Genomic DNA, 72,089 nt, shown 5'->3' on the forward strand with positions numbered 1-72,089 from the left:
TAGAGCATGCCTGGAATCAGAATCTACACTAGCTTCCCCTGTGATGGATACAAAAATGAAAGTTCAGCAGCTTCCAACAGGCTGTGTTTAGATGCATTTTTCTGCTGTTTAAGCCTCTTTCCATAAACTTTGAAACTGTCTGAATTTGCCTTTAATTGCTTTGCTATTGAGCATCTACACTTGTCCCTAGAAATTGATCCATGTTTGTGAAAATTCATAGCTTGTAAGCCTTTTCCCTATTGAAACAAATGTAAGTGCATAAAACTGTCCTTATATATCTAGCTGCTTTTGTTCTGTAGACTAGATATTTAGACTATTACACATCCAACTCCAGATAAAATTAGACAGCATGGCAGTTGGAGAGAAATATTAACTTAAGGTGAACTACGCAGGCCCTCTGTCAAAGTTGATGTTTTGTCACAGCTGGAAAGCGTAAACAACCAGGGATCCATATTCCATCTGCAGACTGAACTTCACTGTACCTCTGTGCTGCTTGTAAGACCAGGCTTTCATATTTCATCTCTTGGTGGAACACATTCTTAAGCTAATCTTTTAGGTAAGAGCTTGTGCACCTATGAAATAGTATCAATGATAATTAAATCTTAATACAGTGATAGGAGATAAATGAATACAAACACTGGATGTAACCCATTGATTGCCATAAAGGATTAAACAACCTTATTGATGAATGACCACAGTTACAGAACTATATGATGAAGTCATCTGCCAATGAGTTCTTTATTTCTCTTCTAGAAGAAACAAATCTGACTTTTGTACTGTTTCCTGACTTTTAAGATAAACATTATCCAGGTTAATGCTCTAGACAATGCAACAGAAAAGTGCAGGTGCCTAGTGTAAATACTGAAGTTAGCTTAAGATGTAGCAGAAGTGTTGATCAATTGCATGGTTTGGCAAGTCACTAGAGAAAACACTTGTAGGCTTTTCCGTGTCTCAAATAGCAGTCAGGTATCATCTGACAGTCTAGTTCAAAATTCACTCATGAGAAACAACAGAAAACTTACATATTGAGGAGGAAGGAGCAGCAGGCTACCAATCTTCCCATTACCTTTAAAATAAATTAAAGGAAAGTTAGAGGGGTGAGGCATATTAGAATTCTTTGAGGGTGTCAACAAGCATCCATAGAGTGTACTTGGACTTCCAGAAAGCTTTTGAAGATGTCCCTCACTAAAAGCTCTTAAGCAAAATCAGCAGTCATGGGATGAGAGGGAAGAGTCTCTCATCGATCAGTAACTGGTTAAAAGATAGGAGACAACAGCTAGGACTAAATAGTCAGTTTTATCAATGGAGGGAATTAAATGGGGGGCCTAAGGATCTGTAGTGGGAGCTGTGCTGTTCTGGAAAAGGGGATGTACAATTGAGAGGTGGCAAAATTTGCAGATAATACAAAATTCCTTGTTAAGTCCAAAGCTGACTGCAAAGAGTTGCAAAGGATCTCACTAAAGTGCATGACTGAATTTCATCTGCCATTTTGTTGCCCAATCTGGCTAAATTCAAAGTAATGCATATTATAAAACAATCCCAACTACACATACAAAATCATGGGCCCGGAGTGGTAACAGCTCATTTAAGAAAGAGATCTTAGAGGCATTGTGGATAGTTCTATGAAAACTGCTCAATGTGCAGCATTAGTCAAAAAAGCTAATAATGTTGGGAACCAGTAGGAAAGGGATAAATAAGATAGTAAATATGCCACTATATAAATCCATGGTATTCTCTCTTCCCCGCCCTCCCCCCCCTTTGAATACTACATGCATTTCTGGTCACCCCATCTCAAAAAATATTAAGAATGGAGGACAACAAAAAAGGTCTGGCACAGCTTCCATGGGAGGAGAGATTAAAAAGACTGGGATGATTGAGCTTGGAAAAAGAAATGACTAAGGGGGGGATAGAGGTCTATAAAATAACATGAGAACCAAGGGTCACCCAATGAAATGGATGATGGGATGGATCAATCAAAACTGCCCAATTCTATTCATTCCCTTTACAGCATCTGACATTGGCCACTGTCAGGAGACCGAATATTGAGCTAGACAGTCTATTGTCTGACCCAGTGTGGCCATTATGTTTAGTAACTTTGATGACTTAGTGCTGACAGCTATGTTTTTTGTGAAGTGTTAGACTGCTGCTTATGATGATGTTAACTAGGCACAGAACATCTGTTACTCTTCTGAGGCACAGCCCTACTATTTGTGTCCTACACTGGACTGTAGAAATCCCAGCATGAATTTCCAAATGCAACTACAGAATGTTACAGCATGAAGGTCTAGTAATACAATGCCAATGCAGAATAGCAGTGATTGCATGTAAAAATATGCATTTAAAGGGAGAGTATAGCTGAGGTCTGCTTTACTAACTCATCAAAGGCTCTCCCCTCAACTAATAGGTGGCTAAAACTATTGTTAAAATCATAGAAGATTAGGGTTGGAAGAGACCTCAGGAGGTCAACTAGTCCAACCCCCTGCTCAATGCAGGCCCAACGCCAACTAAATCATCCCAGCCAGGGCTTTGTCAAGCCAGGCCTTAAAAACCTCTAAGGATGGAGATTCCACCACCTCCCTAGGTAACCCATTCCAGTGCTTCACCACCCTCCTAGTGAAATAGTTTTTCCTAATATCCAACCTAGACCTCCCCCACTGCAACTTGAGACCTTGTTCTGTCATCTGCCACCACTGAGAACAGCCTAGCTCCATCCTCTTTGGAACCCCCCTGCAGGTTATCAAACCCCACCTCACTCTTCTCTTCTGCAGACTAAATAAGCTGTTGCAGGCAAATAAACAACACAGGCTCACACTCGGCTACTAGGAAGTTTCAAGCTAAGTCCAATTATGACCATCTCTATAGGATACATGCTCACATTACAAGTATCTCCATTGTACTGCCTCATGACAGTAGAAGGTATGAGCATAAGCCATCAAGTTTTCAGGAAAGGGCACCATATCTTTCAAAATCTCCTGCCACAGGAACTGGAGCGGGTTATAGCCTCTCCCCTCCAGCCTTTCAGTTGCCTTAGTCATAGGTGTTCCTAAAGTCCAGTCCTTCCATTGTTTGCATTAGGTTGTACTGTGAGTCGGAGTAGCTTCAGATGAACTTACACATACTAACAGAAGGCAGAGAGAGAATTGCTACATAAAAACTTATCCTAGCTCAGCTGTGTCACTGGAACAAAATTTGCTGTAATAGAGGATTTCTCCTCTGTAACAATTACTTTAGAAAAGGTTACTTTATTGGACTCATCAGTACACCTTCTGTTCTCACATTAATACAGAAGTTAGTAATTTTACTCTGCAATTGTTTAACCATGTACAAGCAGCAAATTCCATACCTGTCATTTTTTTTTAGCAAATCATCTTTCAAGTGGTTGCTCTCAGCTCTGTTTAACAATTAAGTTAACACACACTTGACGCATCATCCTCAATGCTTATAAGAGCACCATTCAAGAGGTTGCATAGTAAAGATGATTGTTTTACATATCTGTACAAGTCAATGATCAATATGCATTGACAATCGCTAGTATAAGATCAGGTTTTAAGGGGGTTTATTTACTATTTTTGATCAACAGTTTCATACAATTTGAAGGTAACATTGCTGTATCTGAATAATGCAGCTTGTGGGAGTGTTAAGCAAAAAGTTTGGCTAGTTTTCACATAATTGGTCTTGCCAATTTAAAATAAGAAAAACAATCTCAACAGCCTCTGCCAGGACAAAGTGGCAATCTTATTTACACACAATGAATTTGTGAACGGACATTGACAATCAACAGCAATTATTGAAATGGAAGGCTACTCAACCCATTCACGCCACTGTAGGAGGAACTTTCTGTGAAGGTGCAGTGATATTTTAATGAAATACCTTACACTGACACATTTATAATGATGAATTAAGGTGAATTATAAGATGGTATATAGTTGCTTAGAACAAACTTCAGGTGGATTGAGTTTAGACTCTAAACATTGTAGTGTAGTCCATTTCAAAAAGTGCACCACATAAGCTTCATCATTGGCTTAATGTACCATATGGCTGATTTGTTCCAGACACAAGGAACAAAACAACTTTCCCTTCATATGCATAATTCCCTTCATACACCAGCTTGTTTTCATGGATGACTGAATAAGGTTATCCTTGTTAAAAAAAAAAACAACTAAAAACATTACAATGTATTCCTTAAAAGCATACAATTGGAAATAAAGAGGGACAATACTGTGCCAGCAACCAGTTGTACTCTGTCACTGTAGGATCCAAAATAGGGCATCCTGATGCTGCTTAGTTGATGAACCCTTCATTTCCCACTTCATCCAGGAGCGGTGCTGTGTCTACAGGCTGTCTGACCTGTTCTGCAGATGATCGCTTTGTTGCTCTGTTCAGTGTCCCACCCTGGCAATTCAGAGAAGCAGATAGTGAAACAAACAAGTAGCTTTCCTAGAGAATGTGTGTAGCTTACAGACAACCTTTCAGCAGATATTTGGGTCTTCAATATTTTGTGCAACCCATCTTGGGGAAGGAATGTGTGATTAGGCCACCAACATATGTGATACTGGTAGTTCCCACCATTGCCACTCACTCCTATCTTAAAAAGTATGGTAACAAAACACGGAAAGCAGTAGGTATCTGCAGGATATTCTGCAGTGACCAACTCAACAGTACCTATCCCGAGTCAGTGAGAAAACCTTCCTTATACAAACTCTGCACTACCTAAGGTCTCTTTCAAACCAACATGTTGGGAGCTAAGTTTACACCTAAGAACTGCCCCAATGCACTTTTTGTAGGAAATACCTAGTGTCCAAGGCATCTTGCCCTGGAGGTAGGAGGGTAATGAAAGTTTAAGCATGTTACTACCTGCTGCTTGTCCACCACGTTGAGGCTAACAGAGGCAGTAATGCATGCAATGGTGTTTGCCAGCATGAAGATCATCATCTGTTGCCAGCGCCATAGTGGGATCTTTAGTTCACTGTTGGGTCCAGAAGATGAACAAACAATGATCATGTGAGAATGTGTTTCCTCTTGCTATATAACATCCAAATAAAATGAATCAGCACATGGTGTTGACTTTCGTGTCCTGAAACCATGCTTGGTTTAGACCAAAAACAAAACTGGTTTTATGCTCTCAGTTTAGTCCCCATCAGCACAACTTGTGGGCTTTTACTTAAGAGACAAAAGGCACTAGTTCTCACCTGGACTTGGTTCCCAGAATGTGTCCAACGATCAGATTGGAGAGGCCAATTCCAATCATCTGCACAGAGGTTGCAAGCCCCATAGCTGTACCTAACGTTGCCTGGGGAACCACAAGGGGTATGGATGGCCACAGACTCGCCTGTTGTAAGGAGTAATGAAATGGGCTGATGTTAAAGTAGGAAAAGTTTGCTGCCGAGACACTTTCTAGACGAGTCTAACAATTCAAGCCCCAGCTTCAGGCTACTAGCTGATCGACTGAGGGAGAAAGGAAGTTGTCCCCATTACACATTTGGACGCCTTATGGAGGGGTTTACACCTTCCTCTGACTCATCCACCAATGACCACTATCAGACCAGAAGATTACAGTAAATGGATGATGAGAGTGCCTATATCTTTCCTCTCCAGTTACTCCAGTCAGCTTAAAGCACACACAATTCAGAATCAAACATCTCAATGAGGAGCTGGGATAACTGACTTAGGTGGACACTCTAGATCCTGCTCAAAAGATGTCATGAAAGGACAGTACTGCTTAACAGCTAATGTTTCCCACAGACCATGCCAATGGGTTCCTTACGCTGTTTTGGGTTATACGGGGGTGTTTGCTGACTACATCCTTTGGGCTTTGTAATCCAAAGACCTCAGAATGCACACATGCCCAATGTTTAGCCCTTGGTTAGTGTAAAATGCCAGTGTCTGGAAAGGAGTGAGGAGGGACCAGAGTTATAAAGTGACCAGCTAATGCTGTGGCTTCTACATACTTACAGCAGCAAAGGAGTAAGTGATCCCCAGCCAGATGGTAGAGACAAGCGGAGGAACAAATGTAAATGCCAGGAGAGCAAAGACTGGCAGAGTCAGCACAGCACAACCAACTGCAAACACACCTCTCAGTCCTACATAGTCCTGATGAAGGACAAACAGAAGGTGATTTACCGAGAGTCCCCCACAGTTTCCACCAGGGCTCCAGTGCACTCCTCCTTAATGTGCGCAGCTGAGCAATGTGTGCTGGTAAATGATAACTTATCAGCTAATGGAAAATAACACCTCACAAAGTATTTCCAGTTCCTCACCTGTACCGAGAGGGACTGAAGAGACTGGTGTGCCTATCAGAGGGTAAGGATGTTCCCAATCACCTGAATTTGAAACTCCAAGGTTTTAGTTTTAAGGCAGTATGTTGCATTTTAGTGCTTACGGAAGTGAGGGATTGATAAATTAGACAAAGCATGAGTTGATTCTGTGCAAGCTACTGCTCCTCATCCCTTACAAAGCTCTGCCTGTGCCCCTCAATCCTGACCTGCAACACTTCCCTCACTGTTTTATCTTGGGACTCTCATGAGTATTCAGCTATTGCTGTCGTTCTTCTACAACAGGAACTAGGGGATCAGAGATCAAACTCATTTCACTTCTGACCTAATACAGAATGGTATTCAGGGTTTCTAAACTAGTCTGTTAACCCCCTGCATCACTAATGACCCAACTCCAGAGCTCTAAACTCTCAATCTCTGTCAGAGACGCACAAAATATTATTTGCACTAAGCCTTGGTCTATCAGCAGACAATCCACCATGTAGTTGATGTTCTGCTAAATACTGGGTACTCACGATTAATATGCCAACTGCTGCAGAGAGAACAAGGGAGCTGTCGTATACCGCCCCAGCAATGTAAGCGGCTGCCTGCTGACTGTAGCCAGAGTACTTATCCTGGATAAACTTGCTAAAAATAAAATTGAGGGGGACAAAAAAAAAATTACATTAGGATTCTTGGTCTGGTTATCTTGGCACAAAGCAAGTCTGAGCACACATCTGGACAGGGAGTTTTTAATTAGAGAACTTGTCAAAGCAAAAACTCAAATCAATCTGCATTCTCATCATTTTTTAAAAAGGTGTGCTGAAAAAAAAGGTCTGTTGGGGGGGGGGGGGGAAAGGGAGGTTTGTGCCCTTCCTTGCTTTATGATGGATAAAGGAGGCCTGAAAGTTTTGGGGCATGGGGAGGGGGGCATGCATCTTGGAAATTCCAGGAACAGCGAGTCCTGTTTTCCCTGGTGGTCTCCTTGGGGGAGTAGAAGATTTCTCAGCCCTGAAACTAAAAGACTGAGAGGGATGTTAAATTTTTAGATACATTAACTCAAAACAGTGGAGGAAAGGATCAGCATTTAACAACTTCAACCGTTTGATTAAGGGCTCAGAAATTTCCCACTCCAGTTCTCTACTGCTCCAAGAAGATATCCAATAAAAGCAGAGAAGACAGGCCCCAATATCGCTACAGTGGAAAACAAGCTCCTTCGTACATTATGGAGGACAAAAATGGCATAAACCTAGTGTTTTTAAAATCCTTTGTAGGGCACCTAGATTTCTAGTGGCCAGCCACTGCTTAGCAGCTTTGAGAAACTAATTTATTTGTAAACCCTCTTCTCACCTAGATTTTGACTGGTTGCTTTTAAGTGACTAGAATTATTTTGAGGACAGCTGAACTTCTCTGTAGCGCTGGGGCAGCAAAATGCTGTCCCTGCAGATTTACTTCCACAGATCCAAGTAATCAATGACACGGAAGGCACTGAGCCATGATTCTTGTTTTGGAAACAAGCCTGGAATTAATCTGCCAAAATTGATATTTGAAACATGACTCTTTGTTCCGGAGGCAGTGTGGAGTATTGCTCCATGATAGAACGTGGGGATACAGCAGTGCAGGAATCAGGCTGTATGGGGACCATTTCTGGGTAAGGTAAGCAGATGACAGCTGGCCAGAGAGTCCATTTCAGGGAGTGCAGGGAGAGCCCCAAAGATCCCAGTACTGTGCATTTTGCTTTCACTAGGTTCTAATATTAGGACCTTTTTTGTTAATTGCTGCAGCAAGCCTGCAAGAACCCCTCTCCACCCCAAACTGCTGAGCTGTTTGTTTGTATTTATAAATATAGAGTCCTCCTTTCATTTTTCTCCCAAGATCTCAAAGCACTTTGCTAATGTTAAGTTTTGCAAGCCGCCTGTGCGAAAAGTAGCAGTATAGCCATGTGCAAAATGGGGAAAACAAACAGAGGAGAAGCACTTTCCCCAAGGTTATATAGAGTCTGTGTCAGAGCCAGGGCGGGCAGAACCCAGGTCTCTCGACCCCTAGTCTGCTACTCTAACTGCATTCCCTCCCACTGTGGTTCTAGCACAGGGTTCGGCAACCTTTCAGAAGTGGTGTGCCAAGTCTTCATTTATTCACTCTAATTTAAGGTTTCATGTGCCAGTAATACATTCTAATGTTTTTAGAAGGTCTCGTTCTATAAGTCTGTAATATATAACTAAACTATTGTTGTATGTAAAGTAAATAAGGTTTTTAAAATGTTTAAGAAGCTTCATTTAAAATTAAATTAAAATACAGAGCCCCCCGGACCAGTGGCCAGGACCTGGGCAGTGTGAGAGCCACTGAAAATCAGCTCGTGTGCCGCCTTTGGCACGCGTGCCATAGGTTGCCTACCCCTGTTCTAGCATTTTGGAAATGGCAGTGTGCTGTAGGAACTGCCATGCACAGCAGTTTTAATCTATGCCTTATCTTAAGATGCTGGCTGCTGGCCACCTTCCAGGCAGCTGCTCACATGTGTGGCAGTCTTGGAAAGCATCTTGGGAAGGCTGCAATGGTTCTGAGTTGTTTAGCCAGGAAACACTTTACAGCATCAGTGGACATGAATCTGACCCCATTGGAGCCCTCAGCACCTTCCTCCTGTTGACATTGCCACTCCAGTAAGTGTTTTACTTGAATGGATTTATGCAGCACAAACCCCCTGACCCCAGAAGCTGAGCAGTTCCATTTAGATGCACTTCATGAGCCTTTCAGGTGCTGGTCAGATGGGTTTCCTCTTTGCCATTGTTCCACCTAGGTCAGGGGAGAAGTATTAATTTGCAGGAAACCAGATTTGGAATTTCCCCAATCTTTGGAGTTTTGGAAGAATCCACATTCCTTTAAGGTTGCTTTGGACTGGAAATCCCCATGTCTCACATCATCTTCAGAGATGGTTGCATAACACAGTGCAAGGGAGAGACGAATCAAAGGACCCTGATGTTCTATAGCTAAATATTAAGCACCTTGCTTGAGAAGGACATTGCTCCCTTTCTGGCTTTGTGCTCACAAAGGCAGCAGTGAACAAGCTATTTGGAAAGCTCCCCATTCCTCTGAGATGCCCCTGCTAGCTGAATGGAGAGGGAGATGGACACTGTTAGCTCTGTACTGAAGCTCCAGTGCTGGGAACAGTTACCAGCACCAATGCTACCTTTCTAGTCAGTACCTGGCATCTGCCACAAAAGGGAAGACCCCGTTGTAGAAGAACATGATGGTTAGGACTAGGAGCCAGTAGCAAAGTGGCAGTCGCCGGACATCCTGAACTCGCTGTAAAGAGAAAAGCCCCCTAGATTAATAGGATACAGACTACTTCCAACTTCATAACGATGTTACCTTCTTCCTCTACTATTCCATGAGAAGGGCCAGCTGGTGACTGGAGTCTGAAAGGTCACTCATTCGCCTCTGGGAGTTCCAGCATTTGCTGTGCCCCTCCACACCCACACACTACCCTTCTCTGGCAGTATGGTCAAGTGCTTTTCCTTCCCTTCATAAAAGTCTGTAGCAGCACAAGACTTTTCTGAGCAGAACTAGCAGCTGCCAGAGGCAAACCATGGGATGAAGCACAGCAGGGATGTAGGTATAACTAGGAGTTATTAATGAAGGGAAATACCAGAATATAACCAGTACATTAAGAATGGAAAACTATCATTAAGACCTTCCGTCAGGGTATACTCATCTGAAGTTTAATGGATCTGATGACCTGAAACAATGGCAGCCCTGTTACTTGGGACACTAAGGGTATGTCTACACTGCAATTAGACCCCCGTGACTGGCCCATGCCAGCTGACTTGGGCTCACCAGGATGTTTAATTGCAGTGTTGACATTTGGGAGGGTCCCAGAGCTCAGGCTGCAGCCTGAGCCCTGAACGTCTACACCACAATTAAACAGGCCCTTAACCCAGCTGGGCTTGTCAGCTGGCATGGGCCAGTCACAGGTATCTAATTGCAGTGTAGACATACTCTTGGAGAGTGTAGTACAAAGACTGGTTCTGCCTTGGCAGGAAGATGAGCTAGTTCTGACCAGATTACTCTGTAAATCACACAAGAGGAGGCTAGAATCTCATCTGTATTCACAAGCAACTTGCACAATGAACTCAGGTGAATGTTTGCTGACCCCTCATGCTCAGAGTGCTGGCTCTGGTCTCTGATAGGCTGGCAACATTTATTCTCTTTGTTTAGTTTAATTTTCACGATCCCTTGTTGTTTGCAGCTGCAGAAGCCTAAGAGACTTATATGAAGAACTACCATATAAAACTTGGATAAGTGGCATTGGCTCCCTCTTCTGGCCAAGATCAGCTACTGCTATTGCAAACTTCAGTCACAAAATAAACTCAGCAGAGACAACAAAATTCAGTTAGCCCATGCCAGAACCTCAAGGCTCTGGAGGAAAAGGCGGTCTGTATTCCACGTACCACTTTCTTGGACTCTTGCTGGATAACCCCATCCAAGCCAAGCTGCTTCATGCCCACTTTGTCCAGCACGCTGACTGTGATGGCTGAAATAAAACCCAACATACAGAGCAGGGTACCTGCAAACACAGAAGAGATTTTAGGACTTCCCTGGAGCAGGGAGAGCTGAATGACAGAGCCCTCTGCACAATTCATCTTCCTGGCTTCTCTCTTACAACATGACTAGTACTTCTCCATTGAGACACAAGTTGGATCCTTTACAATGTATGGATCAGCACAAGACTGAAAAGTTTGGGTTGCAAACATTGTAAGGCCAAGTTTTCACTGATTTTATAATAAGATCTGATAATATAATAAGATCTGATTGCCTTCTATGATGAGATAACTGGCTCTGTGGATATGGGGAAAGTGGGGGACATGATATAGCTTGACTTTAGCAAAGCTTTTGATACAGTCTCCCACAGTATTCTTGCCAGCAAGTTAAAGTAGTATGGATTGGATGAATGGACTATAAGGTGGACAGAAAGCTGGCTAGACTGTTGGGCTCAACGGGTAGTGATCAACAGCTCAATGTCTAGCTGGCAGCCGGTATCAAGCGGAGTGCCCCAGGGGTCAGTCCTGGGGCCAGTTTTGTTCAACATCTTTATTAATGATCTGGATGATGGGATGGATTGCACCCTCAGCAAGTTCGCGGATGACACTAAGGTGGGGGGAGAGGCAGATACGCTGGAAGGTAGGGATAGGGTTCAGACTGACCTAGACAAATTGGAGGATTGGGCCAAAAGAAATCTGATGAGGTTCAACAAGGACAAGTGCAGAGTCCTGCACTTAGGATGGAAGAATCCCATGCACTGCTACAGGCTGAGGAGCGACTGGCTAAGCAGCAGTTCTGCAGAAAAAGACCTGGGGATTACAGTGGATGAGAAGCTGGATATGAGTCAGCAGTGTGCCCTTGTTGCCAAGAAGGCTAACGGCATATTGGGCTGCATTAGTAGGAGCACTGCCAGCAGATCGAGGGAAGTGATTATTCCCCTCTATTCAGCACATGTGGAGTATTGCGTCCAGTTTTGGGCCCCCCACTACAGAAAGGATGTGGACAAATTGGAGAGAATTCAGCGGAGGGCAACGAAAACGATCAGGGGGCTGTGGCACATGACTTACGAGGAGAGGCTGAGGCAACTGGGCTTGTTTAGTCTGCAGAAAAGAAGAGTGAGGGGGGATTTGATAGCAGCCTTCAACTACCTGAAGGGGGGTTCCAAAGAGGATGGAGTTCGGCTATTCTCAGTGGTGGCAGATGACAGAACAAGGAGCAATGGTCTCAAGTTGCAGTGGGGGAGGTCCAGGTTGGATATTAGGAACACTATTTCACTAGGAGGATGGTGAAGCACTGGAATGGGTTACCTAGGGAGGTGGTAAAATCTCCATCCTTAGAGGTTTTTAAGCCCGGTTTGACAAAGCCCTGGCTGGGATGATTTAGTTGGGGTTGGTCCTGCTTTGAGCAGGGGGTTGGACTAGATGACCTCCTGAGGTCTCTTCCAACCCTAATCTTCTGTGATTCTATGCTTTAGTATTAATATTTCTGCTTATTGATACCCTCCTCCCCCAGCTGAGGATTAAAATAGTCCTGGTTATTGAAAACAGCTAAAGAAACCCCCAATGTCCATGGGACCAGGAGATCACCCGGCCTATCTCCGGAAGATGGAGGGGAGAAAAACAACTCCCATACTTGTTGGTCTGCTTCACATTTGTAGAGTAACTGCAGATAAGGAAGGTCAAATTGAGCCTTGGTGTAAACAGGTACAACTCCTCAGAAAGAAGTCAATGGAGTTACACTGGGTTATACCAGCAGTGAATTTGCCCCCAAGTGACTGTTGCAAATCAGATCAGTTTTCTAACTGAATCCTTTGGAAAAATCAAGCAAAGTTCACTTGAAAAGCCTGTTCAGATGTGCATTTGCTTAGCATTGGTGTATTTAACCCTCCACATGTAGGATACTCAAGTTGTTCTGATGCTGCTGCAATTGGAAAATTATCACCCGAGTACACAGCAAAGATCTGGAGGTGAATCTGTTAAAGCAGAGCTGGTTGTGAGAACATCTTAGTAGGGCAGAGGGGCAGGATTTTTCTCATACTTGCCTCTCGGCTGGAATCACATCCTTGAATAGGACTGGTACAACATTCACTGATTTGTTACTTGGTAAATATATTTATCCTACACTCCCCATCTCCAAGAGACCCCACACAAAGTACAAACACAGTGATTCCCTTTACCATCTCCTCCAAGGCATTTTTAACACACCCACCACCATAATATCCAGGCACCATCATCATCTAGCAATATTATGACCCTACATCATAGTGTCTGCTACACAGGGATTCCATTTGTCAATGTAAAAAGGAAAAAACCGTCAAGCAAAGGCCAGAGCAGAACTGCACCAAAACCAGGAAAGTGAAAATCCCGCACCCCCTGTACATACGCGCGCATGCGCACACAGACACATGCTTTCTTGAGGTGAGGTCCTAAATCTATAAATATTCAGAATTTGACCCATGTTAAAGTCTGTCTACAGGCAAAACTATCATCGACTCAGTGGGAATTGGTCAGAGTGAATTGCCAACCCAGAATATAGCAGTGTGTGTGTACACACACAAGTAATTCAGTTTTACTCCATTGAGTCAATGGGAGTATACATTCACACACAATACTGTTCACACATGCCTTCAAGTGTTGTAAAGTCACAGAAAGGCTGCAAACAAAGCTAGAGGTAAATGCAACAGTTTTAGAAGGAAGCTTCAGCCAGCAATGAAGCATCTTCTATTGTGTCCTCAAGCCAGGAAGGAGAGCAAGGGAACGTTGTCTGGAAGACACACAGCCCACCTGCCACACACCAGGTTCACTCTCTTTCCTATGCATATTCTTTACCAGAGTTAGACAGTATCACTTGGCTGCTTTGTCTTGGGCTTAGAGGCAAGTGAAGCGGAAGCCAGAAGGAAAAGCTCACCTCCCCAGAGTGTCCACTGGATACCAAAGTGGGTCTCAAACTGCTGGGTGAAGAAGAAGTTGAGGACACTCCCAAGCCGGGAGAAGGAGAGGGTCAGTCCAAATGCCAAGGCCAGTTCCTTCCCCTTGAACCAGAAGGCAGTGATGTGATTCTGCACAACTTAGAGGGGGTGGGAACAGAGGAGAAAGGGCTATATTAACAAATGCACGGAAACCGAGCCCAGAGCATTAAACACACATACCTGGGGCAATTTCCCAATTCATGCTCGGTGGGCCAGATGGGATCAGAGTCAAAGACTCTTGGATATCTGAGTTAGAGATACAGTGTATCAGATTAGCACCCCTTTGGGATAGTCCTTACCACTGCCGCAACGGGGGGAGGTCAAGTGGCTTCTGAAAAGCCAAGCTGTAGTGTGAGTATTGCAGTTGCTGCTCCCAGAAGGGGGCAAAGGCTGGTTAAAATGATGGTTCTTAACATTAGAAGGGCAGATGAAAGTTCTACAACTCCCAGCAGGCAGACCAAATACTCTCTCCTCATCCATCACCACTCAGGCCTGGTTCCTGGTGCACAGAGCAGATGAAGGTCTGACTGTAGGAACAAAGGCCCAGCGGCAAAAATCCCATTTGTCCTCCCATTGTTGGGGTCTAACCAGGAGAGGAGTTCTCAGATTCCTTACTGGTAAGTGACCCATTCCCAGATCCAAACAGCAACCGTCCTGTCAGCATCAGCGGCAGAAGGTACGGAGTTCCCTTGAAGTGAGAGCCCAGAGCGAAGATGGACGATCCCAAGACAGTCAGGAAAGAGAAAAGAAAGACACCAACTAGGGAGGGAGACAGAAAAACACAGGGACACATTGAAATAAAGGCAACGGATAAATACAATAAATAAATAAAAAGACAAAATTACTGTGCAATAGGAAAATTTGAAAGGAGCTCTGAATTTTTATCCCTGGGTCTCCCATCAAATTGACTCTATGACATATTATTTTACTACTATATAGCCCCTTTCATTGAAGGATCTTAGGTCACTTTGCAGAGGAGAGAAATATTATCGTGTGCCTTATACATGGGGAAACTGAGGCAAAGGAACATTAAATGGCTCAACCACAAGCCTATAAGCTTCATACTCCTGAGTCTCACTCCTAGCTCTGCCACTGACTCTTTGACACTGGCCAAGTAACCTCACCTCTGTGCCAGTGTCCCCATCTGCAAAAACAGAGACAAGAATGCTGACCAGCCCCACAGGGAATGGCCAGGGCTGTATTCCTTATTGTGTTGTGGAGCTTAGATACCATGATGACAGATACCAAATAGAAGGCCATGTAGAAGAGAAGAATACAGGACTATCAGACAGTCACATTAAGAGTGTAAAGTTTGTAGATAAAGGATCACTGCCAGCTCTGAACTTACCTGTCTTCCTTTTATTGTGTGTCAGGAGATTAAAACAATGTTTACTCAACTGTTGTGTGTCATACTAAATTCTAGTGATCTACAATCAGGCCAAAGGGGGAGCTGTGCAAGTTTACAGCAGAGATCCCTGATGCTTGTAATTCTATGGAGCAGCCTTTGTTACACCCATCTTCTCTCCACACCAGAAGGAAGTACCTTCCTTGGTTTGCTCTGTTTTGTTGCCCACACTGCTTCATCCCTTCACCTTACTGAAAAGGTGATTCTGGTGTTGGGAAGCAATATCTCTTTCCATTGAAGGAATAGCTGGAAAGGTCACTTCTGTGCAAGAAGAAAGATCAGCTATAACGAAATAATTGGGACTTACAGTGATTTCCCAGTTTATCAATCAGGAATCCAGCCAGAATCACCACCAGCGCATTCCTAGGGAGAATACCACAAACATTTGGTTTTACTCCCTGCACATCCTATGACCAGTGCACATGATACCTCCCTTAAACAGAAGAAAGGTGACTCACGTCCAAGCATAGATTGCATACAGCAGGTTGTACTGTGCAGGCGTCATCCCCAGACCTTCCACACAGGCCAATGTGCCATTATGTCCAGTGCCATTATGCTGGGTTCCATTGGGGCAGGTTAGGTTCTGTGTAACAAGTGGACATAAAAAGTCTGTATTCCAACAGTAATAGAGGTCTAATTTGCATTACACAATAATTAGCCAAACCTTCTTTTTGGGTGGTGGGCCTCAATAGGTACAAGAGCCTGGTTTTGACTTCCTTTCTAGACTCATCTCCACCACTCACTTCCCAACCTGATAGAAGGAATTTAAAGATTTTCAGTGGCCTTGTGTGTATAGCGTATCCATCTTGAGGATACGACAGTAATTAAAATGTTCTGAGTGACAAAGGAGCTGCAACAATATACAAGGGATCATAAGAGACTACAGCAGAACCTATTTCCCACTGGCAACTGGGAAACCCATTGGAAATGACTGTGGTTTGACATTCATAGCTATGATACCAAGTATCAGAGGGGTAGCCATGTTAGTTTGTATCCACAAAAACAACAAGGAGTCCAGTGGCACCTTAAAGACTAACAGATTTATTTGGGCATAAGCTTTCATGGGTAAAAACCCCACTTCTTCAGATGCATGGAATGATAATTACAGATACAGGCATAAATATATATTGGCATATGACTTTGATAGGGGCTGTGGGGTCTCAGCACCTCTTATAAATACACCACTGAGATTTGAATCAAAGAGAAAGGCAAGGATACTGCATTGCAAAATGCACTTGGTCTGTTTATTTTAATCAGCTGTAGCTTAATTTTTAATGATCTGATACTAAATAAAGGTACCAGGAAGTATTCTGCAGGATAGCTCAGTGGTTTGAGCATTGGCCTGGGGATTGGTCCTGCTTTGAGCAGGGGGTTGGACTGGATGACCTCCTGAGGTCCCTTCCAACCCTGACATTCTATGATTCTATGAAAGCTTTTATAAAACTAATGAAGCTTCAATAATGAGACCTCATTCCAGCTCCCTGCTATAAAAACTTTTATAAGGAACTGGAACCAGATCTCCTAAATCATAGTTCAATGCCGTCACCACAAAACAGTAGCAATGATGCACACTCTCCTTCTCTGAACCTGTCTTAGTTTGGGGTCTCTTCAGAAGTCTTTATTATCCGAGTGTGTAAGAATTTCTTGCAGGCCTTCTAAAAGTCATAGGCCCAGCTCCATAATCTAGGAAGGACAGTGAACTTTAGCCAATCACATGTCTTGGATCTACTAGCAGAGGGTGCACATGAGTAAACCCATCCCTTTGCCAGAGACTGAACATAATCCATCAGCAGTAATGATCGGCAGGGATCCTAGTTTTCTGTGATAAAAAAACAATTCTCTGATTAAAAAAGTCAGAGTCTCCCCTTGGGATAACAAGCCTAGTGTATATCAATTTCTTTGTTAAATTGACAAACTCATAGAAACTTGCAGTGTCCAGCAGGCATAACTGAACACTGCAAGACAGAGGTTCCTAGGGTTGTGTCTGGGACCGGAGGTATTGGCTAGTGTCATTAAGGGCATGGCTACACTTGCAGATGTAGAGAGCTTTGAGTTAAACCAGCCTTTGGAGAGCGCAGTAGGGAAAGCGCTGCAGTCTGTCCATACTGCCAGCTGCAAGCGCACTGGCATGGCCACATTTGCGGCACTTGCAGCGGCATTGGGGGAGCGGTGCATTATGGGCAGCTATGCCACAGAGCACCTCTTCCCATTCTGGCGCTGTGGCTTGTGGGAAGGGGGCAGGGCATTCTGGGTCCTGTCCCAACGCCCCGTGATGCATCGGTTCGTATCCAGTAATCCCTGTGCTTCCGTCCACATTTGGCACCATCTTTCAACAGTTTTTGTACGGCGCGCTCTATCTTCCCTTTCGGTCTGCGGGAATGGAGACCGAACTGCTGAGGAATATGCGGACGAGTCTCGCCAGCACATCATGTTTGTCAGTTGAGTTACTCCTTAAGATCCAAACTGACAGTGAGGAGTCTGACAATGATATCGACTCAAGTAACGCATCCGACATGAGATTGCTTGTGGCATTCATGGACATGCTCTCCACCGTGAAACGCCGCTTTTGGGCTTGGGAAACAAGCACTGAGTGGTGGGATCACATTGTCCTGCAAGTCTGGGATGACGAGTAGTGGCTGCAGAACTTTTGGATGAGAAAAGCCACTTTCATGGGACTGTGTGAGGAGCTTGCCCCCATCCTGCAGCGCAAGGACACGAGATTGAGAGCTGCCCTGATGGTGGAGAAGCGGGTGGCTATTGCAATCTGGAAGCTGGCAACTCCAGACAGCTACCGATCAGTCGCTAACCAGTTTGGAGTGGGAAATTCGACCATTGGAATCGTGTTGATGCAAGTTTGCAGGGCCATTAATCGCATCCTGCTCAGAAGAACCGTGACTCTGGGTAACGTGCATGACATTGTGGCTGGCTTTGAACAAATGGGTTTCCCTAACTGCGAAGGGGCGATAGATGGGATGCATATTCCAATTCTGGCACCAGCCCACCTAGCCTCGGAGTATGTTAATCGGAAGGAGTATTTCTCTATGGTTCTCCAGGCGCTTGTGGATCACCGTCGGCGTTTCACTGACATTAACGCAGTCCAGCCCGGAAAGATGCATGCATCTATCAGAACACTGGCCTGTTCAGGAAGCTGCAAGCCGGGACTTTTTTCCCAAAACCAGAAGATCACTGTAGGGGAAGTCGAAATGCCCATTGTGATCCTTGGAGACCCCGCTTACCCTTTAATGCCATGGCTCATGAAACCCTACACAGGTAGCCTTGACAGCAGCAAGGAGCGGTTTAACAACAGGCTGAGCCGGTGCAGAATGACTGTGGAGTGTGCTTTTGGCCATTTAAAGGGCGCTCTCTGTATGGGAAGCTGGACCTGGCCGATGACAGCATCCCCGCGGTTATATCCGCGTGCTGTACCGTCCATAACATTTGTGAAGGGAAGGGTGAAAGATTCACTCAGGCATGGAACTTGGAGGTTCAACACTTGGAGGCTGAATTTGAACAGCCAGAGAGCAGGGCTATTAGAGGGGCCCAGTGCGGGGCAGCAAGGATTAGGGATGCCTTGAGGGAGCAATTTGAGGCTGAAAGCCACGAGTAATGTTTGGTGCCCTGCACGGGAGTGAAGTGCAGTGGTTCCAATGTTAGTAGGAATCTGTGTTTGCTATGCTGACTTGCAGTGCCTGTTGCTTTCCTGAGCTAAGGTATCTTTTACTTTATGCAATAATAAAGAATGTTTTCAAAGCCAAAAAATCAATTTTATTGAAAAGAAACACAACTGCTTGGGAAACAGAAAGGGCAAGAGGGTGGGGGTGGGGAACGGTACAACCACAGATTTGCGTATGTCCTGTTATCATACTCAGCCTTCCTGTCTGGAGTGCTGTGCAATGAGTGCTGCACTTCAGGATGGCTATAATGCATGGTGATGGGGGTTGAGTGCAGTGGGTAAGGGTCAGTTTTCAGGACTGGGTGGTGAAGCTACAGGTGTTGGAGGCAGCTGGTGGCGATAAGAACCCGGATGTTGGGGAAAGTGGGTTGGAGGTGACATGGGGGCACAAGGGAAAGAGTTTTGGGACAAGGGCTGCAGGGGGTGTGGTAGTGCTCCACTTCCAGGCGCTTGTAGCCATGCATCGAGTCCGCTTGGCGCTCCATGATGCTTATCAGCTGATCTATGCTTTGCTGCCAGCACTCCTCATTCTACTGGCAGATCCTCCTTTCACTCTCCCTCCACTCCTGCACTTTTAGATTCTCGTTAAGGGACTGCAGCATTACTTCATGCAGCATGTCTTTGCTTCTACGTGGCCTCTTTCTAATTCTTTGGAGTCTTTCGGTTGGTGATAACACGGACAGCTGAGATCTCAAGGTTGCATCTGTAAAGGCAAAATGCAACACTTAACAGAGGCAGCATTGTTCACACTAGACAGAGCAATGACTCCCCCATACTTAAGGGCAAGCACAGTCTACACAATAGCAAAATTTGCCCATCCCAAAGTAAGCAGACATAACCCATGGGAGCCCCAAAACGGTGAGTAAGCACAGGGTCAAGGGGCACTGATTGTTTCACGGCCATACTGTCCTCTGGGTTTCTGTGCCTTGGGGAGAGCCAACAGCTGCAGGGGGTCCCTATACTGAACACTGTCTCCACATTTTCCACAGGAGTTTGTCCTGGAAGATATCTCGCTGCTGAGGGTGAGCTGGGAAGCAAGGGAGGGTCTTCTACTACAATGCGGTTTCCGCCCTGGCCCATATGCAGCAATGGTTCTCCCCTCCCTCCCCCCCCCCCCGCTCATGGCACAGTGGCGCGGACATGTTAGCCTGACTGGGACAAGGACCGCAGTGGCTCTCCCAAGAAACCTGCGCAAGCGCATTGCCCAAGTTCTGGATGAGACCTCTGAAGAGATCACAGAGGCTGATTACTGCGATGTGAGAGAGCACATCAAGGCCCTATTCCGCATCTAGGCATGCATGTAGCACTAACCCTCCTCGCCCCAAGAGCCCACACCGAATAACTTCCTTCCCCAAAATAAAAGCCGCTTACTGGGCACCTCCTCTGGTGTTTGTCCTTCTCCAAGCACCGGCTGCTGCGACTGGCTACCTTCCTCCTGGCTTGAGAACAACTCCTGGTTGCATGCATCTAGGGATGCTGGGGTGTCTTCCTCCTCCACAGCACCCTCACTCCCACTTTCCTTCTCCTCCTCCTGCCTTGTTCAACTGGGCTCTGAAGTGTTCATGGTGGTACTCTGAGTGGAGGTGGGGTCGCCCTCAAGTATCACGTCCAGCTCTTTGTAGAAACGGCAGTTTGCGGGGGCAGCACCGGAGTGGCAGTTTGCCTCGTGGGCTTTGCAGTAGGCATTCCGTAGCTCCTTCACTTTAACCCTGCACTGCAATGCGTCCCAGTCATGGCCCCTTTCCATCATGTCCCTTGATATCTGCCCGAAGGTATCGTAATTCCTACGACTGGAGCGCAGCTGGGACTGGACAGCTTCCTCCCCGCAAACACTGATGAGGTCCAGCACCGCGCCATTGCTCCACACTGGGGATCACCTGGCGCGTGGAGGAATGGTCACCTGGAAAGACTGGCTGAGAGCACTCCACTCCTGGCTGAGCAAACAGGAAGGGGATTTTCAAAAATTCCCAGAGAATTTAAAGGGAAGGTCTGACGGTTGGTCACCTGAAGGCAGGGCAGTAGAGTTCAAAGTGATGACCAGAGTGGCTAGAACAGGCATTGTGGGACACTTCTGGAGGCTGATCAGAGCACATTAACAGACCAGGGCATCCACACTGGCGCTGCGGCACTCCAGTGGGGGCACATCAAATGTTATTCCACTCGCTGAAGTGGATTACCAGGAGCGCTCTAGCCACGGAGTCAGAGCGCTCTACGTGCCTTGCTAGTGTGGATGCATCATGAGTTACAGAGTGCATGGGGCTGCTTTAATGCGCTCTAACTCGCAAGTGTAGCCATGCCCTCAGTTGCACAATCCAAGAAGCAGCTTACATGCCAGAGGCTGTGCGTGAACAGCCCAGGAGTGGGGGTTCTCACAGCAGAGCAGGGTAAGGCTGGCTCCCAGAGTCAAGGATTGGAGTTACCTAGCAGATCACCGGTCCAGATAACACCAGAGGGGAACGTCACACAGTAGCACAAACAATCAAGAGCTCCAAGTAAGCATCTCAGATCTTGGTCTACAACAAAATAATGCACACAACAGCACCCAATCCTCTATGGAGGAAAATGTACTCTGCAATACGGATAGTTCATTTTTTTTAAAAAGGAGAGGCTTGGTGCAGTGAACGAGGTGGAGATATTAGTATGAACCCTAGAGAATAAAGGGCTTTACTTGTATCAGTTAGGAGCATTATTTGTTTTACTTCTCAGTTTAATCACAGACCCACTTGCAGTCACTACAACAGCTTGATGTAATTGATTTAGGTAATTTTTAAACACCCCTATTCTTTCAATCCAATTTAGATTATAAAATCTACAACAGACTTATTATTTGTAAAGCACCGTGATGGTCCTGTAAATATAATACTAACAACCTACACTATGTTGTGACTGAGCATGGGAAAGATATTAGCCTGTAACATATACATAAGTCACCAAACAACAATTGTTCCTCCAACTGCTTGCATTTGCTTTGTACATGTTACCATCTCTCCTGGACTGTCTAGATATCATTGTCTGGACACAGTGAATCCATCTTTCTTAGCATGTATCACTGGCACTAGACAAGCGTTTCTCAAATGCGGCCACCAGGGGCTTTTCTAGTGGCCACAGCCTCCTGGGCAGTGATTGTGGGGGGGCCAAAGCAGCGGTTGCTCCCCCAGGGCCACCAGAAATGATTGGGCCCTGCCTCCCTCTGGAGACACAAAACTGGAGGAGCAGGAGGCCAGTGAGTTCCCCACTTTCCCAGAGGCAATGGGGTCGGGCTACAGTCCTGGGGTGGCGGTTGGCGGACTCTAGCCACAGGGCTTCGAGCTTCGTTCCCCAGCCATATGGTGGTGGACTTTGGCCCCAAGCTCACCACCCCCCCATCACCGCTTGCACCCACTGCCTCCCCATCTCTGACCCCTGCTGCCTCCGTACCCACCTCCACATCCAGGGCTTTCCGGGACTGAGTAAATCTGCTGTGAAAAGTGATATTTGTATGTTTGTTAATATCACTTTTTACAGACTTAGTATCTAGCAAGTCTAAAAATAATAAAAAAAAAATAGCAACTAAAAAAGCAAAAGAAACAACAAGGAAAAAGAAAAGAATGTGCAAAGCACCTTCTTTGTATTTCTATTTTGTGTAGGTCCAGTAAAGAATAGAGAGAACTGTGCATTATTTTTATTATTGAGTCTGCAAAAAAATAAATATAAATCCTACATAAATAAATTACAATGATTTGGACATGTGCATATTTATTTGTTTTTCCTAAAGTTAATTAAGTATTTTAGGAAAAATTGTCAGAGCGGCCACCAGCAAGAGTTAGTGGCCGCACTCTGAGGCCACCAAAAAATTTGTTGTGAGAACCCCTGCACTAGACTTCTTCATAGCATAACATCTCTCAGGTTCTCGGGTATCTAGATTAGAATGGTTTTTTTAATTCCCTGTTTGTGACTGGGAATCTCTGCTTTTCAATTTATACACCACTTTCCCAGTCTTCATTTTGACTGCAGTCAAGGGGGCCTACCAAAAGTTTTATCTTTCCCCTTGTGACCTAGTTACTTACCCCTTGAAACTGCTCCTGCAGGACACTGGGAATATCAAAGCAGAAGTAAGAGCCAAAAGTCAAGAGGCAGTTGAAGAAAAGCACTAGGAACCTGTAATAAGCTGAAGAGTGAACAAACGTGTTATTGTCTACGTTACAAAATATGCTCATGTTGACAAAGTTTGTGCCATTCTTGGGACTTTTATATACACACATCCTGTAACATTTAGAATTCAAAACTCACTGAAAGTTTGTCATTGACAATAGACAAGTGTCAGTTTGATCTGCTAATAATTAAAAAACCCTATTTTAAATACAGTATATAGATATATCAACTAACACTAACTAATAATTGTGAGATGCTATTTGGTATCCCTGTGTCGATTTTTCCTGTTCTTCTCTTAAGCCCTGATCCCACAATTGGATCTGCATGGATGGGGACCCTTACCCCGTGCCAGTACCGATTAATTTCAGTGGGTCTCCACACAAAGGTAAGGTTGCGCAGACCAGCTCTTTGGGGCCAGGAATCTCTTTATACCTGTATAATAAAGTATCGTGCATGTCTATGGTGTTATACAAGTAATATTCATTTTAGAGTATATTAGACCTGACATACTGGTCACTGTAAACTGGTTTACAGAATTCTGTTTAGTATTCATAGTATGGTGAAGTGTATGTCAAATTATATGGAAATTTACTAGTGGCTATAAGTGTGCCAATCTACCTCAGGCAGCTCTAATTTTCACCACAAACCCTTAAGCTACCAGCAGAATTAATAGAGAATTGTGGCTGCCAGCATGCCATGGCACAAACAGGCAGGCTGCAGAGCATGCTGGGAGTCTCTCTCTGTGGGCTGCCATTTCAGAAATGGGAGCAACAGCAATCTGTCCCCCAGGGCCCTGGGCAAGTGGCTCAGGATTCAACATGCCCCTTTTGGAGTGGCTGAACTCCTGAGCAGCAGCCCTGTCAGAACAGCTCAACTTGAGCCTGGTGGAATCTGAGGAGGGCAGATCTCTGTAGTGAAAAGCATGGGGTGTGTATGTGGTAGGGTGACCAGACAGCAAGTGTGAAAAACTGGGACAAGGGGTGGGGGGTAATAGGAGCCTATATAAGAAAAAGCCCCCAAAATCGGGACTGTCCCTATAAAATCGGGACGTCTGGTCACCCTAGTGTGTGGGGTCAAGTTCCTGGCTAAGTGAGGTGTTGGGAGCCAAACTGCCCCCTCCTGCTCTGATAGACCTACCCACCCCTCTTCCAGTCAAATTGATCCATTCCTTGTGAAGAGGCAGAAAGAGGTGAGGGGCATAGCACAGGCAGAAGGGATGGAGTCTTAACATATTCAATTTTTGAAATACAAAATATTCAAAGTACTAAAAAGCTGTAAAGGGAACTGTGTGAGGAAGCAAAATGCTTTTACCCATGTGTGATTATACACACATGCACACTAATTCCCAATGACATTCAATAGTCTCTCTCTCATAATACAGATTCTACTGATTCTTATATGTAGCACCTACATACACTGTGAGTGCACTAGAAATTTACAGTTATTAGCAAGTATATAGTCAACAACGCAACAATTGCCAGGGTTAATGTTGTGGGGTTACCAACAGTTTCAGGGAACTATACTACATTTACCAGCATAGACCTCTTCCAATGCTCATCACCTCTCACTCCATTACATACAGCACTGTAACCTGCCATAGGACATTGGGATGGTGCGGTGAGTTAAAACAATATCAAGACCGTGGTATAGAGTTGGGTTAACCACCCTGGGCAACGCAGAAGCAGCTTGTTGGAGCAACCATGAGGACATGGTTTTGAAGTAATTCAGAGTTCTGCAGTGGGGGGTGACGGCTATCCCAGATTGGGTGGAGGTGCTGTGGGCACCTCAGGCTCTATGGTGGCATATTAGAGCAACTCTGTGACAACTGGCAAGTTGGGGGAATCCCCTGGTCTGAGCTTGTGGATCGGACCCAATCCTGAGGAGAGGACAAATACAGAGTTGTTCTGTGTTTGTACAGTGCCTAGCACAACAGGATCTTGCTCCATGAGTGGGGCTCCTAGGCGCTGCCATAATACACATAGTAACACACTAATCCTAAAGGTTCCTGGATTCAGCAGTAGGCTGGCATGGCCCACAGTGCAAAGGGAAGGGAATTAGAGCACCATACACTGCGGAGACAGGCCCAGAGAAGAGGGTCCCCAGGCCCTGCAGCAGCAGGCCTGACCCCGGGGAACTGGGGTCCCCGAACTCCTCCCTAACGGCGGGGTGTCCAAGGTCCCAGCGAGGGACTGGGGAAGGGAAGATTGTGCACAACGCCCAGGGGCAAGCAGAAGCACCCGACCCAGCTCTGGGGAAACAGTCAGACGACACCTCAGTCATGTGAGGGGGCTGGTCACCCGATACCACTGCAGTCACCTGGTGCAGCACTCCCCCCGGTTCTGAGGAGAGGTGTCTATACCGCCCGGCTCTTACCTCTCTCCGCCGCTGCCACCATGGGTATGTCTACACTACAGGATTAATCCGAATTTATATAATTCGAATTTAGGAAACCGATTTTATAAATTCGAATGTATTCGGCCACACTAGGCACCATTAATTCGGTGGTGTGCGTCCAAGCTACCGTAGTAGCATCGATTTCCAGAGCGTTGCATTGTGGGTAGCCAATAACATTGAATTGCCAATAACTTCGAATTGCGGCCACACTAACCTTAATTCGGATTAACAATACCGATTTAGATGCTACTCCTCTCGTCAAGGAGGAGTACAGAAATCGAATTAAAGGGCTCTTTAATTCGAATTAAATGGCTTCGTTGTGTGGACGGGTCAAGCGTTAATTCGAATTAAAGCAGCTAAATCCGAATTAAAGTCGTAGTGTAGACCAGGCCCATGGCTCAGGCTCCGGCTCCGCTCGCTCTGCGCCGACCCCGGTCCCGGTCCTCCCCACTTGCCACTGCCTCTTTCGGGCCGAGACTGCCCCTCTGAGATTCCCCCCCCCCGCCTCTTCCCGAGGCTAAGCCCCCAGCACGGCGCGTAGGAAGTGAGATGTGAAGCGGCCCGGCGGGCTCCGCCTCAAGCGCCGCCCCCTCACCCTCCACACCCAGGCCGGAGCCGAACCTTGCCGCAGGGCGCGGGAGGTGCCTGTACCTGCTGAGGGTGGGTAGCCCCAGCAGGCACTCCGACTTGCACACTCAGGCCGTGGCAGCGCAAGGCATGCTGGGACTCAGCAGTGGTGAGCTGCTGCTAACCCCTGAGGGGCAACGGGGAGAAGCCAGGGCTGGTGGACCACCAAGTGACCAAATCACCTGACTGAGAGGCCTTGCCAGACCTACCATAGTACCAGCAGCCCCAATTGTTCCTATGATTTAGATGGTATTGGGCCTGCTTTGAGCAGGGAGGTGGACTAGATGACCTCCTGAGGTCTCTTCCAACCCTGATATTCTATGATTCTGTACCTGCCTTGGCCCTAGTGCTCCTATCCTGCTTGGGTCTTGACTCAGGCTCTGACCATTAGACTAGTGCCCATGCAGAGTAAGGGGGGGGGGGGGCGGGGGAGGGTCTACCCACATGCCCCAACCAGGGTATGATAAAGAAAGGAACAGCCTGGTTCATGGCATTAATGCCCCAGAGTGCTCAGTTATTACAAAGCGCCTTATAGCCCACACTGTGCAGTGCTGGAGCATGAGCAGTAAACAAGCCACTAGCATTTCAACCTGACCTTGGCAAGGTGGAGCTCTGGAGCAGATTATGTACCCCTTTCAGGAATCTGAGTTGGCTTCTGTACCCCCATGTTACACCTCACTTAAAACTACTTACAAAATCTGACATAAAAATACAAAAGTGTCACACTAGTATTGAAAAATTGCTTACTTCCATTTTTACTATATAATTATGAAATAAATCAATTGGAATATAAATTTTGCACTTACATTTCAATATATAGTATATAGAGCAGTCATTGTCTGTATGAAATTTTAGTTTGTGCTGACTTCGCTAATGCTTTTTATGTTGCTTGTTGTAAACCTAGGCAAATATCCGGATGAGTTGATGTCCCCCCTGGGCCTCATGAGTATATGTACCCCTGGTTGAGAACCACTGCTCTGGAGTGGCTGTGATTGCAGGTTTAGCAGGGTAACTTAAACTAGCCTTGCCATACAGTCTGTGCTCCCCATCTTGCGTTAAAATGTCATCACAGCAAAATGCAACAGTGTCTCAATGTAATGATGTTTCACAAGTCCAAAGGTTATTTGGGCCTATGAAGACACTAAGACAGTGGGGATGATCCCACAGATCTTGGGATGAGGCACAAATAATTTCCAGGCAATCCTCCTCCTGCTTTACACCTACCAATCCAAATCTGCAGAAGAAAATGATCTTTTCAGATTACCCTTCTAGGCTTCCCTATAGGGTGACCAGTGTCTGGTTTTCAACCAGAACACCCAGTCGAAAAGGGATCCCAGCAGCTCCGGTTAGCACTACTGATTGGGCCGTTGACTGTCCGGTTGGCGGCACCACACAGTGGGGCTGGCAGGCTCCCTGCTAGCCTCCGCACCACATGGCTCCCAGGAAGCAGCTAGCATGTGCCCCCTCCGGCTCCTATGCATAGGGACAGCCAGGGGGCTCTGCATGCTGCCCCTGCCCCTAGCGCTGCCCCCACAGCTTTCCACTGGCCAGGAGCCACGGCCAATGGGAGCTACAGAGGTAGCACCTGCGGACACGGCAGCATGCAGAGCCGCCTGGTCACACCTCCGCATAGGAGCCGGAGAGGGGGATATGCCGCTGCTTCCGGGAGACACCTATGGTAAGCGCCGCCTGGAGCCTGCAACCCCCTCCCCCGCCCCAACACCCTACCCCAGCCCTGATGCCCCTCCTGGCCTCCAAACCCCTCAGTCCAGCGTGGAGCATCCTCCTACACCCCAAACCCTTCAACCCCAAGCCCACCTCTGAGCCCGCACCCCCAGCCGGAAATCTCACAACCCTCCATGCCCTAACCCCCTGCCCCAGCCCTGATCCCCCTCCTGCCCTCTGAACCCCTCGGTCCCAGCCTGGAGCCCCCTCCTGCCCTCTGAACCCCTCGGTCCCAGCCCGGAGCACCCTCCTGCACCCCAAATCCCTCAGTCCCAGCCTGGAGCACCCTCCTGCACCCCAATCCCTCATCCCGGCCCTACATCAGAGCCCTCACCCCCAGCCGAGCCCTCACCCTCTCCCACACTCCACCCCCCCCATGCCAGGCCGATGAAAAAGAGTGAGGGAGGGGAGAGTGAGCAAAGGGGGGGGGAATTGAGTGAGCAGGGGTGGGGCCTTGGAGAAAGGGTGGGCATGGGAGAATCCTCAGAGGAGGGGCAGGGCATGGGGCAGGGCAAGGGTGTTCAGTTTTGTGTGAGTAGAAAGTTGGCAACCCTACTTCACTGCCACACTGGGCTCTGCAGGACTCAAAGTGGGTTCTCTAGGAACCAGATCTTATGGCTTGTGTAATTTGCCAGGATAATATTTGGAGATCACCAGGTCTGGAAATAACATTTGGCTGCCATTTGGTCAGCTCTGAGAGAAAGAAGCTGGGAAATTCGCTCCAAATTGGTCTCTCAAGAAATTGGTCTTGTTCATCCACTGTGTGGAGTTGAGAAAAAAAGAATACTGAAAAAGAAAGGAATGCCTACCTACTACCACATCAGCCAGGTGCAAACTTGCACCTTCACAGTCAGCACTCTCTTAAGGGGAAGAACAGCACAACCACTTCTCTAGAGCCTACATTGATGGGAAGAAAGTGACAAAGCCCAAGTGACAATGGCATGCAGTACCCCCATTATTATTTAACTCTTACTTTGCAAATTGATCAATGGCAGAAATAGGGAATGAAAAAAAAATTAAAGAAAGACTCTTCATCACTGGCATTATGTTTTTGAAGGAATAGAAAAGGAAAGAGCAAGGGAATTTAAGAAACAAAGCAATCCAGAAAATAGGAAGCATCTAGTTACACTACATGGGTTCACCATAAAGAGAGTGGCAATAATTGACTTAATGCCAGTGATCTAATAACAGAGAAGTACAACTTTAAAGAAGGCACCAAAATCCATCTGACTGGCAAAAGTAGCAAAGGACACCTAGCATGACAGCTTCACCAACCAGATTTCTTTCTAGTCAGCAAATCCAAGGCTATTCAGTGTGGTGGATGTATGGAAAAGGTAAGTAGATGCAGTATTTCTTCTTAGTATATACTATCAATGAAACCTCCAATAAAATCAATGTATTACTTTGTTTTAAAATGTGGTTCTACTCTGAAAAGTGACTATGTAAACATAGTACCTTCTCATTTAACAGATATGTCTTTGTGTGTTTATTCAGAGTTATATCTGCTGGTTTTAGTGACAAAATAAATTTTTACTGCTTTTAACTTCTGTTATCCCAGCAGAGGCAGCACAGTCTTAGGAGACCTGTATTATAGTCTTTTTTTTGTCTCATCAACAGAATTGGTTACTAATTCCTAATTGTGACGTTCCCCTCTGGTGTTATCTGGACTGGTGATCTGCTAAGTTACTCCAATCCTTGACTCTGGGAGCCAGCCTTACCCTGCTCTGCTGTGAGAACCCCCACACCTGGGCTGTTCACGCACAGCCTCTGGCATGTAAGCTGCTCCTTGGATTGTGCAACCGAATTACACTAGCCAATACCCCTGGTCCCAGACACAACCCTAGGAACCTCCGTCTTGCAGAGTCCAGTTATGCCCGCTGGATGCTGCAAGCTTATATGAGTTCGTCAATTTAACAAAGAAATTGATATGTCCCAAGGAGAGTCTTTGACATGCTTCAAACCAAACGTACTGCTTCAGGTAGAATAAACAAACATATTTATTAACTATAAAGATAGATTTTAAGTGATTATAAATCAAAACATAACAAGTCAGATTTGGTCAAATGAAATAAAAGCAAAACACATTCTAAGCTGATCTTAACGCTTTCAATGTCCTTACAAACTTAGATGCTTCTCATCACAGGCTGGCTGGTTGCTCTTCAGCCAGGCTCTCCCCTTTGTTCAGCGCTTCAGTCGCTTGGTGTGGTGTCTGTAGGTGTAGGTGGAAGAGAGAGCCAGCATGGCAAACATCTCTCCCTTTTATCATGTCCTTTCTTCCCTCTTGGCTTTTCCTCCGCCCCCCCCCCCCTTCAGAGTCAGGTGAGCATTACCTCTTTGTAGTCTCCAACTGACCAAAGGAAGGGGGGTGATTCACTCGAGAGTCCAACAGATCCTTTGTTGCTGCCTAGGCCAGCGTCCTTTGTTCCTGTGAGGCTGGGCTGGGTTTGTCCCATACACGCCCTGATGAGGTGTGAACTGCCTCTCTGCTCTTGGAGAGTTTTTGCCTGAGCTTATTTTAAGTCATGAGGATACATTTTCAGCCGCATAACTATATAAATGAAATTATAACCTATAACATTACTATAACATCACTCTAACAACCAAGCTCAGTGCATTACGAGCCTTCCGAAGACACCTGACATGACAAACTTTGCATTGGATACCACACAATCATTTTACAAGGATGAACATGGGGGTGCTGGGTGTTCCCCTGAGGTTCAGAGTGTCACACTAATCATTTACAACAGTGAAGGGATTGCACATGTATTACTGAGAATATAATTTGAAGGATCCATAACAGTAACTGAGGGGAGAACTTGGTCTACAGAATCTTTATTAGCGGTGAGTAGGTGTGAGATGGAAAGAACTTGGCTGGATTGTCAGGTACTAGGCTGAATTTGGATGGATTGTTCCATCTTGTAGGTGGAATGGATTTGATCTGGAATCATTGAAAGATAACAAATATGGAACTTCCCAAAGTCCTTTTTACAGTCATTTTTCAGATTAGGCCCATTCTATAAATTACAGTTTTCCTGCATAGGTATTTTCATCACTTTCTCTACTGTTTCTAGTTGCCTTTCCAGCTTATAAATATAGTTTCTGTGATATTGTGTCAAGTATTTCAGTGCAAAATATGCTTTCCCAAGACAGTAGAGGAAGAGCGAGGAACCTAATTACCTTTCAGTCATGAAAACAGTTATGTTTTCTTTCTATTACCAATCACTTTTAATATATTTTAAGATTATTTGAAAGGTATTTTAAGCTTTTAGAGAAAGTACTTGACTATCACTTCAGAAGCAAGAAACAAATATAAGTCCCAATGCTGCAATCAAAAATACACAGGCAGGCTGCTGCAGCCTTTAATTGGGCTCTGCATAGGATCACCAGTCACACACATTGGGGCTACAGTGGGATCGGGGCTACAGTGACTATTCTTTACAGAATCTTAACATTTAAGCAAACTTATCTGCCATGAGAATGTGAAAGGTCAGCAATATCATTCACCTCAAACAATATTAGCCAGCAAGAGCACAGGTATTTCTGTCAAGAGAGTGTGATCATATAGATAAAGAAAGAGTATAAACTATTGACAGTAAAAGCCAACTACAGCTTGTAAACCATAAAAACAGAGTAGAACAATTTGGGTGTCTAGTGAAGCATTCCCTGTGCTTGTGTTACCTTTTCAATAACATTAGCTTTATTCAAATATTAGTTTTTGGAGAGTGTTGGGGACAACTTCTTGGTGCAAGTGCTGGAGGAACCAACTAGGGGCCATGCTCCTCCTGAACTGTTGTTCACAAACAGGGAAGAATTGGTAGGGGAAGTAGAAGTGCGTGGCAGCCTGGGCAACAGTGACCATGAGATGGTTGAGTTCAGGATCCTGACAAAAGGAAGAAAGGAAAGCAGCAGAATACAGACCCAAAGTCAGAAAGGCAAACTTTGATTCCCTCAGGGAACTGATGGGCAGGATCCCCTGGAGGCAGGGACGGCAGGTTTGTATAATTTTTTGTGGTGCCCAGAACAAGTCCAAGTCCTGACCCCCTCCCCCCACACACACACCTGCCTTGTAAGCCAATATACAGTAACTCCTCACTTTAAGTCGTCCCAGTTAACATTGTTTTGTTGCTACGTTGCTGATCAATTAGAGCAGTGGCTCTCAAACTTTTTTTTCCGTGGACCACTTGAAAATTGCTGAGGGTCTTGGAGGACCACTTAATGATAAATAAATAAATTAATTAATGGAGATATCCTATCTCCTAGAACTGGAAGGGACCTTGAAAGGTCATCAAGTCCAGCCCCCTGCCTTCACTATCAGGACCAAGTACTGATTTTTTCCCCAGATCCCTAAGTGGCCCCCTCAAGGATTGAACTCACAACCCTGGGTTTAGCAGGCCAATGCTCAAACCACTGATGCTTTGTTCCTGTGAGGCTGGGCTGGGTTTGTCCCATATACACCCTGATAGCTAACTATTGTAAAGCACTTTGGATAAAAGTGCTATATAAAAAAACCCCTAAATAATAATTAACTTTTTTTTTGTTCTACACATAAAAGCACACAACTCATATTTTAATATCAGTAGTCTTAACCTTTCTAATGCGATGGATGTGCCCTCTCTCTGCTGCCGCAGCAGCACCCAAGCTGGGACTGGGAAGAAGGGGGGTTCTCTCCCTCTCCCCCCCACCGCAGCAGCCTCTGAGCTCTGGCTGGAAAGGAAGGGGGTCTCTCCCCAGCAGCTGCAGCCCTGAGCCTCTTTCTCTGGCCGCAGTAGCCCTGCACATCCCAAATTCCCCCAACTCCCTCTTCTCACACTACTGACCCCTCCTACCTACTCCCTATTCCCCCCAAGGCCACCACCTCACCTTACATGTGCATCTTCTCCAGGGTCCAGGCACCTAATTAGAGGAGCCACGCCTGTGCGGCTCCACTAATTAGGTGGGTGGCCCTTCATTCTCTCATGTGCGGCCGCCCAGGAGTGCACCTTAGAGGGAACTATCCGCGGACCACCTGAATGGAGCTCACAGACGGGGTGGTCCGTGGACCACAGTTTGAGAACCTCTGAATTAAAGAACATGCTCATTTAAAGTTGCGCTATGCTCCCTTATAGTGTTGTTTGGCAGCCGCCTGCTTTGTCCACTGCTTGAAGAAGGAGCAGCCTGTTGGAGCTAGCTGGTGGGGGCTTGGAACCAGGGTGGGCCGACAGCCTCCCCATCATCTCCCCTAAGTTCCCTGTGCAGCTGCCGCCCAGCAAGCTATCAATTGCTGGGCAGTTCAGGTGTCCCTCCCACCCACTGCCCTGTGCTGTTCCTGCCCTATACCTTGGAGCTGCTCCAGGAGCCTCCTGCTTGCTGTGCAGGGGGGGGGGGGAAGAGGGTGCTGTTGTCAGGGTGTCCCCCTCCCCCGTTCCTGCCCCCCATCTCCACAGAGCAGGGGGGACATGACAGGGCTCAGAATGGAGGGAGCTTGCTGTCAGCAGCTGCTGTCTCAAAGTCTCTCTCTCATACACAGGGTGTGTGTCTCTGTCTCTCTCTGCCATGCTGTCTTCCCCTCCCCCTCCCCCCCCCGCCTATTCGTGCTGCCTTGTAGAGTGTGAGGCTATATTAACAACAATGTGTTAACCCTTGAGGGCTCAGCCGAGTGCTAGTTCATCATTTAGCAGTAAGGCATTCCCTGGGAAATATCCCACCCTCTGACTCCACCACCTCAACCAAGCTTCACAATCATCATTGCTGTGTACAGTATTAAATTGTTTGTTTAAAACTTATACTGTGTATATATATAAAATATAGTCTTTTGTCTGGCAAAAAAAAATTCCCTGGAACCTAACCCCCCATTTACATTAATTCTTATGGGGAAATTGGATTCGCTTAACATCGTTTCACTTAACGTAGCATTTTTCAGGAACATAATTACAACATTAAGTGAGGAGTTACTGCATATTTTTTAAAATAATGTAAAAATGTGAGGGCTCTGGGGTGGGGCTGGTGATGAGGGTGTGGGGTGTGGGAGGGGCTCAGGCAGAGGGCTGGGGTGCAGGGGTGAGGGCTGTGGATGAGGGGTTTGGGGTGTGGGAGAGGGCTCAGGGCTAGGGCAGAGAGTTGGGGTACAGGGGATGAGGGCTCTGGGATGGGGCTGGGGATGAGGGGTTTGGGGTGTGGGGGGGCTCAGGGCTGGGGCAGATGGTTGAGGTGCAGGGGGTGAGGGCTCTGGGGTGGGATAGGGCTGGGGATGAGGAGTTTGGGGTGCAGACAGGCTGCCCTGGGGCAAGGGCCAGAGAGGAGGATTCCCCCTAGCCCTCTCCCCACAGGCAGCAGCGAGCTCCGGGGGAGGGCCCCCTCACTTTCCCTCTGCACCACACTCACCTTGCACCACTGTCACTGCATGTGCTCCTAGGGCCCCTCTCAGGTACAGGAAGCCCCCTTGTCGCCTCTGCGGTGAGTGCCGGGGGGGGGGCTGCCATCACATGTGTGCCTCCTCCCCTGTTGCTGCCCCTCACTGTAGCCTCACTGGGGGTGGGGCTTCCCCTTGTCCAGCATGGGGCAAGAGCGGTGACTGCGGGCGGGGGGGAGGCGAGGGTCCCATTGGAAAATTAAAGGGTCCAAAGGGGAAGGGCAGGCTCAGAGTCAGCCTGCCCTGGCAGGAGTGGATGGGGGGCACTAGGACCCTGCAGCAACAGTTGATGCAGGAGGCAGCATGGAGCTGCAGCAGAGAGACAGACACGCTGTGCTCCGGGGACCCTGGAAGGGGCAGGGGGCAGCAAGTGGGGGCCGGGGGACACTCGGGGGAGGCACGTGGTGGTGGCAGGAGGGGCCGGGGGAGAGACCTGGCCCCAAACATTGGTGGAGCTGGGCTCCTGGGCCCGGAATATTGCTGGAGCTTGGGCACCATGAGCCCATATAACTTTCTGCCTATGCCTGGAGGCTAATATGAGAGGGAAAGGAGTCCAAGGGTATGTCTACACTACAAAATTAGGTCGATTTAATAGAAGTCGATTTTTTAGAAATCGATTTGATACAGTCGATTGTGTGTGTCCCCACTAAGCGCATTAAGTCGGCGGTGTGCGTCCACAGTACCGAGACTAGCGTCGACTTTTGGAGCATTGCACTGTGGTAGCTATCCCACAGTTCCCGCAGTCTCTGCCACCCATTGGAATTCTGGGTTGAGCTCCCACTGCCTGATGGGGCAAAAACATTGTCACGGGTGGTTCTGGGTACATGTTGTCAGGCCCCCCCTCCCTCCCTCCCTCCGTGAAAGCAACAGCAAAAAATCATTTCTCGCCTTTTTTCCTGGGTTACCCGTGCAGACGACATACCATGGCAAGCCTGGAGCCCGCTCATCTCACTGTCACCGTATGTCTCCTGGGTACTGCTGGCAGATGCGGTACTGCAGTGCTACACAGCAGCATCCCCTTGCCTTGCCTTGCCTTGCCTTGCCTTGCCTTGCGGATGGCAGATGGTGCAATACGACTGCAAGCCGTCGTTGTTGTCCCATGGGTGCTTCTGGCTGACCTCGGTTAGGTTGGTCGGAGGCGCTTGGGCAGACATGGGTGCTCCTGGCTGGCCTCGGTGAGGTCGGTTGGGGGTGCCTGGACAAAAATGGAAATGACTCCAGGTCATTCTCTTCTTTAAGTTTTGTCTAATGGAGATTCAGTCCTGCCTGGAATATCATGCCAGCTAGAGGCTTCTGCCTCAGGCTGCTCTCCCAGTCGGCAGCACCGCGCGGTCGCACCTACCCTAGCCTACCCCTTGCTCCCATGGCTCATGAAGCCTGGACAGTAGTAAGGAGCAGTTCAACTATAGGCTGAGCAAGTGCATAATGGTGGTAGAAGGTGCCTTTGGACGTTTAAAAGCTCGCTGGCGCAGTTTATTGACTCGGTTAGACCTCAGCAAAACCAATATTCCCATCGTTATTACTGCTTGCTGTGTGCTCCACAATATCTGTGAGAGTAAGGGGGAGACGTTTATGGAGGGGTGGAAGGTTGAGGCAAATCGCCTGGCCGCTGATTATTCGCAGCCAGACACCAGGGCGGTTAGAAGAGCACAGCAGGGCGCGCTGTGCATCAGAGAAGCTTTGAAAACCAGTTTCATGATTGGCCAGGCTACGGTGTGAAAGTTCTGTTTGTTTCTCCTTGATGAAAACCCACCCCCTTGGTTCACTCTACTTCCCTGTAAGCCAACCGCCCTCCCCTCCCCCCTTTGATCTCCGCTTTCAGAGGCAATAAAGTCATTGTTGTTTCAAATTCATGCATTCTTTATTAATTCGTCACACAAATGGGGGGATAACTGCCAAGGTAGCCCTGGAGGGGTGGGGGAGGAGGGAAGCACAGGGGTGGGGTAGTTGTAGGGGCACCCCTAGAATGGCATGCTGTTCATCATAGAAGCGGCATGTCTGGGGCTCTGACCTGGAGCGGCCGTTTGCCACTCTGGTTCTTTGGTAGGCTTCACGTGGCACTGCTGTGGGTCCCTGCTATAACCTCTGTCCTTCATGCCCTTGGAGATTTTTTCAAATATTCCGGCATTTCGTCTTTTGGAACGGAGTTCGGGTAGCACGGATTCATCTCCCCATACAGCAATCAGATGCAGTACCTCCCGTTTGGTCCATGCTGGAGCTCTTTTGCGATTCTGGGACTCCATGGTCACCTGTGCTGATGAGCTCTGCATGGTCACCTGTGCTGATCAGCTCGCTACGCTGGCCAAACAGGAAATGAAATTCAAAAGTTCGCGAGGCTTTTCCTGTCTACCTGGCCAGTACATCTGAGTTGAGAGTGCTGTCCAGAGCAGTCAGAATGGAGCACTCTGGGATAGCTCCCGGAGGCCAATACCATTGAATTGCGTCCACACTACTCCAAATTCGGCCCAGCAGAGTCGATTTCAGCGCTAATTCCCTCGTCGGGGAGGAGTACAGAAATCGATTTAAGGCCTGGTCTACACTATGAGTTTAGTTCGAATTTAGCAGCATTAAATCGAATTAACCCTGCACCCAGCCACACAACGAAGCCATTTACTTTGAAATAAAGGGCTCTTAAAATCGATTTCTATACTCCTCCCCGACGAGGGGAGTAGCGCTGAAATCGACATTGCCATTTCGAATTAAGGTTAGTGTGGCCGCAATTAGACGGTATTGGCCTCCGGGATCTATCCCACAGTGCACCAGTGTGACCGCTCTGGACAGCAATCTGAACTTGGATGCACTGGCCAGGTAGACAGGAAAAGCCCCGCGAACTTTTGAATTACATTTCCTGTTTGCCCAGCGTGGAGAGCACAGGTGACCACGCAGAGCTCATCAGCACAGGTAACCATGCAGTCCGAGAATCGAAAAAGAGCACCAGCATGGACCATACGGGAGGTACTGGATCTGATCACTATATGGGGAGAGGATTCCGTGCTAGCAGAACTACGTTCCAAAAGACGAAATGCCAAAACTTTTGAAAAAATCTCCAAGGGCATGATGGAGAGATGCCACAATAGGGACTCACTATAGTGCCACATGAAAGTTAAGGAGCTCAGACAAGCCTATCAAAAAACAAAGGAGGCAAACGGAAGGTCTGGGTCAGAGCCGCAGACATGCCGCTTCTACGCTGAGCTGCATGCAATTTTAGGGGGGGGCGCCACCACTACCCCACCTCTGACCGTGGATTCTGAGCAGGGGGTAATCTCAGCCATGCTTGAGGATTCTGCGGATGGGAAAGATGAGGAGGAGGAGGATGACGATGAGCTTGCGGAGAGCACACAGCACTCCGTTCTCCCCAACAGCCAGGATCTTTTTCTCAGCCTGACTGAAGTACCCTCCCAACCCCCAGACAATGAGGCCATGGAAGGGACCTCCGGTGAGTGTACCTTTGTAAATATAAAACATGGTTTAAAAGCAAGCATTTTTTAATGATTAATTTGCCCTGAGGACTTGGGATGCATTCGCGGACAGTACAGCTACTGGAAAAGTCTGTTAACGTGTCTGGGGATGGAGCGGAAATCATCCAGGGACATCTCCATGAAGCTCTCTGGAGGTACTCAAAAAGTCTTTCCACAAGGTTTCTGGGCAGTGCAGCCTTATTCCGTCCTCCATGGTAGGACACCTGACCATGCCATGCTAGTAGCAAGTAATCTGGTATCATTGCATGACAAAGCCTGGCAGCGTATGGTCCCGGTGTTTGCTGGCATTCAAGCAACATCCGGTGAGTGTACCTTTGTAAACATAAAACATGGTTTAAAAGCAAGCATTTTTTAATGATTAATTTGCCCTGAGGACTTGGGATGCATTCGCGGACAGTACAGCTACTGGAAAAGTCTGTTAACGTGTCTGGGGATGGAGCGGAAATCATCCAGGGACATCTCCATGAAGCTCTCTGGAGGTACTCAAAAAGTCTTTCCACAAGGTTTCTGGGCAGTGCAGCCTTATTCCGTCCTCCATGGTAGGACACTTGACCATGCCATGCTAGTAGCAAGTAATCTGGTATCATTGCATGACAAAGCCTGGCAGCGTATGGTCCCGGTGTTTGCTGGCATTCAAGCAACATCCGTTCTTTATTTCACTGTGTTATCCTCAGGAGAGTGATATCGTTCATGGTAACCTGGTTGAAATACGGGAATTTAATTAAGGGGACAGAGGTGGCCGTTCCTACTGGGCTGTTTGCCTGTGGCTGAAAAGAAATCCTTCCCTGCAGTTAGTCAAGCAGCGGGGGGGGGGGGGGGGGGGGAATCATTGGCACTGAGCTTTTCACGTTTGGCTAGCAGGGATCTTCCCTGATACCAGCCACGCGATGTGGGGGGGGGGGGGCGGAAGGGGTAAAGCGATCATCCCAGAGACTTGGATTGGGGGGGGGTTAGTTTGGTTTCTGCAGGGATCTTCTCTGATACCAGCCACGCGGTGTGGGGGAGGGATAAAGCGATCATCCCAGAGAATTGGATGAGGGGGGTTAAGTTTGGTTTCTGCTGCTGCATGTTAACAGGAAAACCACAGCACTCAATGGGCTTTGCTTGGTATGTGGGAAAGGAGGGCGCTGCTTTAAGGCTGCAGAAGCCAAAAGACAATGGCTTACCATGGCCGCATGCAAGCCGAATTCTGTTGCCCAGACCTGCGTCTGTGATCTCTAACACCAAAGCCGCAGGCACTCAATATTAAGATGCAAAATGCGACCTTGTACCGAAATCACATGTGCTATGTAATGTGAATAGTGTTGTTCACCGTGAAAGAGTGTAAGCATTGTTCTGTAAAATGTATCTTTTTAAATACTTCTCTCCCTTTTTTCCCTCCCTCCCGCAGCTGCAAATTTTTCAAGCCTCCCTCCTCCGTCCCGAAGGCTATCTCAGATAAGGTGGCAAAAAAAAAGGATGCGAGACGAAATGTTCTCTGAAATCATGGAATCCACCCGCAATGAAAGAGCTCATCTGAATGAGTGGAAGGACACGGTATCAAAGTACAGGAAAGATGCCAGTGAACGTGAGGCCATGAGGGACGCTCGAGATGAGAGGTGGCAGGCTGCAACGCTGGGGCTGCTGCGTGATCAAACGGACATGCTCCGGCGTCTGGTGGAGCTTCAGGAACGGCAGCAGGATCACAGAGTGCTGCTGCAGCCGCTGTATAACCTCCCTCCCCCCTCACCATGTTCCATAGCCTCCTCACCCAGACGTGTAAGAACGCGGGGGGGGGGGAGGAGAGAGGCTCCGTGCACCCTCCCACTCCACCCCAGCGGACAGCCCAAGCAAAAGGCTGTCATTACTTTGAACTTTTTTAGTGGCCTTTTCCTTCCCTCCTATCCTCCTCCCAAACCCCACCCAGGCTACCTTGTCAGTTTTCTCCCTATGTTTATAATCAATTAATAAAGAATACATGATTTTTAAATGATAGTGACTTTATTTCCTTTGAAAGCAAGTTGTGATCGAAGGGGGAGGGTAGTTTGCTTACAGGGAATGAGTCAATCAAGGGGGCGGGTTTTCAACAAACAGAACTTTCACACCGTAGCCTGGCCAGTCATGAAACTGGTTTTCAAAGCTTCTCTGATGCGCAGCGCTTCCTGGTGTGCTCTTCTAATCACCCTGGTGTCTGGCTGCGTGTAATCAGCAGCCAGGCGATTTGCCTCAGCCTCCCACCCCACCATAAAGGTCTCCCCCTTACTCTCACAGAGATTGTGGAGCACACAGCAAGCAGTAATAACAATGGGAATATTGGTTTGGCTGAGGTCTGAGCAAGTCAGTAACGTGCGCCAGCAACCCTTTAAACGTCCAAATGCACATTCTACCACCATTCTGCACTTGCTCAGCCTCTACTTGAGGCTCCTGTCCAGGCTGCCTGTGTATGGCTTCATGAGCCATGGCATTAAGGAGTATGCTGGGTCCCCAAGGATAACTATAGGCATTTCAACATCCCCAACGGTTATTTTCTGGTCTGGGAAGTAAATCCCTTGCTGCAGCCGTTTAAACAGAATAGAGTTCCTGAAGACGCGAGCGTCATGAACCCTTCCTGGCCATCCCACGTTGATGTTGGTGAAATGTCCCTTGTGATCCACCAGTGCTTGCAGCACCATTGAAAAGTACCCCTTGCGGTTTATGTACTGGCTGCCCTGGTGCTCCGGTGCCAAGATAGGGATATGGGTTCCATCTATTGCCCCACCGCAGGCAGGGAATCCCATTGCAGCAAAGCCATCCACTATGACCTGCACATTTCCCAGAGTCACTACCTTTGGTAGCAGCATCTCAGTGATTGCTTTGGCTACTTGCATCACAGCAGCCCCCACAGTAGATTTGCCCACTCCAGATTGATTCCCGACTGACCGGTAGCTGTCTGGCGTTGCAAGCTTCCACAGGGCTATCGTCACTCGCTTCTCAACTGTGAGGGCTGCTCTCATCTTGGTATTCTGGCGCTTCAGGGCAGGGGAAAGCAAGTCACAAAGTTCCATGAAAGTGCCCTTATGCATGCGAAAGTTTCGCAGCCACTGGGACTCGTCCCACACCTGCAACACTATGCGGTCCCACCAGTCTGTGCTTGTTTCCCGGGCCCAGAATCAGCGTTCCATGGCTAGAACCTGCCCCATTAACAGCATGATCTCCAAAGCGCTGGGGCCCGCGGTTTGATAGAATTCCATGTCTATGTCCTCATCACTCTGGTCGCCGTGCTGCCGTAGCCTACTCCTCGTCGCCTGGTTTTGAAGGTCCTGGTTCAGCATAAACTGCACGATTACGCGCGAGGTGTTCATGACTGCTGTCTTGAGCTGAGTGGGCTCCATGCTTGCCGCGGTATGGCGTCTACACTGTTCACCCAGGAAAAAGGCGCAAAAAGGTTATCTGCCGTTGCTTTCACGGAGGGAGGGGGAGGATGTACCCAGAACCACCTGCGACAATGTTTTTGGCACCATCATGCATTGGGAACTCAACCCAGAATTCCAATGGGCGGAGGAGACTGCGGGAACGATGGGATAGCTATGGGATAGCTACCCACAGTGCAACGCTCCGGAAGTTGACGCTAGCCTCGGTACATGGATGCACACCGCCTAATTAATGTGCTTAGTGTGGCCGCATACACTCGACTTTATACAATCAGTTGCCAAAAATCGAATTCTGTAAATTCGGATTAATCCCGTAGTGTAGACATACCCAAAGTCGACAAAAATGGCTTTGTCGTGTGGATGGGTGCAGGGTTAAATCAATCTTACAAGAAGTGGAAGATTGGACAAATGACCAGGGAGGAGTATAAAAATATTGCTCAGGCATGCAGAAGTGAAATCAGGAAGGCCAAATCACACTTGGAGTTGCAGCTAGCAAGAGATGTTAAGAGTAACAAGAAGGGTTTCTTCAGGTATGTTAGCAACAAGAAGAAAGTCAAGGAAAGTGTGGGCCCCTTACTGAATAAGGGAGGCAACCTAGTGTCAGAGGATGTGGAAAAAGCTAATGTACTCAATGATTTTTTTGCCTCTGTCTTCACAATCAAGGTCAGCTCCCAGATTGCTGCACTGGACAGCACAGTATGGGGAGAAGGTGACCAGCCCTCTGTGGAGAAAGAAGTGGTTCGGGACTATTTAGAAAAACTGGACATGCACAAGTCCATGGGGCCGGATGCGCTGCATCCGAGGGTGCTAAAGGAGTTGGTGGATGTGATTGCAGAGCCATCGGCCATTATCTTTGAAAACTCATGGCGATCGGGGGAGGTCCTGGATGACTGGAAAAAGGCTAATGTAGGGAAGAAGGAGGATCCAGGGAACTACAGGCCAGTCAGCCTCACCTCAGTCCCTGGAAAAATCATGGAGCAGGTCCTCAAGGAATCAATTCTGAAGCACTTAGAGGAGAGGAAAGTGATCAGGAACAGTCAGCATGGATTCACCAAGGGCAAGTCATGCCTGATTAACCTAATTGCCTTCTATGAGGAGATAACTGGGTCTGTGGATGAGGGGAAAGCAGTGGACGTGTTATTCCTTGACTTTAGCAAAGCTTTTGATACGGTCTCCCACAGTATTCTTGCCAGCAATTTAAAGAAGTATGGGCTGGATGAATGGACTATAAGGTGGATAGAAAGCTGGCTAGATCGTCGGGCTCAACGGGTAGTGATCAATGGCTCCATGTCTAGTTGGCAGCTGGTTTCAAATGGAGTGCCCCAAGGGTCGGTCCTGGGGCCGGTTTTGTTCAATATCTTCATTAATGATCTGGAGGATGGCGTGGACTGCACTCTCAGCAAGTTTGCAGGTGACACTAAACTGGGAGGAGTGGTAGATACACTGGAGGGTAGGGATAGGATACAGAGGGACCTAGACAAATTAGAGGATTGGGCCAAAAGAATCCTGATGAGGTTCAACAAGGACAAGTGCAGAGTCCTGCACTTAGGACGGAAGAATCCCATGCACTGTTACAGACTAGGGACCGAATGGCTAGGAAGCAGTTCTACAGAAATGGACCTAGGGGTTACAGTGGATGAGAAGCTGGATATGAGTCAACAGTGTGCCCTTGTTGCCAAGAAGGGCTGTATAAGTAGGGGCATTGCCAGCAGATCAAGGGACGTGATCATTCCCTTCTATTCGACATTGGTGAGGCCTCATCTGGAGTACTGTGTCCAGTTTTGGGCCCCACACTACAAGAAGGATGTGGAAAAATTGGAACGAGTCCAACGGAGGGCAACAAAAATGATTAGGGGTCTGGAGCACATGACTTATGAGGAGAGGCTGAGGGAACTGGGATTGTTTAGTCTCCAGAAGAGAAGAATGAGGGGTGATTTGATTGCTGCTTTCAACTACCTGAAAGGGGATTCCAAAGAGGATGGATCTAGACTGTTCTCAGTGGTACCTGATGACAGAACAAGGAGTTATGGTCTCAAGTTGCAGCGGGGGAGGTTTATATTGGATATTAGAAAAAACTTTTTCACTAGGAGGGTGGTGAAGCACTGGAATGGGTTACCTAGGGAGGTGGTGGAATCTCCTTCCTACGAGGTTTTTAAGGTCAGGCTTGACAAAGCCCTGGCTGGGATGATTTAGTTGGGAATTGGTCCTGCTTTGAGCAGAGGGTTGAACTAGATGACCTCCTGAGGTCCCTTCCAACCCTGATATTCTATGATTCTATGATCTAACACAGCTAAATTTGACCTAAACTTGTAGTGTAGACCAGGGCCAAGAGAGCTGGCTGTATTTTAAAGAAGCTTTATTGAGGGCACAAGAACAAACCATCCCAGTGTGCAGAAAGAATAACAAATATGGAAGGCGACCAGCTTGGCTTAACAGAGAAATCTTCAGTGAGTTTCCACAAAAAGGAAGATTATAAGAAGTGGAAACTTGGACTGATGACTAGGGAGGAGTATAAAGATATTGCTCAAGCATGCAGGGGTGTAATCAGGAAGGCCAAAGCACAATTGGAGCTGCAGCTAGCAAGGGATGTGAAGGGTAACAAGAAGGGTTTCTTCGGGTATGTTAGCAACAGGAAGAAGGTCAGGGAAAGTGTGGGACCCTTACTGAATGGGGGAGGCAACCTAGTGACAGATGATGTGGAAAAAGCTGAAGTACTCAATGCTTTTTTTGCCTCGGTCTTCACAGACAAGGTTAGCTCCCAGATTGCTGCACTGGGCACCACAGTATGGGGAGGAGGTGAGCAGTACTCAGTGGTGAAAGAACAGGTTAAGGACTATTTATAAAAGCTGGACATGCACAAGTCTATGGGGCCGGATCTAATGCCTCCGAGGGTGCTGAGGGAGTTGGCTGATGTGATTGCAGAGCCACTGACCATTATCTTTGAAAACTCGTGGCAATCGGGAGAGGTCCTGGACAATTGGAAAAAGGCAAATATAGTGCCCATCTTTAAAAAAAGGGAAGAAGGAGAATCCGGGGAACTACAGACTGGTCAGCCTCACCTCAGTCCCTGGAAAAATCATGGAGCAGGTCCTCAAGGAATCCATTTTGAAGCACTTGGAGGAGAGGAAAGTGATCAGGAACAGTCAACATGGATTCACCAAGGGTAGGTCATGCCTGACCAACCTGATTGCCTTCTATGATGAGATAAGTGGCTCTGTGGATATGGGGAAAGCGGTGGACGTGATTGTGATGCTCTGAACCTAAGGGGAACACCCAGTACCCCCATGTTCATCCTTGTAAAATGATTGTGTAGTATCCAGTGCAAAGTTTGTCATGTTGGGTGTCCTCGAAAGGCTCATGATGCACTGAGCATTGTTGTTATACTGATGTTATAGTAATTGTTATTACAGTAATGTTATAGGTTATAATTTCATGTATATAGTTATGAGGCTGAAAATGTGTCTTCATGGCTTAAAATAAGCCCAGGCAAAAACTCTCCAAGAGCAGAGAGGCAGTTCACACCTCATCATGGCATGTATGGGACAAACCCACAGTATTCTTGCCAGCAAGTTAAAAAAGTATGGATTGGATGAATGGACTATAAGGTGGATAGAAAGCTGGCTAGATTGTTGGACTCATTGGGTAGTGATCAACAGCTCAATGTCTAGTTGGCAGCCGGTATCAAGCAGAGTGCCCCAGGGGTCGGTCCTGGGGCTGGTTTTTTTCAACATCTTTATTAATGATCTGGATGATGGGATGAATTGCACCCTCAGCAAGTTCGCAGATGACACTAAGCTGGGGGGGAGAGGTAGATAGGCTGGAGGGTAGGGATAGGGTCCAGAGTGACCTAGACAAATTGGCGGATTGGGCCATAAGAAATCTGATGAGGTTCAACAGAGTCCTGCGCTTAGGAAGAAAGAATCCCATGCACCTCTACAGGCTGGGGACCGAATGGCTAAGAAGCAGTTCTGCAGAAATGGACCTGGGGATTACAACTACCTGAAGGGGGGATTCCAAAGAGGATGGAGCTAGGCTGTTCTCAGTGGTGGCAGATGACAGAATGAGAAGCAATGGTCTCAAGTTGCAGTGGGGGAGGTCTAGGTTGGATATTAGGAAACACTATTTCACTAGGAGGGCGGTGAAGCACTGGAATTGGTTACCTAGGGAGGTGGTGGAATCTCCTTCCTTAGAGGTTTTTAAGGCCTGGCTTGACAAAGCCTTGGCTGGAATGATTTAGTTGGTGTTGGTCCTGCTTTGAGCAGGCGATTGGACTAGATGACCTCCTGAGGTCTCTTCCAACCCTAATATTCTATTATTCTAACCCAGCCCAGCCTCACAGGAACAAAGGACACTGGCCTAGGCAGCAACAAAAGGATCTGTTGGATTCTTGATTGAGTCACCCCCCCTTCCTTTGGTCAGTTTGGGACTGCGATGAGGTGATGCTCACCTGACTCTGAAGGGGTGGGGGGCAAAGCCAAGAGGGAAGAAAGAGTATGATAAAAGGAGAGACATTTGCCATCCTCTTCCTCTCTCTTCCACCCTACATCTACAGACACCACACCAAGTGACTGAAGCGCTGATCAAAGGGGAGAGCCTGGTTGAAGAGCAACCAGCCAGCCTGTGGTGAGAAGCACCTAAGTTTGTAAGGGCACTGAAAGTGTTAAGATCAGCTTAGAATGCGTTTTGCTTTTATTTAATTTGATCAAATCTGACTTGTTATGCTTTGCCTTATAATCACTTAACATTTATCTTTGTAGTTAATAAATCTGTTTGTTTATTCTACCTGAAGCAGTGCGTTTGGTTTGAAGCATGTCAGAGACTCTCCTTGGGATAACAAGCCTGGTAAATTGACAAACTCATATAAGCTTGCAGCATCCAGTGGGCATAACTGGACACTGCAAGATGGAGGTTCCAAGGGTTGTGTCTGGGACTGGAGATATTGGCTAGTGTCATTCGGTTGCACAATCCAAGGAGCAGGTTACATGCCAGAGGCTGTGCGTGAACAGCCCAGGTGTGGGGGTTTTCACAGCAGAGAAGAGTAAAGCTGGCTCACAGAGTCGAGGACTGGAGTGACCTAGCAGCTCACCAGTCCAGATAACACCAGGGGAACATCACAGTGATATACCTTGTGTGACGTTGCAGTCTATATGATTTTATAAAAATTAGATAATGAGTGACTATAATGTAACTGGAATATGCTTCATGCAAAAGGTCTCTTGTAAGGTATCATTACAAAGCTCATTGTCTATTGAGTGTGGTCATCCTATTTGTATAAAGGTATCAATCTTGTATCTGAAACTAGAAATATGAAATATAACTCTGAGGTCCTATTGTAATTATGCAAAGTGTGGGCCATTAATGGTGGTTTGGAATCTTAATGGCTCCCATCAACCAGGACAATTGACTGGATGGCTCTGTTTGCAGGCAAGCCTTCCTGTGAGTCAGGCTGGGAGGAATGAAGGCTTGGGGTCTTACAGTGACATGTGATCATGTCACATGAACTGGAATCCATCTTTAACCTGGTGCTTTTCCAGTGAGGGGGGGGTGGAAACCCAGTGGGACAAAGGATTCCCGCATTTTGCAAAAGATATATAAATGGGTGGAACAGAACAGAAGAGAGGAGCCATCATGAAGAATCCCCTAGCTACCACCTGAGCTGGAACAAGAGCTGTAACAGGGGAAAGAATTGTGCCCAGGTCTGGAAGGTGTCCAGTCTGAGGAAAAACCTTACTGAAGCATCTCTGAGGGTGAGATTATCAGTATTCAGTTTGATTAGAGATAGATTTGCGCATTTTATTTTATTTTGCTTGGTGACTTACTTTGTTCTGTCTGTTACTACTTGGAACCACTTAAATCCTACTTTCTGTATTTAATAAAATCACTTTTTACTTATTAATTAACTCAGAGTATGTATTAATACCTAGGGGAGCAAACAACTGTGCATGTTTCTCTATCAGTGTTATAGAGGGCGAACAATTTATGAGTTTAACCTGTATAAGCTTTATACAGGGTAAAACGGATTTATTTGGGTTTAGACCCCATTGGGAGTTGGGCATCTGAGTGTTAAAGACAGGAACACTTCTGTGAGCTGCTTTCAGGTAAACCTGCAGCTTTGGGGCAAGTAATTCAGACCCTGGGTCTGTGTTGGAGGAGACGGGAGTGTCTGGCTCAGCAAGACAGGGTGCTGGAGTCCTGAGCTGGCAGGGAAAGCAGGGGTAGAAGTAGTCTTGGCACATCAGGTGGCAGCTCCCAAGAGGGTTTCTGTGATCCAACCCACCACACCTTGATTTTAGCAAAGCTTTTGATACTGTCTCCCACAATATTCTTGCCAGCAAGTTAAAGAAGTATGGTTTGGATGAATGGACTATAAGGTGGATAGAAATCTGGCTAGATTGTTGGGCTCAACAAGTCGTGATCAATGGCTCAATGTCTAGTTGGTAGTCGGTATCAAGTGGAGTGCCCCAGGCGTCTGTCCTGGGGCCAGTTTTGTTCAACATCTTCATTAATGATCTAGATGATGGGATGGATTGCACCCTCAGCAAGTTTGCGGATGATACTAAGGTGGGGGAAGAGTTAGATATGCTGGAGGGTAGGGATAGGGTCCAGAGTGATCAAGGCAAATTGGAGAATTGAGCTAAAAGAAATCTGATGAGTCCTGCATTTAGGATGGAATGGGTTACCTAGGGAGGTGGTGGAACCTCCACCCTTAGAAGTTTTTATGGCCTGGCTTGACAAAGCCCTGGCTGGGATTATTTAGTTGGGGTTGGACTGGATGACCTCCTGAGGTCTCTTCCAACCCTAATCTTCTATGATTCTATGAAATAGCTAATTTAACACTAAACAAAAGTTTTCCAATAGCTGTGTGTGGTCCAGTAGCCAAAAGGTTTCTGTAGGTTTCAGGAGCATTTGGCTGATCATCTGTGTCAGATTGCCAAATAAATACACTAATCATTTAGTCTGATAAATATTATGGTTTTTTTAAATGTGGGTTTGGGCCTACTGGTAATGTAACTGACCTGCACTGGCTTGCAGGAGTGTTCATAGTCCATGATTTCTCACTTCCCTGGGTAGCAAGTCCCCAGAGTGCTGGGAAATCATTCTCATTCTTTGAGAGTACATAGTGTTTCACATTGCTGAACCATGACTTCTTTATCCAATTAAGGAAGGGTGTGTATAGGCTTCCCAGACAGAATTTGGCCAGGAAGAAAATGGTCATGATACAGGGCTTTGAGTATGGGTAGTTTAAAAAAGGGGATTTGGAGAAATCTTCATGGCTTGAACAAGAATATGGAAGATCTCCTTTCCTTCTCCCCCGTAGAAGTAAACAAAAATTTGGGGTTTAATGTACAAGAAACAGAATAGCTGTAGAGATATATAGAGAGGTGTAAATATAGACTGGTGTGAAGTCAAACAAACTCTATTTAAGACCCACTCTCCTTTTTTTAGTAAGGTTTCCACCAATAATTTATACAGCATGGTTCATATAGTAATATTGCAACATAGTCATAGAGTATAAGCAACTCTTATGCACATTTTTCTTTTTTAATTTTAGAAATTCCCTTATAATAACTTTGAAACTTTCCAGTTCTTTCTAATGGCAAATCCAATTCTTTCAGTCCTTATTTACATTATCAACCAGGACGCCTGCTGGGAAGGAGCAGCATCTCCAGCTGAGACAATTCAGCTATTGATATATAGAAACATTTATTTCTTCAAAAATACATAATTTTTTTAGAACATATTACATATACAGTATACCACAGTGCTTTTGCTTTCTAGGAATATTAATCATAATGTGATGGGTGAGTTTTTCTTGTTCCCAAAGAAATGGAAATGAAAAGTTCATTATAATTACTCCTGAGGGGATTCTACGTCAAATAATTAAAAATTCTGCACACAATATTTTAAAATTCTGAAAAATTCTGCAAATTTTATTTGTCAAATAAATGTGGAGGCTCCAGCACAGCATTGGGGAGCACAGGCCACTGGCTGCACAGAGATGGGAGATCACTATGCAGCTCCCCCTAGGACATGGACTCAGTGGTGAGGCTGCACCCAACCCTGACACAGCGCAAGGATCGGGCCTGCCCCAGAAACACCCCAGGGCCTTGCCCATCTGTGCCAGAAGCACCAGGTGTGGGCAGGCAGGCTCAGCAAGGCAGGATCCAAGTGTGGAGGGGCTTAGTGTGGGGGGATCCAGGTGTGGGTTGAGAGGGTTTTGTGTGAGATAATCTGGGTGCGGGCAGCTCAATGGGGGATCTGGATGCACAGGGGCTTGTTGGGGGGTTCTGGGTGCCATGGTAATGGGACTTTGCAGGGGGGTCCAGGTGAAGGTGGTTGGGGCTCAGCGGTGTGGGGGTCTCAGTAGGGGGTGGTCCAAGTGCAGGGGGAGTGGGGCTTGGTGGGGGGGTTTTGAATGTGGGGGGTGAGGCTCAGCAGGAGGGTCTGTAGTGTGGGGGTGAGGCTCAGCAGGAGGATCTGGGTATGAGGGGGTCTGGATGCACAGAGGAGCAGCTCCGTGTACAGGGATCCCTCCCCCTGCAGCGGAGGAGTGATGGGGGTAGGAAGAAGGAGCTGGGGGACTTTGCAGAGCTACCTGCAGCCAGGGGAGAAATCTGGGGTGGGTCTGACCCAGCCCTGGATGCTGTTCAGGGGAAGAGGAAGTCCTGTGTTCCCCAGCCCAGCCTGGACTTACAGCTGAGTCTGACTCAGGGTAGGAGCCACCAGCTGGGTCTTCCCCAATCCCACTTCCTGCCCCACAGTGATTTGCCTCTCTGTGGGCTGTTCTGGGCCCTCAAAACATACTGCTAGGAAGGGTCATGTGACTGATTTTGTATCTTCCCTTTGCTTCCCCATCAGAAAGTCATTTTTCTGTAGGGAAGGAAAGATATCTGTGGGAGACATAAATTCTGCGCATGCGCAGTGGTTCATAGTTCCTCCAGTAGTATATAATATTCCATATATTACAGAGCTACAGCATTGACTGGCTTTTCCTAGCAGTCCAGGTTGAACTTTTACACATGTTGGCCACTCCCTGAAAAGTTTTGTTTTTGGGGGGCAAACTTTCAACAAAGTGTTATGTGATTTTGATCAATTAGATTCATTTCACCTCTTGAATATTCTTCTATTTTTTCCTAAAGCTATGTATCATAAATGATCTGGAATAGAAATTTCACATGTGCTTTATTCATGACCCCTTGATGAGATCCAGTATATAGGACTATTTTGGATAAGGTCAATACTTGTGAGAGATTTGCAATGGAGTTTTGAATAGTTTGTCAAGTCTTGGTTTACTAAACATCTGGAATAGTTTAGAAGCTATACATTGGCAGAAATTGTAAGCTTTTCTAAATGAACTGTTTTGGTTCAAAAGTTACAAACTGGGCTGGCACAGAAAGTGGAGTGTGTAAACATCAGGCAAACTGCTTGGGTTCAAAGAAGTTACAAACCCTGCAGACACAGCTGGTGAATTTTATAAACTCTTCTGACTAAATTGTTCAAGATGATTGCCAATTGCTACTTTCCAATGGTGAATAGAAAACCTTCTTTTCCATATTTCTGTATGTGGGTAGTGGGGAGGACACCAGACATCAACTTCTGCAGAATTTAATTTAATTTTTTTTTTTACCTTTTATGGTTACAGATAACTTTCTAAATGTGACCAGATGAAGTATTGTCTTAATGAGTTTGTGAATAGGCAGATCCTGTGTCTCTCCAGCAGCTTGTAGCTTTCCCAAACAGTACTAGAATGAAATACACAAGACTCTGGTCAGAAATCTACTATTCAGAACCTTATGGGCAGCAGAGAAACTGACAAGAATCACGTCCAATTAATTCTGCTACCTACAGTAGAACCTCAGAGTTATGAACTGACCAGTCAACCACACACCTCATTTGGAACCAGAAGTATGCAATCAGGCAGCAGAAAAATACAAAAGCAAATACAGTACAGTACTGTGTTAAATGTAAACAAATAAAAAAAAAAGTTAAAAAAAAGAAGATTTTGCCAGGTAAGGAAACTGGTTCTGTGCTTCTTTCATTTAAATTAAGATGGTTAAAAGCAGCATTTTTCTTCTGCATAGTAAAATTTCTAAGCTGTATAAAGCCAATGTTCAGTTGTAAATTTTTGAAAGAACAACCATAATATTTTGTTCAGAGTTACAAACATTTCAGAGTTACGAACAACCTGCATTCCCGAGGTATTTGGAACTCTGAGGTTCTATTGTATTGGGAAGGCTGTGGGCAGCAGGAGAAGCAGGCCTTTGAGTTACTCATGGAGTACGAGGATCCAGAAAATGGAAGCTGGGGGGAAGGGTAGAATATCAGAGACCTCATCCCCTCACAACAGCCAGAAGACTGAGGGGGACAGAATAGTGAAGGAGCAAAGAAAAGAGAGAAAGACCTCCTTCTGTTCTATTGCAGCAAGAGAGGGGTTTCATCTTTAATAACAGACTTCTTCCATATCAGCCTCTAACTAGAAGATGGAGCCCCCTGAGTTGGTTCAAAGGACAGCATTCTTGTAGGAATCCAAGCACACTCAGAGTATGTGCTCAGTCCGTAGTGCAGCTCAGAAGCCTCTGGATCTCACTAGTGGGTATGTTTAACATTTTTTTATATTAGCCTGTGGCTATTAGGTGTCTAGTAAATTTTCAAGTCCTGTCAACCTTCATAAATTCCCAAGGCAGAAAGGACCACTGTGATCCTCTAGTTCAGTGGTTTTCAACCTGGGGTCTACAGACCATGTCTAAGCTTTTCAAAGGGGTCCAAGTCAACTGCCTTACAGAAGTCCAAATATATTACATTGACACCATTATCTTTATTAATGAACCTGTAATCTCATCAAAAAAGATAAGTTAGTTTGAAGGATCTATTTTCCATACACCCATGTTGATTAGCATTAAATTATATTACCCTCCTTTACTTCTTTATTAATGAAGTCTCATAACAGCCTCTCCATTATCTTGCCTGGGATCAAAGTCAGACTGACAAGCCTATAATTACCCAGGTCATCCCATTCACTGTTTTTAAATATTGGCACAACATTAGCTTTCTTCCCATCTTCTGGAACTTCCCCAGTGTTCCAATTCTTAATGCTGATTTTCAATAACACTGCAGCCAGCTCCTCAGCCAACTCTTTTAAAAACTTGCATCCAAGAATATCTGGAAATGCTAATATAAATATGTTTAACTTTACTAGCTGCTGTTTAACATCCTCCTGAGATACTAGTGGAATTGAAAGAGTTAGCACATGGATTGACATCATCATTTGTTTTTCCTCCAAATACAGAGCAGAAATATTTTTTGAACTCTTCTGAATTATTATTGATAGTTCTACCATTTCCATCTACTGATGGACCAATACCATTGTTAGGATTCTTTTTGTTCCTTATACTCTTAGGAAACTCCTTATTATTCTTAACACTGCTGGCTATAGATGTCCTCTTGTGTCCCTTTGCTTCCCTTATCAATTTTCTATATTTCCTTAACTTTGAATTGTCAGGCTTTCAGTCATTTTAGTCTTTTATAATATTTTCATGTAATCCTTATTTTTACACCTTTTAATATATCTCAAAGTTTGTGTCTTGAATACATATTTATACCAAATCTGTATCTGTTTTCTTCTTTTCTCAAGCTCTCACATACCATGGTAATGAACATTCTATCAAAACATAGACATTGATTTTTTTAATTTCACTTTTGTACAGCATAGAACATCATAGTGTGGGCTGTGTACAAAAATGTTAAGAAACAAAACCAAGTCAAATAATATTTTCCATGCACCAGACAAACAGGGAAATATAATTAAATAATTTTAAGTAAATAAGGAACAACAATGCTTAAAGAATACAATGTTTAGTTTACCCAAATGTAAAATGCTATGGAAAAAATGGACATGATAAAAGACAAGATCTTGTAAAGGGACACCAACTTGAAATCTAGTCAATTACCAAAAAAAAAAAAAAGTGAGTTAAAAATAATTTCAGGTCCTCTGCTTGCCCCTGAATTTCCCTGCCAATTTTTTTTTTATAATTTTACAGCATAGAGTCCTGAAATAGGGTCAACTGCCCCCAGAGCACCCTGTCCTGGTCAAGGGTGCCTCTGCAGTGCCCTGCCTCTGTTTCATCTTCTTCAGGGCTTCTTTAAACAAACTCCACACAAGCCAAATGAAATTAAACATTCCCCACCTAGGGTCCAATTTATTCAGTCCTCAGATCACTGGCCCTCCAGGTTCCAACCCCAGTTCAGGGTCTCTGTCCTGATAAGCCAATAAAACACAAAGTCCTTCAAAATGGAACATTCCTCATCCCAGTTTCAGCTTCTCCCTGAGGGTCTGTCTTATAGACTCAGACTTTAAGGTCAGAAGAAACCATCATGATCATCTAGTCTGACCTCCTACACGTTGCAGGCCACAGAACCTCACCCACCCACTCTTGTAATAGACCTCTAACCTCTGGCTGAGTTACTGACGTGCTCAAATCATGGTTTAAAGACTTCAAGTTACAGAGAATCCTCCACTTACATTAGTTTTTTAAACCTGCATCTCCCCCCTGTAGTTTGTCCTTCTCCACAGCCCTTCCCCACTGGTGCCTTCTCATGCTGACTCAGGGCCCTGCAAGAGCCTTCTTAGGCCTGCTCCACACCTAACACATAGGTCAACCTAGCTACGTCACTCACACCTGTGGTGTTTAGACGTTGCTTGTAATTATTAGAACTGGGAGCACTGGCTGTTGGGAGTCTGAAAGGACAGGAAACAGGAAGGAGGAGGGGAAGAGTTGAGGAGGCTGAGTGAGAGCTACCGAGGGTGCAGCAGCAGCTTGGTAAAGAGGTTTCCACGTTAAAAATAAAGTCCTGTTGAAGTTTGTTAGTACCTTGCCGGGTTACTACAACAACACCCCTGAGAGACACGGTAAGCCAACCTACGTCCCAGTGTAGACACCTACCAAGTCCACAGAAGAATTCTTCCATTGACTTAGCCACTAGCTGCCACTAGGGGCCACTGGACCCAGCAGAGCCCAGCTTGCACAGAGAAGACACTGCTGGGGGAGGGAGAGGGAGCTAGAGGGTTCCTGGCAGCTGCTGTTCCCAGCAGGGGTGGCTCTATGTTTTTTGCTGCCCCAAGCATGCCTGCGGCAGCATGCCTGCGGGCAGTCCTCTGGTCATGCGGATTCGGTGGACTTTCTGCGGGCAGGGCCGGCTCCAGCATTTCTGCCGCCCCAAGCAAAAAAAAAAAAAAAAAAGCTGCGATCACAATCGCGACCGGCAGCGGCAATTGGGGGGAAAAAAAAAAGACGTGATCGGCGGCGGCAGGTCCTTCGCTCCTAGAGGGAGTGAGGGACCTGCCGCCCCCGAATTGCTGCACATGACACCCCTCTCCCTTGGCTGCCCCAAGCACCTGCTTGTTAAGCTGGTGCCTGGAGCCAGCCCTGTCTGCGGGTGATCCGCTGGTCCTGCACCTTCCGCCACCAAATTGCCGCCGAAGCCGCGGGACCGGTGGACCTCCCTCAGGCAAGCCGCTGAAGGCTGCCTGACTGCTGCCCTCAAGGTGCGCCGCCCCCCGCGGCTTGGCGCCCCAGGCACGCACTTGCTGTGCTGGTGCCTGGAGCCGCCCCTGGTTCCCAGCATGCCCTGAAGGAAGGAAAGGGCAGTGTGCAGGAAACTCCATGCAAGCCTGGTACCAAGCATCAGGCTGTTTCTCCCTCTGTATCCCTGGGCTCTGCAGGGGGAGGGGTTGTGGGCATCTGGCCCCCTGGCTGGGCTCGGGGGTGGGGGCTACAGAGAAACAGGAATGGGGTTTTCATAGGGGTTTCTTTAACTCTATTCTTGGGGGGATTTTTGTGTGTGTCTGTATTGTTACAAGTATCAGAGGGGTAGCCGTGTTAGTCTGAATCTGTAAAAAGCAACAGAGGGTCCTGTGGCACCTTTAAGACTAACAGAAGTATTGGGAGCATAGACATGTATTGTTACAGACATACTTGCTGACAGGTATTTTGAAATAAATTACCAAAATAATTGAAACTGGTGTGATTATGTAGTGTTATTTTGACAAATAAATTTTGCAGAATTTTAAAATATTGTGTGCAGAATTTTTAATTTTTTGGTGCAGAATGCCCCCAGGAGTAATTTATGATTACTGTCTGCGTGATGGAGAGCTTGCATTACCTGTGTTCATGGCAGATACAGTCACAATGACAATCTCCACATGATGTGTAAAGTCCCTGTATAACTTGCTCTAACACTAGTGTCCATGACAAAGCAAAGGAACCAGGTGCACATTTGCATAATAACCAGGTAGACACTGACAGTTGCAGAGCCAAGTCAAAGACATTACATATATTGTCTGTTATCTTTTTTTTTCAAGGTATTATTTAGTTGCTAAAATTTTGGAGGCTTGTGGTTATCATTATCATGCCAAAGCAGCAGTTAAAAAACTCCAGAATTTCTTCAAGCTACATGGATTGGAAGAGAAGGATGAGAGTAGAGGCTGCAGGAATTGAAGAATATGCATGTCTGAGATTATATGTGCATTGAGAAGGGAATTGAAGAGTATGCATACTCTAAGATTAGGTGTGCATCAAGAATCTCAAATCAATATGGATTGGAAGGTGCAAGCAGATACATCAGGGGTCGGCAACCTAGAAGTGGTGTGCCAAGTCTTCATTTATTCACTCTAATTTAAGGTTTCGCATGCCAGTAATACATTTTAACGTTTTTAGAAGGTCTCTTTCTATAAGTCTATAATAAATAACTAAACTATTGTTGTATGTAAAGTAAATAAGGTTTTTAAAATGTTTAAGAAGCTTCATTTAAAATTAAATTAAAATGCAGAGCCCCCCAGACTGGTGGCCAGGACCTGGGCAGTGAGTGTGCCACTGAAAATCAGCTCGCGTGCCGCCTTCGGCACGCATGCCATAAGTGCATGTAACTCAGGGGTAGGCAACCTATCTATAATATATACTATTATGTGCTCTACCTTATCCCTTTGCTGTTTTTTCTCTCCCTTACTATTATGTTGGTGCTCTAGCACAGTGAGACTTCCCCTGACAGAAACTGCACTTCCTAATACGTTTCCCACCTTTATGAGTCTCTGAAGATAAGTATTGCCTACATCGTTATATCCTTCTGTCCCCAGGTCTTGGAAACACAAATTCATTTTGGTACTGCCACTTCTCTGGCAAACAGAAAATGTCAACATGAGACTCGGTCATTTTCTATCTCTCTTAAAATATTGCCATATTATTCTACAAAGTAAGGACTACAGGATTTCTGGACCAAATTAATCACTGGTCAAAATATATTGTTTTAATTGAATTAAATTAGGGATAACTTTGAGATTGAGGGTATTCTGTTTAACATTCTTTTTTGTTCTGGTTGGGGTCTTGTCAATTCTATGAGAAAACACATGGCTTGTAGCGATTTGACTTTAGCAAAGCTTTTGATACGGTCTCCCACAGTATTCTTGCTGCCAAGTTAAAGAAGTATGGGCTGGATGAATGGACTGTAAGGTGGATAGAAAGCTGGCTAGATCGTCGGGCTCAACGGGTAGTGATCAATGGCTCCATGTCTAGTTGGCAGCCAGTTTCAAGCGGAGTGCCCCAAGGGTCAGTCCTGGGGCCGGTTTTGTTTAATATCTTTATTAATGATCTGGAGGATGGTGTGGACTGCACTCTCAGCAAGTTTGCCGATGACACTAAACTAGGAGGCGTGGTAGATACACTAGAGGGTAGGGATCGGATACAGAGTGACCTAGACAAATTAGAGGATTGGGCCAAAAGAAACCTGATGAGGTTCAATAAGGACAAGTGCAGAGTCCTGCACCTAGGACGGAAGAATCCTATGCACTGCTACAGACTAGGGACCAAGTGGCTAGGTAGCAGTTCTGCAGAAAAGGACCTAGGGGTCACAGTGGACGAGAAGCTGGATATGAGTCAACAGTGTGCTCTTGTTGTCAAGAAGGCTAACGGCATTTTGGGCTGTATAAGTAGGGGCATTGCCAGCAGATCGAGGGACGTGATCGTTCCCCTTTATTCGACATTGGTGAGGCCTCATCTGGAGTACTGTGTCCAGTTTTGGGCCCCACACTACAAGAAGGATGTGGAAAAATTGGAAAGAGTCCAGCGGAGGGCAACAAAAATGATTAGGGGTCTGGAGCGCATGACTTATGAGGAGAGGCTGAGGGAACTGGGATTGTTTAGTCTCCAGAAGAGAAGAATGAGGGGGGATTTGATAGCAGCCTTCAACTACCTGAAGGGGGGTTCCAAAGAGGATGGAACTCGGCTGTTCTCAATGGTGGCAGATGACAGAACAAGGAGCAATGGTCTCAAGTTGCAGTGGGGGAGGTCTAGGTTGGATATTAGGAAACACTATTTCACTAGGAGGGTGGTGAAGCACTGGAATGCGTTACCTAGGGAGGTGGTGGAGTATCCTTCCTTGGAGGTTTTTAAGGCCCGGCTTGACAAAGCCCTGGCTGGGATGATTTAGTTGGGAATTGGTCCTGCTTTGAGCAGGGGGTTGGACTAGATGACCTCCTGAGGTCCCTTCCAACCCTGATATTCTATGATTCTATGATTTTGTTTAATCCAAAGTCAGAGGTTTTGTCATACACATCCCACCTCTACCTTTGCTGTTGCACTGGCTTATGGGAGGAGGCTATATGCTCTGAATTTCCCCAGAGATGCCACCTAGATTCATAGACTCTAGGACTGGAAGGGACCTCGAGAGGTCATTGAGTCCAGTCCCCTGCCCTCATGGCAGGGCCAAATACTGTCTAGACCATCCCGGATAGACATTTATCTAACCTTCTCTTAAATATCTCCAGAGATGGAGATTCCACAACCTCCCTAGGCAGTTTATTCCAATGTTTAACCACCCTAACAGTTAGGAACTTTTTCCTAATGTCCAACCTAAACCTCCCTTGCTGCAGTTTAAGCCCATTGCTTCTTGTTCTGTCTTAGAGGCTAAGATGAACAAGTTTTCTCCCACCTCCTTATGACACCCTTTTAGATACCTGAAAACTGCTATCATGTCCCCTCTCAGTCTTCTCTTTTCCAAACTAAACAACCCCAATTCTTTCAGCCTTCCTTCATAGGTCATATTATCTAGACCTTTAATCATTCTTGTTGCTCTTCTCTGGACCCTCTCCAATTTCTCCACATCTTTCTTGAAATGCGGTGCCCAGAACTGGACACAATACTCCAGCTGAGGCCTAACCAGCACAGAGTAGAGCGGAAGAATGACTTCTCGTGTCTTGCTCACAACACACCTGTTAATGCATCCCAGAATCATGTTTGCTTTTTTTGCAACCGCATCACACTGTTGACTCATATTTAGCTTGTGGTCCACTATAACCCCTAGATCCCTTTCTGCTATACTCCTTCCTAGACAGTCTCTTCCCATTCTGTATGTGTGAAACTGATTGTTCCTTCCTAAGTGGAGCACTTTGCATTTGTCTTTATTAAACTTCATCCTGTTTACCTCAGACCATTTCTCCAATTTGTCCAGATCATTTTGAATTTTGATCCTATCCTCCAAAGCAGTTGCAATCCCTCCCAGTTTGGTATCATCTGCAAACGTAATAAGCGTACTTTCTATGCCAATATCTAAGTCGCTGATGAAGGTATTGAACAGAGCCGGTCCCAAAACAGACCCCTGCGGAACCCCACTCCTTATACCTTTCCAGCAGGATTGGGAACCATTAATAACTACTCTGAGTACAGTTATCCAGCCAGTTATGCACCCACCTTATAGTAGCCCCATCTAAGTTGTATTTGCCTAGTTTATCGATAAGAATATCATGCGAGACCGTATCAAATGCCTTACTAAAGTCTAGGTATACCACATCCACCGCTTCTCCCTTATCCACAAGGCTCGTTATCCTATCAAAGAAAGCTAACAGATTAGTTTGACATGATTTGTTCTTTACAAATCCATGCTGGCTATTCCCTATCACCTTACCACCTTCCAAGTGTTTGCAGATGATTTCCTTAATTACTTGCTCCATTATCTTCCCTGGCACAGAAGTTAAACTAACTGTAGTTTACAGGTCTGTAGTTTCCTGGGTTGTTTTTATTTCCCTTTTTGTAGATGGGCACTATGTTTGCCCTTTTCCAGTCTTCTGGAATCTCTCCTGTCTCCCATGATTTTCCAAAGATAATAGCTAGAGGCTCAGATACCTCCTCTGTTAGCTCCTTGAGTATTCTAGGATGCATTTCATCAGGCCCTGGTGACTTGCAGGCATCTAACTTTTCTAAGAGATTTTTAACTTGTTTTTTTTTTTTTTTTCTCTTCTAAACCTACCCCCTTCCCATTAGCATTCACTATGTTAGGCATTCCTTCAGACTTCTCGGTGAAAACCAAAACAAAGAAGTCATTAAGCATCTCTGCCATTTCCAAGTTTCCTGTTACTGTTTCTCCCTCCTCACTGAGCAGTGGGCCTACCCTGTCTTTGGTCTTCCTCTTGCTTCTAATGTATTGATAAGTCTTCTTGTTTCCCTTTATTCCCATAGCTAGTTTGAGCTCATTTTGTGCTTTTGCCTTTCTAATCTTGCCCCTGCATTCCTGTGATGTTTGCCTATATTCATCCTTTGTAATTTGTCCTAGTTTCCATTTTTTATATGACTCCTTTTTATTTTTTAGATCATGCAAGATCTCGTGGTTAAGCCAAGGTGGTCTTTTGCCACATTTTCTATCTTTCCTACCCAGTGGAATAGCTTGCTTTTGGGCCCTTAATAGTGTCCCTTTGAAAAACTGCCAACTCTCCTCAGTCTTGATTCCCATGGGACCTTACCTGTCAGCTCTCTGACTTACCAAAATCCGCCTTCCTGAAATCCATTGTCTCTATTTTGCTGTACTCCCTTCTACCCTTCCTTAGAATTGTGAACTCTATGATTTCATGTTCACTTTCACCCAAGCTACCTTCCACTTTCAAATTCTCAACGAGTTCCTCCCTATTTGTTAAAATCAAATCTAGAACAGCTTCCCCCCTAGTAGCTTTTTCAATCTTCTGAAATAAAAAGTTGTCTGCAATGCAGTCCAAGAACTTATTGGATAGTCTGTGCCCCGCTGTGTTATTTTCCCAACATATATCTGGATAGTTGAAGTCCCCCATCACCACCAGATCTTGGGCTTTGGATGATTTTGTTAGTTGTTTAAAAAAAGCCTCATCCACCTCTTCCACCTGGTTAGGTGGCCTGTAGTAGACCCCTAGCATGACATCACCCTTGCTTTTTACCCCTTTTAGCCTAACCCAGAGACTCTCAACACTTCCGTCTGCTATGTCCATCTCCACCTCAGTCCAAGTGTGTACATTTTTAATATACAAGGCAACACCTCCTCCCCTTTTCCCCATCTATCCTTCCTGAGCAAGCTGTACCCATCCACACCAACATTCCAATCACGTGTATTATCCCACCAAGTTTCGGTGATGCCAACAATGTTGTACTTATTTATTAGCACTTCCAGTTCTTCCTGCTTATTACCCATACTTCTCGCATTTGTATATAGGCATCTAAGATCCTGATTTGATCTTGCCTCCCAGTTTTGCCCTGACCCTCCTTTCTTACACATGGATGAGTAGCATGGGGTAGTAGTCAGAGGGCTGGATAATCCTTGACAATGTCTCCGTAACGTCTCGGATACGGGCCCCCAGCAGGCAGCATACCTCTCGAGATGAATTGTCAGGGTGACAGATGGGCACCTCTGTCCCCCTCAGAAGAGAGTCTCCGACCACCACTACCCTACGTTTCCTATTCGCAGTGGTGGCAGCAGACCTCCCAGCTTTAGGGGTATGAGGCTTCTCCTCCTCTGCTGTAGGGGGTGATTCCTTCTCTCCTGTATCAAGAAGAGCATAACGGTTACCTATTACCACAGCGGGAGGGTTTGGAGCACTGCCTGCTGCCAGAAGTAGCCAGCTGCCAGTGTCCACCCTGAGCCATCTCCTCCTCCACCAGTGGTGTGTCAGCAGTCCTGTGTACTGGGACAGCTACCTCAGCTGTCTCCACATGGAAACTGTCCAGGAATTGCTCGTGGATTCGGATGCTCCTCAACCTAGCCACCTCCTCCTGTAGCTCTCCCACCTGCTGCCTGAGAGATTCCACCAGCAGGCACCTTTCACATTGGATGGTCCCCCCAGCCTGGGTATCAGTAAGTGGGAATTGCAAGTCACAGTCCCTGCAAAACCACACCAGGATCTGGGTAGAAGCATCCATGCTCAGGCACTCTGTCTGGCTACTGGCGCAGGCGGAGGAGACCGAAACAGTGCTGGCACAGGTGTTGCGGGTCTTCCTAACCATCGTAGGCCTCCCTCTGTCAAACTCCCTCTCAAACTCCCCTGTCTGCAGCCCCCTGTCCGCTCCACTCCCCTGGTCACTCTGCCTCTGGCTTTTAAAGCCTGCTTGCCTATGTCAGTCCTACCCGGTCGTGAGTCACACTGGGGAAGGCTAATCAAAGGCAATCAAGGGAACAATCAAGGGAACAGGGTCAGGCACTCAGTCCCAACTGCCACAGCAGCTGAAACTGAAGTCACCTGAAATCATGTAAAATTCCGGTTTGTCTCTGGTTACACACCCTCCCAGTACCTTTAAACCCAATGATGTCATTCATAGGTGTTCTAGCAAAGTTCTGGGTTCCTGGTCCCCGGGTGCCTGAAAACATGTTGGGTTGTAATATTGTTAGATATTGCTATCTGCATTCTGTTGTTAAAGTGTAGGTGTCTTGGCATTTAGCCACCAATGCCATGATGCCATGTGCCCCAGTTTCCCCTTCCACACAGCAGTGTAGGCCTGTTATACTTGTGCTCCTGTGCGAAGCTTCCAGCCTGTTTACAGGTATAAGCTGAAAAGCAACATGCTTGTGGGACTGTCTAGTCACCATCCCTAGCATGTACAGAAGTTTTTTCCACAAATCGGGTATGTCACACATCTTTAAAGGGTTTACCATTAGTATTAACTCCTTTGTCTTGACCCCTAGATGAAGTAGCAAAAGACACAAGATTAACAGCAAATCTACAGCGGACAGGCTCTGTTCACACAATTTAGCTTGTTCAGTGTCTATTGCATTTCCCAATTCCTGTGTGTACCATGGTAGGGGTTTAGACACAGAGTCTCCTGTCTCTTTGGAGAAGGCTCTCAATTCAGGCATGTGTTTGAGGTTCTGCCAAGGAAAGGGTGCACTGCAACCATGCCTGCCCTCGGCCCCTCCCTTGGGAATTTCTATGGGTTGGACCCCACCTCCTTGTGAAGCTTCCCAAATGCAAAGTTTTTCTTCCCCCAGCCTTGAAGAGACAGTGCTATCTTTTACAAGGGTAGCAGGAACAACATTCTTTAATGGAGTGCTTTGGATTAGTAAGATCCCCTCAGTCACCTCACTCTCTGTTCCCAACAGGTCAGCTGGGTGGACTCTCACCTCCAGCAGATCTGACCCCCAGTCTTCCCTAAAAACCTGATTCACAGGTGACGGGTCTGGCATTTCAGATGCAGATCCTTCACCCTCCTCCTGGGGAAAAGCCTTTTTACAAAAGGTGGGCAGACCCTCCTGTCCCCCCTCAACTTCCATCTGGACTTCCCTCTTTGGACTCCCCTCTGAGGCAGATACTCCTGTGTCCTGCAAAAGGGAAGGTGACCCTGATCCAGCTGCGGGCTCACAGCTACCAGCTATGACAGACCCTTCACTGGCGAGCAAAATCCCCCCCTTTTCACTCAGGTTGGGCTTGCTTCCAGCTACAGAGTCCTTGGGGTCTGTTCCCACCACAGCGGTCATCAGGACTCCAACTTCCATCTCCGGGATACATGTCTCTGTGCACCCCAGGGCAGGCCCTGTCCCCTGCTGACCTGCAACTTTCTGGCAGTCAGCAGCTGGGAGGGCTTCCCTGTTACAAGGTGGAACATCCCCCTCCCCCTGGGAGATGATCACAGGACAGGAGCTGGCTGTATCCAGCCCTTTCTGCAGGGACCTGCCTTGAGCCCTGGGGCTACAGGAACTGGTTTCGACCACCCCTGCCCCCAAAGCTGTATTCTTCCCTGCAACAGAGGAATTAAAGAGACACTCTCCTATTCCCCCAGCAGCACATGTGACTTCAGCCTCCCCGCTGGGGCTTTCAGCACAAGATTCCTTCTTGCTGCTAATAAACCCTGGGATGGATTCTGCCACATGGAAGAAATTATTCCCCAGTAGATACCGTGCAAAATTGTGTGCCATTGCTGCAATAGTTAGTTCAGCCTGCAAATCACTAGTTTCCACGTGTACCTTAGCTAAAGGTGCAAGGACTTTGTAACCTCCCACCAATTCTAATTCTGCCATTTTTCCTGGTAACAAATCCTTCTCCTGGATCAGGTCCCTTCTGACCACAGAAGTTTCTGCACCCGTGTCCCTTAAACCTTGGAGCACTTTGCTATTAAGTTTAACAGTATGCATGTGTTCACTGCTTGGTTGTATAGAAGCAACCTTTACAAATCCTGTGAGGAAAGAGGCAGTAGCCTGGGGTACCCCTGTGCTCTGAGAAACAGCAACTTCATGTGTTACCTGCTGCCTGTTTCCATTCAGCCAAGGACATCTATTCCTCAGGTGCTCAGTGGACTTACAATGATAGCACCTTCTGGGCTCCTCTGCTTGTACAGGAGACTTGGGATGAGTAACAGGGGAATGGGGAGGTGAACGCCCAGCCTCCTTTTTCCCAGGGGTAAAACGGTGATTCTGCTTTCCACCAACCCTGTACCCCTCTGTCAGTGGTTTATGTTTAGTCACAACTGCTCGTAAGAGTCTTCAAACTCAGCTAATTCCCCCACTGCATTCACCTTTCTGTCCCACAAATGCTGTTTTACATCATCACTGCACATATTCAGGAACTGTTCCTGAGTAATTAAATCATACATTTCTTCAAAGCTTGTAATGACGGAAATGCAGGGAAGGACTGGGGGAACGGAGACTTCCCAGGAGAGAAGGGTCAGCCTTCCCCCAACCAAGATCCAGGTGCTAGGATGGAGAGACACCCTTAACTCAGGTTGAGTTCTAACTGAGGAAGAAAGAAATTTCTTCCTAGAGAATCATAGAATCATAGAATATCAGGGCTGGAAGGGACCTCAGGAGGTCATCTAGTCCAACCCCCTGCTCAAAGCAGGACCAATTCCCAACTAAATCATCCCAGCCAGGGCTTTGTCAAGCCGGGCCTTAAAAACCTCCAAGGAAGGAGACTCCACCACCTCCCTAGGTAATGCATTCCAGTGCTTCACCACCCTCCTAGTGAAATAGTGTTTCCTAATATCCAACCTAGACCTCCCCCACTGCAACTTGAGACCACTGCTCCTTGTTCTGTCATCTGCCACCACTGAGAACAGCCAAGCTCCATTCTCTTTGGAACCCCCCCTCAGGTAGTTGAAAGCAGCTATCAAATCCCCCCTCATTCTTCTCTTCTGGAGAATAAACAATCCCAGTTCCCTCAGCCTCTCCTCATAAGTCATGTGCTCCAGACCCCTAATCATTTTTGTTGCCCTCCACTGGACTTTTTCCAATTTTTCCACATCCTTCTTGTAGTGTGGGGCCCAGAACTGGACACAGTACTCCAGATGAGGCCTCACCAATGTCGAATAAAGGGGAACGATCACGTTCCTCGATCTGCTGGCAACGCCCCTACTTATACAGCCCAAAATGCCGTTAGCCTTCTTGACAACAAGAGCACACTGTTGACTCATATCCAGCTTCTCGTCCACTGTGACCCCTAGGTCCTTTTCTGCAGAACTGCTACCTAGCCATTCGGTCCCTAGTCTGTAGCAGTGCATGGGATTCTTCCGTCCTAAGTGCAGGACTCTGCACTTGTCCTTGTTGAACCTCATCAGGTTTTTTTTGGCCCAATCCTCTAATTTGTCTAGGTCCCTCTGTATCCGATCCCTACCCTCTAGTGTATCTACCACGCCTCCCAGTTTAGTGTCATCTGCAAACTTGCTGAGAGTGCAGTCCACACCATCCTCCAGATCATTAATAAAGATATTAAACAAAACCGGCCCCAGGACCGACCCTTGTGGCACTCCGCTTGAAACCGGCTGCCAACTCGACATGGAGCCATTGATCACCAGTTGAGCCCGACGATCTAGCCAGCTTTCTATCCACCTTACAGTCCATTCATCCAGCCCATACTTCTTTAACTTGGCGGCAAGAATACTGTGGGAGACCGTATCAAAAGCTTTGCTAAAGTCAAGGAATAACACATCCACTGCTTTCCCCTCATCCACAGAGGCAGTTATCTCATCATAGAAGGCAATTAAGTTAGTCAGGCACGACTTCCCCTTGGTGAATCCATGCTGACTGTTCCTGATCACTTTCCTCTCCTCTAAGTGTTTCATAATTGATTCCTTGAGGACCTGCTCCATGATTTTTCCAGGGACTGAGGTGAGGCTGACTGGCCTGTAGTTCCCCGGATCCTCCTTCTTCCCTTTTTTAAAGATGGGCACTACATTAGCCTTTTTCCAGTCATCCGGGACCTCCCCTGATCGCCATGAGTTTTCAAAAATAATGGCTAATGGCTCTGCAATCTCATCCGCCAACTCCTTTAGCACCCTCGGATGCAGCGCATCCGGCCCCATGGACTTGTGCATGTCCAGTTTTTCTAAATAGTCCCGAACCACTTCTTTCTCCACAGAGGGCTGGTCACCTTCTCCCCATACTTTGCTGCCCAGTGCAGCAGTCTGGGAGCTGACCTTGTTCGTGAAGACAGAGGCAAAAAAATCATTGAGTACATTAGCTTTTTCCACATACTTGGTCACTAGGTTGCCTCCCTCATTCAGTAAGGGGCCCAGACTTTCCTTGACTTTCTTCTTGTTGCTAACATACCTGAAGAAACCCTTCTTGTTACTCTTAACATCTCTTGCTAGCTGCAACTCCAAGTGTGATTTGGCCTTCCTGATTTCACTCCTGCATGCCTGAGCAATATTTTTACACTCCTCCCTGGTCAATCTTCCACTTCTTGTAAGCTTCTTTTTTGCGTTTAAGATCAGCAAGGATTTCACTGTTTAGCCAAGCTGGTCGCCTGCCATATTTCCTATTCTTTCTACACATCGGGATGGTTTGTTCCTGCAACCGCAATAAGGATTCTTTAAAATACAGCCAGCTCTCCTGGACCCCTTTGCCCTTCATGTTATTCTCCCAGGGGATCCTGCCCATCTGTTCCCTGAGGGAGTCAAAGTCTGCTTTTCTGAAGTCCAGGGTCCGTATTCTGCTGCTCTCCTTTCTTACTTGTGTCAGGATCCTGAACTCGACCATCAAATGGTCACTGCCTCCCAGGTTCCCATCCACTTTTGCTTCCCCTACTAATTCTTCCCTGTTTGTGAGCAGCAGGTCAAGAAAAGCTCTGCCCCTAGTTGGTTCCTCCAGCACTTGCACCAGGAAATTGTCCCCTACACTTTCCAAAAACTTCCTGTATTGTCTGTGCACCGCTGTATTGCTCTCCCAGGAGATATCAGGGTGATTAAAGTCTCCCATGAGAACCAGGGCCTGTGATCTAGCAACTTCTGCTAGTTGCCAGAAGAAAGCCTCGTCCACCTCATCCCCCTGGTCTGCTGGTCTATAGCAGACTCCGACCACGACATCACCCTTGTTGCTCACACTTCTCAACTTTATCCAGAGACTCTCAGGTTTTTCTGCAGTTTCATACCGGAGCTCTGAGCAGTCATACTCCTCTCTTACATACAATGCAACTCCTCCACCTTTTCTGCCCTGCCTGTCCTTCCTGAACAGTTTATATCCATCCATGACAGTACTCCAGTCATGTGAGTTATCCCACCAAGTCTCTGTTATTCCAGTCGCATCATAGTTCCCTGACTGTGCCAGGACTTCCAGTTCTCCCTGCTTGTTTCCCAGGCTTCTTGCATTTGTGTATGGGCACTTAAGATAACTCATCGATCATCCTTCTTTCTTAGTATGAGACAGGAGTCCTCCCCTCTTGCGCTCTCCTGCTTGTGCTTCCTCCCAGGATCCCATTTCCCCACTTACCTCAGGGCTTTGGTCTCCTTCCCCCGGTGAACCTAGTTTAAAGCCCTCCTCACTAGGTTAGCCAGCCTGCTGGCGAAGATGCTCTTCCCTCTCTTCGTTAGGTGGAGGCCGTCTCTGCCTAGCACTCCTCCTCCTTGGAACACCATCCCATGGTCGAAGAATCCAAAGCCTTCTTTCCGACACCACCTGTGTAGCCATTCGTTGACTTCCACGATTCGACGGTCTCTACCCAGGCCTTTTCCTTGCACAGGGAGGATGGACGAGAACACCACTTGCGCCTCAAACTCCTTTATCCTTCTTCCCAGAGCCACGTAGTCTGCAGTGATCCGCTCAAGGTCATTCTTGGCAGTATCATTGGTGCCCACGTGGAGAAGCAGGAAGGGGTAGCGATCCGAGGGCTTGATGAGTCTTGGCAGTCTCTCCGTCACATCGTGTATCCTAGCTCCTGGCAAGCAGCAGACCTCTCGGTTTTCCCGGTCAGGGCGGCAGATAGATGACTCAGTCCCCCTGAGGAGGGAGTCCCCGACCACCACCACCCTCCTCCTCTTCTTGGGAGTGGTGGTCGTGGAACCCCCATCCCTAGGACAGTGCATCTTTTGCCTTCCAATCGGTGGAGTCTCCTTCTGCTCCCTTCCCTCAGATGGGTCATCTAGTCCACTCTCCGCATTAGTACCTGTAGAGAGAACATGAAAACGATTGCTCACCTGTATCTCCATTGCTGGTACATGGACGCTCCTCTTTCTCCTTCTGGAGGTCACATGTTTCCAAACTTCTTCACCATCCTGTCCCTGCTGCGCCTGCTCTGAATCTTCCAAACATTGTGGCCGTAGAAGCATCTCCTGACGTCTGTCCAGGAAATCTTCATTTTCCCTTATGCAACGCAGAGTCGATACTCGTTTCTCCAGACATCGAACCTTCTCTTCCAATATGGAGACCAGCTTGCACTTTGTACAGACAAAGTCGCTTCTGTCCTGTGGAAGAAAGACAAACATGGCACAACCTGTGCAGGTTACAACAGCTGATCGCTCACCTTCCATATCACCTTCCTCTTAAGAGCTTCCTCAGCTGTTGCAAGAACTACTCAGAGAAACCAGCAGATGAAAGCCTCAGTGAGCTCTCTCCAGGCAAACTCCCTCTGTTAGCCTCTGCTGTTCGCCGCTCAGCTGGTTCGCTGCTGACTGCCCTTATATACCAGTCAGGCCCACCTGGAACAAAGCACTCCCAATTCACACTTTTCAAACAAACAAGCAAGCAATCAAGCACACGGTCAAACTGACAAACTGTCCCAGCAACAGACACTCAGATACTCACCAACACAGCCCCCCTAATGCAGCACTTAGCGTACCTCCTCTCGGACAGCTCCCAGGCAAACTCCCTCTGTTAGCCTCTGCTGTTCTTCCCTTTTTTAAAGATGGGCACTACATTAGCCTTTTTCCAGTCATCCGGGACCTCCCCTGATCGCCATGAGTTTTCAAAAATAATGGCAAAGTGCTTGGAGGCAGAAGCAGAGATGAAGCACTTGGAAGTGGACGTGAAGCACAGGGAGGTGGAAGCAGAGGAGAGGAGAGAGGCAAAGCGTTTGGAAACAAAGTGCTTGGAGTTGGAAGCGGAAAGAGAGGCTAAGCGCTTGGAGGCAGAAATGGAGCTGAAGCGCTTAGAGCTGGAAAAGGCTAAGCTGGATCAACCAGATAGCCATAACGGCCCTCTTCCAGGTACTGCTCCCCATTCCAAGAAATTTCCCACATACAAGATAGGCGATGATACAGAGACCTTCTTAGAAAATTTTGAAAGGGCCTGCCTTGGGTACAACATCCCTACAGATCAGTATATGGTGGAGCTGAGGCCACAACTCAATGGACTCTTAGCAGAGGTGGCAGCTGAAATGCCTAAAAAACACATGAACGAGTACAAACTTTTTAAACAAAAGGCCAGAATTAGGATGGGACTAACCCCCGAGCATGCCCGTCAGGGGTTCAGAGCCCTAAGGTGGAAACCAGAGGTGGCATTTTCCCGACACGCCTACCACATTGTAAAAAATTGGGATGCCTGGATATCAGGAGCAAATGTTAAGTCTCTGGAAGATCTGTCTCTCCTAATACAAATGGAGCAGTTCTTAGACAGTGTTCCTGAGGAAATAGAAAGGTACATCATAGATGGGAAGCCCAAAACTGTAATCGAGGCAGGGGAGATCGGAGCCAAATGGGTGGACGTGGCGGAGAAGAAGAAACCTAGTAGCAGTTGGTGCGGATACCAGACGGGGCAACCCGAGATGACACCCCACCATCGGAGTCAGCCCAAGGCCTCACCTTGAAAGGAGGAGCCCTCCACACAGCCAGGGAAACCCCAGATACCCTCTCATTCCACCACATCACTCTCCAACCACCCACCTCGCCCCAGCCCACAGTCAGCCGGGCGATGCTTTAAATGTAATGAGCTGGGGCCAGGGCCGGCTCTAGGCACCAGCAAAATAAGCCGGTGCTTTGGGCGGCACATTTGCAGGGGCATTTTTCGGGCTATCTTTTTTTTTTTTTTTTTTAAACTCACTTCCTCCCCTCTTACAACCCTGCAGAAGCAGAGCCACAGATCAGCTGGGGATCCAGCATGGGAGCTGAGAGCCCACAGGACCCTGGGAGCTGTTGCCTAGCTCCCTGCCTATAGAGCCAGCTGTGGAGCAGGGAAAGAACTACATTTCCCAGCATTCCCGTGGCAGCTATCAACAAGAAAGGGAGGGGAAAGGAGTGACGTAGCTGAGCCATGCTGCAGCTTGCTGTGAGTCGAAAGGGGTGAGTTGGGAACAAGTATGCCCAAGGAGTAAGCGGCTTTGCCCCAAATATCCCCTTCAGAAGACTTCCCCAGACTGGATTAGGGATACTGGTGTGACCTCACCTTGCAGCCCCCAAAAAAGGAATTGGGTGGACTAAATGGACAGTGCCCCTCTCTATCCGAAGCCTCGCAATGGAGGTACGTGGATCCCACTAGAATTTAAAATGAAAAGTAAGGGATGGGAGGCTCTGGACCTGGGCAGCTTTAGATACAGTACCAGGCACGTAGGAGGATTTCCACTTCTGAGCCATGGAAGCAGATTTTCCTTTCCAGATTTAGCTAATATTCAGAAAGGGAATCTAGCACCTGCCTTCCAGATTTGAACACCCTCAAAATTCAGGAGTGCTCAAGCTCAATTTGGGCGGCTGTTACTTCATTTCTCCCAAATCAAATATACTGATCCACTGTAACTTGCTGTAGAAAAAGTAGGATAAAATTGAGCAAGAAATGCTTCCCAGTGGTTATTAGGCCTGGAATTGCTATTTTCAACAGCCATTGCCTTTTTTTTTTTTTTTTAGTTTTATTTGTTTAAAAGGAAGACAGTGATATTGCATTGGCAAATTCCCCATAGAAACAAAGAGTGGAACAAAAGTATAGTAAAGGCACCTCAACTGTTCCTCATTTATGTAGAACAGTCTTATAATATGCATCCAGATATCCTTCAATCACACAAGCTGAAAATTGTTCCACTTTACTGCAGTTCTGTAACCATATGGGAACCAATCCTGTCTGTGTTCTGTGCACATCCAAAATTCCTGCTGAATGACCCGCCCTGGGAGCGAGTTACCAGTGACCCAGGGCTGGGACAGCAGGAGGGTGCAGGTTGGGGGGGGGAGAGCCCAGGGCTGGGGTGGGGGGAGGGCACTAGTGGGGGGAAAAGGGGGAGCCCAGCGCTGGGGCAGCAGGGGGTGGGTGGGTGGGGAACCCAGGGCTAGGGCAGCAGGGAGGTGCAGGGGGCAGCCCAGGGCTGGGGTGGGGGGCAGCCAAAAATATTTTTGCTTGGGGCACTGTGACAAAGTTCCTCCTCTATCTTGGTGTGTCCTGAGCTTATTGGCGGATTTTCTTGCCTCAGAGATTCACCATGTGGGTTGGGGAACAGCCCAGAGACCTTCCCCTCTGGAAGAACCCACAGTCCAGGTCAATTGGGAGGTTTGGAGGGAACCCGGGCCCACCCTCTACTCCGGGTTCCAGCCCAGGGCCCTGTGGACTGCAGCTGTCTAGAGTGCCTCCTGTAACAGCTGCATGACAGCTACAACTCCCTGGGCTACTTCCCCATGGCCTCCTCCAAACACCTTCCTTATTCTCACCACAGGACCTTCCTCCTGGTGTCTGATAACGCTTGTGCGCCAAAGTCCTCCAGCAGCACACCCTCTCACTCTCAGCCCCTTGCACCTCTGTGACAATGCGGTTCTGGCGGAACCCAACTGAGAGTGCCAACTCAGGACAAATTGCTCAAACAGGGCAGTTACAGCCCAAGGCTGGGGGTTTTTCCACCTCTAAGGCAAACCAAACCAGCTAGACTAAGAGGACTTCGGTCTCACCCCACTGGCTAACCGCAAGTCTCACAAGCAATCTCCTTAGACACTCCAGTTTCCCAGTATCACCACCAGTGCCACTCGTTATGGGGACAAATGGTTATGAAAACCAAGACCCCAGTAAAAGAAAAAGGTTCTCCTGATCCCAAAGGACCAAGCCCCAGACCCAGGTCAATATACAAATCAGATCTTACCCACAAATCACGCTGTTGCCAATCCTTTAGAATCTAAAATCTAAAGGTTTATTCATAAAAGGAAAAAGATAGAGATGAGAGTTAGAATCGGTTAAATGGGATCAATTACATACAGTAATGGCAAAGTTCTTGGTTCAGGCTTGCAGCAGCGATAGAATAAACTGCAGGTTCAAATCAAGTCTCTGGAATACATCCCCCGCTGGGATGGGTCCTCAGTCCTTTGTTCAAAGCTTCAGCTTGTAGCAAAGTTCCTCCAGAGGTAAGAAGCAGGATTGAAGACCCAATGGAGATGAGGCATCCTCCTTATATAGTCTTTTCCAGGTGTAAGAACACCTCTTTGTCCTTACTGTGGAAAATTACAGCAAAATGGAGCCTGGAGTCACATGGGCCAGTCCCTGCATATTTTGCTGAGTCTCAAGGCATATTTGCCTTCTCTCAATGGGTCCATTGTATAGCTGATGGTCCTTAATGGGCCATCAAGCAGGCTAGGCAGAGCTAACACCAGCTTGTCTGGGATGTCACCCAGCAGCATAGCATAAGTTTGAAATACAGACAGTATAGAGCCAATATTCATAACTTCAACTACAAAATTGATAC

General features: G+C 46.8%; 1 protein-coding gene across 1 annotated transcript; it reads right to left on the reverse strand.

The window, feature by feature from the left end:
- Positions 1 to 4,281: 4,281 nt before the first annotated feature.
- Positions 4,282 to 25,359, reverse strand: LOC135885177 (major facilitator superfamily domain-containing protein 1-like). Its single transcript, XM_065412824.1, has 14 exons — positions 25,338 to 25,359; positions 22,880 to 22,980; positions 15,619 to 15,743; positions 15,468 to 15,523; positions 14,371 to 14,514; positions 13,936 to 14,001; positions 13,695 to 13,853; positions 10,697 to 10,812; positions 9,451 to 9,551; positions 6,788 to 6,899; positions 5,953 to 6,090; positions 5,190 to 5,329; positions 4,855 to 4,966; positions 4,282 to 4,392 (listed from the first exon to the last, which is right to left on the reverse strand). The coding sequence occupies exons 1-14, from the start codon at positions 25,357 to 25,359 to the stop codon at positions 4,282 to 4,284; spliced, it is 1,503 nt and encodes a 500-aa protein (XP_065268896.1).
- Between the last annotated feature and the right edge of the window lie 46,730 nt (positions 25,360 to 72,089).

The sequence above is a fragment of the Emys orbicularis genome, chromosome 10, assembly GCF_028017835.1.
Source record: "Emys orbicularis isolate rEmyOrb1 chromosome 10, rEmyOrb1.hap1, whole genome shotgun sequence".
Classification (NCBI taxonomy): domain Eukaryota; kingdom Metazoa; phylum Chordata; order Testudines; family Emydidae; genus Emys; species Emys orbicularis.

Excerpts from the sequence above, each read along its gene's own strand:
- LOC135885177 (XM_065412824.1), bottom strand. The coding sequence starts at position 25,359 with ATGGTGGCAGCGGCGGAGAGAG. Across the intron at positions 15,744-22,879 it reads TGCAGGAGCAGTTTCAAGGG|AACCTAACCTGCCCCAATGG; the intron begins GTAAGTAACTAG and ends CTTGTTACACAG. Across the intron at positions 4,967-5,189 it reads ATTCTGGGAACCAAGTCCAG|TGAACTAAAGATCCCACTAT; the intron begins GTGAGAACTAGT and ends TGGACCCAACAG.